Source organism: Coenobita brevimanus, chromosome 51 (genome assembly GCF_032717465.1).
Source record: "Coenobita brevimanus isolate Jiangsu-jjx chromosome 51, ASM3271746v2, whole genome shotgun sequence".
Lineage (NCBI taxonomy): Eukaryota > Metazoa > Arthropoda > Malacostraca > Decapoda > Coenobitidae > Coenobita > Coenobita brevimanus.
In genome coordinates, this window is record NC_137004.1 from 37,262,004 (window position 1) to 37,326,786 (window position 64,783).

General features: G+C 41.9%; 4 protein-coding genes across 4 annotated transcripts in view; 3 read left to right on the top strand and 1 right to left on the bottom strand.

Annotated features, from left to right (window-relative positions):
- LOC145400217 (uncharacterized) overlaps positions 1–5,324 on the top strand; it is a 5,528-nt gene extending 204 nt beyond the window's left edge. The window contains exons 2-7 of the mRNA XM_080272732.1: positions 208–446; positions 1,354–1,442; positions 2,149–2,268; positions 2,962–3,078; positions 3,965–4,153; positions 5,169–5,324. Of these exons, the coding sequence (XP_080128858.1) occupies positions 208–446; positions 1,354–1,442; positions 2,149–2,268; positions 2,962–3,078; positions 3,965–4,153; positions 5,169–5,324 (910 nt within the window). The remainder of the gene's footprint in view (positions 1–207; positions 447–1,353; positions 1,443–2,148; positions 2,269–2,961; positions 3,079–3,964; positions 4,154–5,168) is intronic.
- Positions 5,325–9,467: 4,143 nt separating this feature from the next.
- LOC145400218 (uncharacterized) lies at positions 9,468–22,003 on the bottom strand. The gene is made up of 15 exons (XM_080272733.1): positions 21,947–22,003; positions 21,334–21,423; positions 20,543–20,810; positions 19,807–19,875; positions 19,294–19,511; positions 18,392–18,595; positions 18,003–18,088; positions 17,421–17,567; positions 16,950–17,019; positions 16,646–16,747; positions 16,275–16,463; positions 15,725–15,921; positions 14,431–14,588; positions 13,300–13,490; positions 9,468–9,509 (listed from the first exon to the last, which is right to left on the bottom strand). Exons 1-15 carry the CDS (start codon positions 22,001–22,003, stop codon positions 9,468–9,470), a joined length of 2,088 nt encoding a protein of 695 aa, XP_080128859.1.
- Positions 22,004–24,927: 2,924 nt separating this feature from the next.
- On the top strand, positions 24,928–36,689 carry LOC145400219 (facilitated trehalose transporter Tret1-like). The gene is made up of 10 exons (XM_080272734.1): positions 24,928–25,008; positions 25,860–26,017; positions 27,045–27,234; positions 28,921–29,055; positions 29,700–29,793; positions 30,705–30,898; positions 33,143–33,293; positions 34,087–34,230; positions 35,323–35,426; positions 36,558–36,689. Exons 1-10 carry the CDS (start codon positions 24,928–24,930, stop codon positions 36,687–36,689), a joined length of 1,383 nt encoding a protein of 460 aa, XP_080128860.1.
- A 15,228-nt stretch (positions 36,690–51,917) lies between these two features.
- Positions 51,918–62,586, top strand: LOC145400221 (facilitated trehalose transporter Tret1-like). The gene is made up of 10 exons (XM_080272736.1): positions 51,918–52,002; positions 52,841–53,086; positions 53,963–54,091; positions 55,856–56,068; positions 56,649–56,845; positions 57,121–57,177; positions 58,244–58,337; positions 60,119–60,262; positions 61,054–61,157; positions 62,350–62,586. Exons 1-10 carry the CDS (start codon positions 51,918–51,920, stop codon positions 62,584–62,586), a joined length of 1,506 nt encoding a protein of 501 aa, XP_080128862.1.
- The last annotated feature ends 2,197 nt before the right edge of the window (positions 62,587–64,783 follow it).

Genomic DNA, 64,783 nt, shown 5'->3' on the forward strand with positions numbered 1-64,783 from the left:
TTTAGCTGGTGATAGATATTTACATAACTAATAAGAGGGTGATCAATATAACCATAATGAAAAACACAAATCTGATAAAATACTGGCAGTCAGTTATCACGCAAATTTAATCTGATAACTAACAAGAATTGGTCATTCTTTTCGTGACACTGAACCATCACTGAAAATCTGTAAACACCTCATCATTTTATCTTCTCTTTTCCCCAGTATCAATAGCCATTCAGAAAAGGAGCTCAGAAGTATGATGTCTCAGTTTATGGATCATCACATTAGCAACGAAAAAAACCAGCCTGCAAAAGAAAGTGATGATGGTGGTGTTACAAGTGGTGGCAGCGGCGGGACCGAGAAAAAAGCCAGCAAGAGTCAAGTCGTAACTCGACCCAGTTCCAGCAAAGACGGGGCTTTCTATACAGAGGATATGCTTGCCAAGGATGATGAAGACTGGGGTAAGACATATCGTGTAAAATGCAGACCTTCGTTCCACTCCAGGTCACTATTTTGAATTTACGTTTCCATTTTATACATTTTTAAATGCACATGTTTCTTTCATCTTAATCAATAGTCCAGAAGTGTCACCATTATAGTATAAAGCAAATGGGTTCTCGTTTTTTTTTCGTGAAGTTAGTTTTCTTTAGCAGAGCATTTTCTATTACTTTAGCTATTTTGAAAGCTAAAGTAATAGGAAAGGTAAACTATGTTGTCGTATACTTGTCTGTACACAACTTGAAATTTTTTAAGGTCAGGAAAAAGCTACATAAATTCATACCATTAGAAATTTTTTAATGTTCACGATCTGAAAGGCTACCATAATAATAATAATAATAATAATAATAGTAGTAGTAGTAGTAGTAGTAGTAGTAGCAGCAGTAGTAGTAAATGATTATGATGCTGATAATGCCACTGAAATTTTGGACAGTCACATTTGAAGTCTGGCTAAATTACTAAAATTTCTGAATTATTTTTACACAATTTCAAATCACATAAAACTGCTGGAAGTACACGAAGAACAAATAAAAATAAAAATTGTAATTTTACTCTTTAGGCCTTTGAGGAGCCAAGAACATCACAGGCCTTAATGATAAATGAATGAATGTGTGGTCCTTTTCAAAGGACGCTCTCTTTATAGTTTTGCATTTGCCATTATTTCTGAATCCTTACCACTCCATTTACTAAATTACTGAAATGAAAAGGGGTAAGAATGGCGACAACGAGGACGACGACGATGATAATGTTAGTTTTAAAAATATCTAATGCATAAAATTTCATTGGAAACTGAAGTAATACAGAAACTTTGAAAGCACAGGCAAAATTTAGAAACTGAGGATGCGTTATTAAAATTATATTTTGCTGCAGAGAAAAAGGAGTGCCCGCCGAAGGAGCTAAAGGACATTGATGAATTCTACAAGTATATAGACACACGTGTTCTGCACTGTGAGAAGCCGGTACGTGGTTGCACGGATATATATATATATATATATATATATATATATATATATATATATATATATATATATATATATATATATATATATATATATATATATATATATATATATATATATATCAGAGAGAGGAGTGGATGCAAGGATGACGAAAGAAAAAGTGGGAGGGATAGACTGACCGATAACTGGATAGCTAGACTGCTAGTCAGACAATTATATAGGTAGGTATAAAGATGGACAATGAATGGTTTGGTTCACTGATTGATCGAATGACTGGCTGATCAGTTGATTTACGGATTAACCTGACGATAGATTAATTGATTCATTGATTGTCTGACTAACTGAATGGTTATTCGATAGACAAAATTCTTGTTTGATTGGTTGGTTGACTAGACTGACTGATCGGTAGACTGAACGATTGCTTGATTAATTGGTTTATTGATTGACTGATATTCAGTTGATCGATTAAATGAAGTTATATGGGTGGTTGATCGAGTGAGAAGTTAGCCATCTAATGCAATAGAATATACATCCTCAGTACATTAGTTTTCTTGTTTTAGAGAGAGAGAGAGAGAGTGATGATTTCCATTTTTCCCGCACACCATTAACCCCTCTCTCTCTCTCTCTCTCTCTCTCTCTCTCTCTCTCTCAGGCAATGTTCGGTGGCAAAATACTGGACGTGCACCCTCAAATCTTTGCTGGTGAGAAATGGCTCTGTCTCAGCCCGAAGTTCAACATCCGTCACGACCACTGTCTCATCTACTCCTTCGGCATTGACCACGACTGGAGCTTTGATGATGACATTGACAAAAAGTATCATTGCCAGGTAAGAGGAGGTGACTTCAGCTTGGAATGATGCAATGCGCTTGGCAAGAGTCCAGATGATGAATAAAGGCTGCAACGTTGACTATGATGGAAAATAAGGTTGTAATTGGCCCATGATAGTGCTGTATGAAATTAGGTGAGGGTGGAATGAATGATTTCTTTCATGAGTAAGGAGAGGATGTACTAACAAATCTTTGAAGGCTGTGTAAAAGAAAGAAATGAATCCACCAGATCCAGGAATGATGCTACAGTATATCAGGGTGGAAAGAAGGACTGTGTTTTGAATTAAGTGTACGAAAAATTAATGGAAGATTAATTAGAACAGAATGAAGGACTCCATTTCACCCAAAATAAGACTGGAGTATGTTAGATTTCGGGGAGAATGTATAGCTGCGTCTGCATAAGGATAAGGTTGAAAAATTATGGTTGGAAGGTTAATTAGATTGGAAATAAAGGACTCGATTACCCAAGACAGGAATGACTAGTGCAAGAAATTTAGTAAGCATAAGATGAATGTATTTTGAAGTAGGGTAAGTCTGAGGTATATGGACAGTAGATGGGAGTTATGTGAAATGGAGAGAGAGAGAGAGAGAGAGAGAGAGAGAGAGAGAGAGAGAGAGAGAGAGACGTATTTCGAAAGACTGAAGTTCGCTGTAAAATTTAATTAAGGATTCATAGTTACGTAACCCCACAGGTGTACGCGTTTGATCCCACCATCGGACTGCCAGACCACAACCGTACCGAGAGAATCCACTTCTTCAACCTGGGCATATCTGACGTCACCAGGAGGGACCCCTCGGTGAAGAAGAAGGTGAGGAAGGGGTTGGTTAGTTCCATATAAGAGCTACTGAGTTTGTTACTGGGCTGTTTATTTTGGTATAGAGCTGCTTAGAGTGGTAGCCTAAAGAGCTGTTTGGTAACTGGCTGCTTAGTTACTTCACCCGGGGTTGAGTCCCACTAGGAATTGTTTTTAGTCGAGTTTGTTTGTTTGTTTGTTAGCAACATTACGGAATAACGGCTGAATTAAATTACATGAAACTTTCAGGTATGTGGGCACTGGTCTCAGTAGAAAGTGATTAAGTTTTGGAGGTAATCGAGTGACCTTAAAAGGTCAAAATCAAGTTCACGGATTTTCAGAGGGCAATACCTTGAAACCGGCTGAAGATAGAGATATTTACTATTATCAGCATACAGGAACTCCCATATGGACTTTCAATTGGCAGCAAGGCCTTTGACCTTGAGTGACCTTAATAGGTCAAACTCAAGGTCACGGATATTCAGGGGGCTATAATTCGAAATTGGTTGCAGATAGATATTTATCAATAACAACAGTAGGAAGTAACACATGGGCTTTTAATTGGTACCATGACCTTTGACCTTCAGTGACCGTGAAGTCAAACTCAAGGTCAGGGATATTCAGGGGGCTGTAACTCAAATGTGGTTGAAGGTGGATGCTTACTATTATCAACATACAGAAAGTCCCATATGGGCTTTCATTTGACCTTGAGTGGTCGGGCGAGGTTTGTTGTGGCTGGCATCACTTGTTTGTTATTGAGCTGTTTAAATTGGTATGGAGCTGTTTAGTTTGATATAGAGCAAGTGTGGTGCTTATTATTATTATTATTATTATTATTATTATTGTTGTTGTTGTTGTTGTTATCGTCATTACTATTATTAATCAGTGTTATTATTGCTAGCAGATGGACCGCTACATCAATATACTAAAGATGTTAGGCCATGAAAACACGGTGATAGACTTCCTGAAAGTTGACGTAGAAGGATATGAGAGGCAGTTCTTCGACGACGTTTTGTTCAAGACTCCCAACCTTCTCAAGAATGTCAAGATGCTATCCATGGAGATCCACCACCAGGGCAAAGGTAAGACGGTTCGGAACGACGAGGCCGCGCCAACACCAAATCCTTGTTCTGCATCATTGTAGTCCATTTAGTTTCTCGCCTGCACCCCACCTCCCCCCTCTCCCTGCACGCAAATGATGGGGTCAGTTATATGGGTTTAAGGGAATTTTTCAAAAACTCCCCTCCCCCGCATCCGCCCGCACCAGCAGGCATTTTGTGTGGACGCGTACCAAGTTTGACTGTCCCTGGTGACGATTTTTTTTTTTTCAGTCCACCATCAGACGATTTTCATGAACTAGGATCTATTTCTAGTAATAAAAGGGGATAATGAAAGCTCCGCCTAACTCCTTTATGTCGAAAAATCTATATGCAAAATGTAATCATCAGAAAACAGCGAGCAGAACTTAGAAATACGTCATTGTTGTGCGAGATTGAAGTTCTGTGTCTGTTACCTTGAATGTCTGCCTTTATAGTTTTAGTTTTCTGTTATAAACTTACCTTCAAAGATTTTCCTAGCAGCATTAAAAAAATAAATAAATAAAATAAAAAGAGAGAACCGGTGCTGTAGGCCTGTTGGTCTATATGGGGCAGCTATTTTCATTTTTACTTTACCTGATGAAACTGCAGGTAATGGGAAGAAAACAGAGAATTAGTACTGCATATTATACATTAGACTGGGGATCTGCAACAACGGAAATGTAGTTCTTGATCTCTGGCAGGTCGTTATAAATCAGCCATGTATATTAAGGAGTAAATAATAAGTAAATGACATGTCTTCTTATCACTCCACCACTCAAATCAAACCTTTAATTTTCGTTCATTTTTCAGTAATATGCCTTTTCAATCACTCATCCCCCCACCCAAGTCTGAACTCCAACTTTGCTCCTGCTTTCATCCATGTTTCACTAATAAGTCTTTTCATCCCATCCATGACTAAGCCCTGACTCTCAATCACCTTTAACTTTCATTCATTTTACAGTAATATGCCTCTTTATCACCCATCCCCCCTCCTTCTTTCCCCTTTCAGGCGTTGGCGTGGATCAGCGTCGGTTCTGGAGATACTTTCAGCGCTTAGACTGCCTGGGGTTCAAAGTGTGGTTCAGTGAGATCAACCCCTGGCCTCCCTTGCACCACATGGTCAGAGGCCACGTCCGATCCTGCTGCTACGAACTGGTCTGGGCCAGGGATAGGCAGTGGTGAAAGGGGGGAAGGTGGTGACTAAAGTGGATAGGCTAGTGGTGAGGAGGGGGCTTGTCCTCCACTTCGTGATATAATTTCATCATTCTAGTGATATTTTCATTTATTCTTGCGACGTTCAGACGATTTAATTAAATTTTAGGGACATTCTTTCTAATGAAAGGGTTAATGGACGCTGCATCTAACCTCTCTACTTCAAAAACTTGTCCCTAATCTGAATAGAATTGTCTAGTGGTAGCAAGAATAAAATAAACAGTACGTCGCCGAGGTGTGAAAAAAGATCATTAGCGTCTAACCATCTTGCTATTGTGGGTTTTTCTCTCAGGTGAATACAAGAATCTGACGTTAACTGGAAAAAAAATGCAAAGTTTGGAATTCGCGACCACAGAGTTAACCCACTGATTACGAAACATATTTTTTCACCAGCACCACACAGGTTTATTGAGCTTTGTGATGACCTCCTGTCGTGATGGGGTGAAGGTACTATAGTTCATTCACTTTAAACTGGTCCAGATTTTCGTCCTTTTGTATCTTATTCCATGTAACTCAGTGGCGGAAAGAGACAGTACTACATCCATAGATCTCATCGTCATTAGCACCATACATCAGTGTTAATCTCTCGTTACAACTCAGAATTTATGAAAGATATGGCATTCTTAGGCTAAGATGAAGTGAACAGAGTATAGCGCGTTCACCCTGACTTGACAAAGGCTTGTATTTTCGTCGGTTAAGAAAGTTGCCCAGCACCTCTTCTTTAGTGATTTATTTTTTTATGTGTCTAGTTAAATCCTTTCGTACGTTATCTATGCAGAGTATGGCAATGTTTGAATGATGTATATATCACACAATAGGACAGTAAGGTGAAATAAGCAAAATAAAATCGCCTAGGAAAGGATGTTAGAAAGCTTCCCTAACTGACGAGAATACGGGCCAAAGATCCCTTACCTTATTTAGCTTAGTCGATGGCCATGGGTGGTTAGACTGGACCGATTTGTCTAGTAACCAAGGAGACTCATTCTTACCACAACCATGGGTCATCGAATTTCGAACAAATACAACATAGGAGTGCAAATCTGGGAGTGGTTCAGTTCAGTCAGTTGAAGGCAAACCCATTATAGTGTGTGTTTATCACTCTCATTAACAGGCGTCTCTCCCAAGCTTATTAAAATCAGTCTATGGTAGGAAGAATAACATGTAAATAACGTCACTGTATTGAAGAAGTTAAAACAAAACTCCCATCTTCTCCTAGGGATAAACAATGGCGACGAGATTGGAGAAGAGGGATGAGGGGCAGGGGTGGAGGTGCATGGGACGGAGGAGGAAGATGAAAATAGGAGATCAATGAGGAAAAGAGAGAAGGAGTAGGAGGGGAGTGAATGTGGAAGAGGGGGAAGGAACATGCGGGGGTGAAAGATGAGAAAAGGGAAGGGGTGGGAGTGAGAGAGGGGGGAAAGGGAAGGGGTGGAGGTGAAAGAAGGGGAAAGGGAAAGGGGGGCAGTGAATGAGAAAGAAGGGTAGAGGGTGGAGCACACTCCGTAAACTCCCCACTAATAACATCACTCTTGTCCTGAATGTGATAGCCCTAGCATATTGCAGTAAAGAAGGTCAATATTAGTGCCTAAGTGGTGATGTGGAAAGGTATGAGTTCAAATCTTTGTATTTAATGGGCCGATCTTCAGAACCCAACCCCTAAATGAAATGATTTCCTCCTAGATATTCATGTAAATATTTCGCTACTATTATCATCCTTTTTCTTTTTCACTTTGTGCTGAAGCACATTACGTATATATGTACAGTGTATGTTCATGATTTTTTTTTTCTTCTTGCACAATCAATTTCTTTTACGATATATGAATTATCATTTTCCTTCCTTATTGAAACTGTGCATTCGAGGACAAAAGTTCTAACTCACCTTTTCTGCGTCTAACTTTCCTCTCCTGGGTAATTTGCTGGCCTGAGAGGAGCCTCATATAATGTCCTGCCCGTCGAAGATTCTCTGTGATATGATGCGTCAGGAAGAACAGTATCGGACATGCCCTAATAGAGAAATAGACGAAGTGGAATAGTAAACGTACTTAAGTCTTTCTCTACTACAGTATATAACCCTTCGTAAATTGAACAACACCGCCTGGAAATGGCAAGAATGATATCGAAATTACGTACTCTTGCTGAAGTAGATAATCTTACTGTTGTTAATCCAGATCGTATTTCTTCATGAATTATCACTATCCTCATGTGTCCTCACTTTTTCCTCATGTATCCTCTCTCTGTCCTCATGTATTCTCACTGCCATCATGTATCCTCACTCTTGTAATGTATCCTCACTCTTGTAATGTATCCTTACTGTCTTCGGTCTTCATATATCCTCAATGTCCTCAAAAGTCCTCCATGTCCTTCTGTATCATTATCCTCCTGTATCTTCATTCTAGCCCCATTCTCATTCTCCTTATGTAACCTCACTCTGTTCTCACCTAACCTCCCTCTGTCCTCATGTATCCTCACTTAACCTCAACTCCTTCCTGGCTTGTCCTCATTCTGTCCAACTAAGTCGCCCTTCCTTACCAATGCTCACTCTACGCTTCGATTTCATTCTCGTAAAAACAATGAAAGTATCGCTCTACAAGTAAACGGTAAATACACTTATAAAAGTACAATAAGATGTAGGTGATGAAAACTAGTAATAAAAATGAATAGCTTTGTTCATTAGTACACAGCATACAACAACTGATAGGGACCTAATAAAGTAACAGTAACAACAACGACAACAATGAAGTAGAAAAATTGATAACTAATATTGATAACTTGCACATTCCTAACCAAGCTCAACGAAATATAAAACAAAAGCTAATATTCATAAGGCCGAGGATGAGATGGAGGGATGGGGTGGAGAGGTATATGAGAGAGGGGGGTGTGAGTTGGGAGCAGGGCAGTGAAATGGCGGGGGACAGGGCGACTTGGAGGCGATTTGTTTGTGGCCACCCCAAACGGGATTGAGGCGGCTGGCAATAGAAAATAATTCCAAAATAAAAAACGTTTTTATGAGAAAAAAATAAGACAACGAGGACTACAAAGAAACTATGAAATACATAAAGCATTAAGTACAAATATGTATCAAACGAGTAAAGGGAAGACGACCCAAATAATCGGGTAATAATTATCTAAAGTATACAGTACTGTGTAACTGTGAGCACCTTCAAAGGACTCTTATTCATCCAAATGTCCATACGCCTTGAGGGATGATTGGATTTTCTTTTATTTTATTAATGGTCACTTATAATAACAGTGTTTGCTGCCATCATACATCTCTGTACGTGTTTAATCAATTTTGGAGGGAAGATGTGCCAATGAGATTCCACCAGGCAAGCACCTTCCAACATTTTTTGTGGTGTGATATTATTATCCTCACCCTTTTAGTCCTTGATTTTGCACTATTTACCAACTTTGGCCTCATTTTTACATTGTTTCATGGTCACTGGTATACAAACACCTACACTAAGTCAGATTTTGATGGCTGATTTTTTTTTTTTTTTCAGAGTTCTTAAATATATTTTTTGCCACATGTGATTTTAACCAATGTGATTTAATATTTCATTGCTTACTGCGCATACATTCGTTTGCAATCCCAACAAATGTAATAGTAACTGGTGTTCATGTAACTAAGGCAATGTAAGCTGAACATCACAAATTTTTAACAGCTGCTGATTTCCCATTCTTTTCGCTGCCTGTTCAGAACGCTTATAAACAAATGCGTTCGGAATTTACGTATATTAAAAGCAAATGCAAGAAGTATAAGAGTTACATAAAATTTTTAAGAAAATATAGGTTTTGAAAACATAACTTCGTGTAAAGCATAAAATCTTCATCTTTTGCAATGTTTGCCATTGCATGAACACCAAATTTAAAAAAAAAGTCAAATCACTGGTATCAGAAATGATAACCATTACATAACCATAATTTAAGCACGTATCAAACGCTGTATTAGGTATTAGGCAGAGAGATTTTGAAGGACTTGAGTGAAAAATGTATTCCAAGCTTTTCATTCTGCTAATTCAAAGTTTCAGATCCGTCCATAAATAAACAATGAGTCTCTCCTTGAAAACCCTAAATAAAACTGAAAACTCCAAGCCGTGGAGAAGTAAGCACAAGTTACCTCTGCATCCGCCATTGGTCTAGGTTGCTGATGAACACCTGTAACACAAAATGAGGCCTAATTAGTACTGTGGACAGGTGAGAGCGGTATCATCACACACTTGGAGAGAGAGAGAGAGAGAGAGAGAGAGAGAGAGAGAGAGAGAGAGAGAGAGAGAGAGAGGAGGGGAGGGGAGAAGGAATTCATAAATACTTAATGAGTAAATTAATTTTATCAATATATTGTTATGTGCACAAGAATTATATATACCGTATATGTATATACAGTATATAATTTTATATATATATATATATATATATATATATATATATATATATATATATATATATATATATGAGAGAGAAAATCAGCATTTTGAGTTGGTAGAATTTTTAAAGTAAATTGAACGTGCGCTCGTGCGCACAGGCATGTATCTACCACATTAACCCAGGGTCAGGGTTCTTTTTTATCAAAGATCTTAGCCAAATTGTAAGTCAAAGAAATTTCCTTTGTCGTGTACAATTATAGCAGTTTTTGTTATCGTCTTTTTCCACTTTGCTATTCCCTTTACTTTGGTTGAGAAGTGTTTAGTAGCTGAATGAGGGAAAAAAATAAGGGGGAAAAAAAGGTAACCTTAAATAAAATTTACGCTTAGAAAAGTTTGCTGACATGGACCCTAAAACACCAAATATGACACTTAAATCAAACTTTAACTCTTGCTGAATACAGAACAAACTGGATCTTTGCTAAACATTGAACAATTTGACCCACAGTTAAACGTGAAACAAACTGGGCCCCTGTTGAACACACACACGCACACACACGCGCGCACGCACGCGCGCACGCGCGCACGCACGCACGCACGCACGCACGCACGCACGCACGCACGCACGCACGCACGCACGCACGCACGCACGCACGCACGCACGCACGCACGCACGCACGCACGCACGCACGCACGCACGCACGCACGCACGCACGCACGCACGCACACACACACACACACACACACACACACACACACACACACACACACACACACACACACACACACACACACACACACACACACACACACACACACACACACACACACACATACGCACACACACACACACACACACACACACACACACACACACACACACACACACACACACACACACACACACACACACACACACACACACACACACACACACACACACACACACACACACACACACACACACACACACACACACACACACACACACACACACACACACACACACACACACACACACACACACACACACACACACACACACACACACACACACACACACACACACACACACACACACACACACACACACACACACACACACACACACACACACACACACACACACACACACACACACACACACACACACACACACACACACACACACACACACACACACACACACACACACACACACACACACACACACACACACACACACACACACACACACACACACACACACACACACACACACACACACACACACACACACACACACACACACACACACACACACACACACACACACACACACACACACACACACACACACACACACACACACACACACACACACACACACACACACACACACACACACACACACACACACACACACACACACACACACACACACACACACACACACACACACACACACACACACACACACACACACACACACACACACACACACACACACACACACACACACACACACACACACACACACACACACACACACACACACACACACACACACACACACACACACACACACACACACACACACACACACACACACACACACACACACACACACACACACACACACACACACACACACACACACACACACACACACACACACACACACACACACACACACACACACACACACACACACACACACACACACACACACACACACACACACACACACACACACACACACACACACACACACACACACACACACACACACACACACACACACACACACACACACACACACACACACACACACACACACACACACACACACACACACACACACACACACACACACACACACACACACACACACACACACACACACACACACACACACACACACACACACACACACACACACACACACACACACACACACACACACACACACACACACACACACACACACACACACACACACACACACACACACACACACACACACACACACACACACACACACACACACACACACACACACACACACACACACACACACACACACACACACACACACACACACACACACACACACACACACACACACACACACACACACACACACACACACACACACACACACACACACACACACACACACACACACACACACACACACACACACACACACACACACACACACACACACACACACACACACACACACACACACACACACACACACACACACACACACACACACACACACACACACACACACACACACACACACACACACACACACACACACACACACACACACACACACACACACACACACACACACACACACACACACACACACACACACACACACACACACACACACACACACACACACACACACACACACACACACACACACACACACACACACACACACACACACACACACACACACACACACACACACACACACACACACACACACACACACACACACACACACACACACACACACACACACACACACACACACACACACACACACACACACACACACACACACACACACACACACACACACACACACACACACACACACACACACACACACACACACACACACACACACACACACACACACACACACACACACACACACACACACACACACACACACACACACACACACACACACACACACACACACACACACACACACACACACACACACACACACACACACACACACACACACACACACACACACACACACACACACACACACACACACACACACACACACACACACACACACACACACACACACACACACACACACACACACACACACACACACACACACACACACACACACACACACACACACACACACACACACACACACACACACACACACACACACACACACACACACACACACACACACACACACACACACACACACACACACACACACACACACACACACACACACACACACACACACACACACACACACACACACACACACACACACACACACACACACACACACACACACACACACACACACACACACACACACACACACACACACACACACACACACACACACACACACACACACACACACACACACACACACACACACACACACACACACACACACACACACACACACACACACACACACACACACACACACACACACACACACACACACACACACACACACACACACACACACACACACACACACACACACACACACACACACACACACATATGTAGTTTCAGATGAATAAAATCCTCGTACCATAACTAAAACAGAGTACAGGATTTGTTCTAACCATGAGAGAAAAAACGGTTCCTATCTGGAAATGTAATACTATTGATATTATCAAAATGCGATGACCCTTGCCACCGTGGAGGAAGATGACTGAAACCTGCTGTTTGGCGTGGTTCCTGAACAAAAGTAAAAAACTGTGAAAGTCCAGTTACACTACAGCTAGGGGTAAAACTGAAACTCCCGCATCATCCTCGCCATCGATATAATACCGTAAAAATTAGTATCCAACCTGATCCTTGCCACCGTGGAGGAAGATGACCGGAACCTGGAGCCTGGCGTGGTTTCTGAGGGGCGACCTGGTGACGTAGCGGTCCCGGTGCTTATCGAGGGGGCCGATGAGCGCGTCCATGTAGCTGCCTGCGAACTTGCTACCCTCCTCCGCCAGCATCTCGGGATCTGACACGCCGTAGTAACTCGCACCTGGGAGGGGGGGGGGGGTCACATAAATCTACCTTTATTTCTCAGTCATTTTTTTTTTAAACATTAACTCGTGCTTTACTCATATAAAGGACATTGTGTACTGAGTCAAAACTGTATTACATTCATCATACTGTTATTACTATTGTCATTCGTTACGATTATTTATAGTTTTCTATTCAAACCTTTCCTTGCTCTACCTCGCACCTGGAGAAGCATACAATACGTTTACTCTATCTTTCTATACATGTCTCTTTTTATATATCAGAATACATATATATATTATATTGTTATTCTCTATCCTCGTATTTCGTTTATTTCCTCAAGAGCTCGTGTGTAACAGATACCAGTAATAATGACCCCAGAAATAATGCAGATAATGCTGACGCCAAAGACAAAGCAATAGAGATAGCAGTGATGTCGGCAGTTATAGTGATAATAAGGACCTCGCAGATGTCTGAAATAATGCAACAGAGAAAACAGTGGAGTCGGCTGTAATAAAGATAATGAGCTGGGAAACATTGGAAGAAAAAAGGCATAATTATGGAGATACTGTAACAGATGATGCAGTGAAATTGGCGTTAATGTGTAACAACGGCGGAAGCAGCGAAGTCACCAATAATAAAGATAATAGTGATTTCGACAATTATGCCGCGAGAGACTTGAATGCTGACAAGACTACGCGCCAACTGTGAGCCAGGTAAACTGTAATTATACTGTTAGATGAAAACTTGATTATGTACCCATCCTGGATGACTTCCATTGCTGGTTCAGTGACATGTGAACTTCAGCTGTGACTCTACACAACTTTTATAAATAACTTTTCCTGCTACAATCAATACTTTCAGAGATTTGGGTTTTCGACACAGACAGACAGACACAAACATTTCGTACAAAAATAATGACCATCGGCATCGTCCACCTGGCTCAAAAACCAATCAACCTGCAGTGAAGATGGAGCCTGGAATGGTGAGGGCAGAGAGAGCGGTGTAGGCAGCAATAGAATCCCCCACGATGGCCAGGCGGGTCGCGTCCACCAGTCCCTCTTCTACCAGGTGGGAGGCACCGGCTAGAACATCCTCCACGTCGTACACACCCCACCTGGAAGTACAAGTCTGAAGTACATACCTAACCTGTGAGCATACACCTATAATACACATCGCATCTGCAAGTACACGCTTCAAATATCCCATCTGGAAGTACATATCTGAAAATTCTACCTGATGTACTCTCCAAACCTTAAGTGCGCACCTGAAGAATATAGCTAAACTGTAAGTACACATATGAAGTACACAACCCACCTGCCTGATATTCGCATATAACAATTCATTTGTATCATCGTAAAACTATCGCCCTAATGAGATTCCCTAGTTAAGCACTAATATCGATTCCCAGTCGTAACTAAGACTTGTATTTGCAGGGGAGTAGAGTGCATAAGTTTCCCACGCTTATCACCCAGTTTGGTTACATTTCAGTTAATTTCCGTAGTGCATAATCTGAACCTGGATTAGCAAATAAACATTATGAATTGCCCGTCGTAACTAGAATTGGTTTTTGGTGGAAGAAAAGGGTTATAAGAATCTTCTGCATATTATTTTGTTCTGTCGTTCCTGGAAATACAAATCTTACGACGGGAATTTTACCTTAAGTTCTGCCCCGGTAGTCTACTGATCATCCACCCCCGAGTCCACGTCCCGAGTCATCATCCATTCTCACTCTAACCTCTACCCTGCCTACCAACTATCCACCCTCTTAGTCACTTTCCATCTTCCTATCCACCATCCATCTCCAATTTAACTGCCTCCTTAACTACAAACTGCTCACACTATCCCTACCCACCTCCCTAACCATTCACATAATCGACCATCCACCCTCACTTTACTTAGCCAAAATTAGCCTAACAACCTGAATTTAACCTAACCTAGCCCAGCTTATCCTAGCCAAACAGTACCTGGCAATAGTCGACTTTAGTGACAACCACCCAAACCACCCTATTCAGCTTGCTCTTGTAGAGCTTACCCTGATCTAACCTAACCTAACTAAATCAACCTTATCTAATTTAACCTAACCCAGTTTGACCTATCCAACCTAATCTACCTTAATCAACCTAACTTAACCTAACCTACTTTAGTTAACCCAACCTAACTATGCCTAACTTAACCTTACATAACCCATCAGCCTGACCTGACCTAATCTAACGTAACTTGACCACCATTCTAACAGCTCATTTTACGTACATCTCAGCCAGCTTGTTCCGGTACAGCTTTCCATAACCAGTACTGCCCCGGTAGTCCACGTCCAGCAGTGCCCAGCCCCTGGATGTGAAGAACTGGTATCTTGGGTTGAGTACCGATGTGGCTGCGTTGGTGGGGCCGTGTTGGACCGTCACCAGTAGCGGTGGGCGTGTACCAGGAGGGCCGTGGTATTCAGGGTTCTGAAAGGGAAGTCGCATACCTATATACACATAATATTTTGAGAGTCCAGGCATGTCGAACCGATCTTGATTTTTTTTTTTTTTAAGGAGCAATTTTGTGGACTTATAGCCTTTGGTTTCTTCTCCCTTAAAAAAAAAAAAAAAAACTAAAGTACAAAAAGCATAACACACCACAAAATCACACAGTGCCAGATGTGGTGTGTGGGACATAAGATGGACTCTCTAGTTCATGCCTATAACTGGAAACTATTATATATACGAGTATTTGTATTTTACTTCGTTGATATATATTTGTACAAAGTCACATAAACAAACGAGCCAAAACAAAGCCACATAATGCCGCAGGAACTTACCCTAGGCATGTAGAGGTACCCGTAGGCGAAGTCTGCCTGAGTAGTGGGGAACTGCACCAGAGTGGGGGTGGTGACGTAGGCGGTGTCCAGGGCTGGGGTGGGCTCGCTGATGTCACGGGCAGCACCTGACTTCACATCCACTTCTACCAGGTGAGGGGTTCGAGTCGCGTTGCCTGCCACTACGTACACCTGTGGTGGGAGTTGGGGAAATAGGTGGGAAAGTACATGGCAGACCAAGTGGGCAAGGTGGAAGTAAATGGGAGAGTATGTGGATAGTTTGTATAAATATCATAGACGAGAATGTTGAAACAAACTGGTTAGGAAGAGGTCTAAGCCTCCTAAGCTGGCGGGAATACAGCCCATGGTCTCACCTTGTCCCCTGTGCTAGCGTATGCGACCCCGACGCTGTATGTGGTGTACCCCGTTTGGAGGACCCGACGTTCCAGTGTTCTCAGATCAACCATGGTCAGGTCCTGGGGAGGACACCAGGGATTTTGATCACTGGTGGAGATATAGCTTGACTTGTTACCACCCAATATGGCCTGACCTGACCTATTCTGAGCTAATGTATTTTGACGTGACCTGGCATACTTCACAGTAACTACAGTTTTTAATGACATGATTTTACTTCACGCTCAGTTCATAGTCCTAAACGTAACTGGTAACAACACACACATGACCACAGATGACCACCACTTCGTCACGGCCCAAACGAGGGTTCACGTCGTATGCCTGCCGACCCAACCTGCGGAAAAGGTAAAATGTAACAGCCAGAGCAGTCTTATCTGCTATCCTTGTCCTGTACTCGTAGCCTAACTTTTTTTTTTTCCCCCTGCTAGTGCTGAGCTTAATATGTCTAGTACTTGCACTGTTGGCTTACCTTAACCTTTTGTGGATTCATAGTTCTGATACTGGTATTTTGGCTTTCATATTATTGGTGTTATTATGATATTTCTGGTATAAGAGTTTCTACAATTTATATGATTGGTGCCGGTATTTCTGTATTACTATTTCAGGTTGCGATTTAATGCATACTGATATTATATACACTAATGATATTAGTATTAGTATAATTAACCCTGCCATTTCTTGCTTTTTTCTGGTATCGGTATGGTTAGGTCAGGTAATAGTGGTATAAGTCCCCACCTCCACATCGGCCATCCGACCTCCTGGGACTGTGGTGTGAGGCTGATTTCAAATCCCCGGCGCGTCACCCAATACAGGTTCCACCACCCAGAGGAGTCGTGCACGTAGAAGAGCTCCTTGTTGGGTGAGAACGACGGCATCATCATACTGAAAGGGTAAAAGTGATGATATGCGGTTGTTGTTATTGTTGTTGTGGCCTCAGGCTTATCTGAACGTGAACCCCGTGGATTGCAGACTAAAATGGGTCTTCTGTAGACCACCATCCTCCTTCTGGGGACAGGGAGGGAGTTGAGGGACGTTTGTATAATCGAACCAGTTATACTGATGCCACCACTTAAAGGCGTCCCTTCCCAGCACCGATAGTATATGGTTTTGCACAATCAATCAGTCCTTCAAGTGACTGACGCCATGGTTCCTTTAAAGGAACCTCCATATTTGGCAAGTAAATAGACAAAAATAAATATGAGAAGTATGTAGACAGATGAACAGACAGCAGAAGTGATAGCATGATTATTTAACAGATATACAGACAGACAGAAAGCACAAAATCTCACGACTCTATCACACACAGAATGAACCCACCTGCCGTGCTGAAAGAACTTAGAGATAGCCAGTGAACCACTCTCTTCTTGAAGGTTAGCAACAAACATCCGGTTCTCATCCCACGGCTGTAACAAAGAAGGAGTGATTTTCAGTGAAGTTGTTACAGAGACTCAGTTATAGTGGCTGAATTTCAGGGTAAAATGTTGCAGCTCATGTAACCAAATTCCTGTAATTGAAACGCTTCCTTTGAATCCCAGGATTAGAAACACTACTATCTGTATTAAAGCTACTGTAGTTTGATTCCTTGTAACTGAACCCCTATGTACTTAAATCAATAGTGAAAGAGTTGTATTTTATTCATTGTAATGGAACACTACAGTATATCTGACCCTTTTATCTGAATCCCCGTTCGAAGCAAGTATATATACCATCTGTGGGTGGTTCCACTGGACCCAAGCAAGCTGTTTGCTGTCCTGCGTGAGCCTAGGGGAAGCGAAGAAGTCGGCGTGTGAGATGAGCACCTCCTCAGCCCCCGTCTGTGCATCGATCATTGCTATGGAGTTCTCAGAGGATTTGCTCGAACCTTCCTTCACTCCCGAGTGATCCTCCATCACGACGAAGAGAGCGTCCCACTGCGGCAGAGGGAGTATTTAGGTATTTGTTTGCATGTCTAGAGTAACACACGTACCTGGCAAGGAAGGCACAAAACAAACGAGTATAATGGAACTTGCCGCCAAATCGGGACGAATAATCTGACATAGGGAGAGGAAGTGAAAATTAGAAGGGACAAGAGCTGGGACTTAACATGCTCGAGTAATAGCATTTACAGGTAGCGGACAATCAGAAACATAAGCTCATGGAACTACTACCCCATCCCTAGAACATGACACATTCGTCGCTATTCACACGACGTCAAAAGTTCTGTCGCCTCTCCTGCCTCTTTCTCCATTGATTTTGTAAAGCATCTTCGTAACTCTATAGCAACTGACAGTTATTGCTATACTTAAACATAGGTCAGTGTCATCATTGTCATTTGCTTCGGCTTCAGGAGATTAATATTAAAAAGTTTTAAAGAAAGGTAGGAGAGGCTTCGTAGCACCTCTCCCTTAGCTATTAATTTTGCACGTAAACATTCTCTTGTGTGTTATTTATATCGCTGTGATGTAGAATTAGTTTGCAATAATGAGATGTAATGTGCAGAATACATCGTTAAGGAAGAGGCGCTACGAACTCTCTCTCTCTCTCTCTCTCTCTCTCTCTCTCTCTCATCATCATCATCATCATCATCATCATCATCATCATCATCATCATCATCGTAAAGCCCACCCACCTTCGGGCTATATACTCCATCAGCGTACCGCCTGTTCTCGGTCATGGTGAGTCTCCTTGGTACCTGAGAGGGACCCTGCTGACGGTACAGTGCGCCGGTACGGGCATGGGAGAAGTACAGGGTGTTGTTGTACACTGTGAACGCCCCACCACCATACTCATGAACCTTAGTCCTCACGTCGAATTCGTCCGGCGTCCATCGTACCACCTCACCGCTCTCTGGGGATGACGAAAGATGTATTTACAGTGGATATTCATTTTTCGTTATTGAAATCAGTGGTCGTATTTACAAAGGCTCTTAACCATTGCAAGAATAGCTTTGTTTCGTTGTATGTATCACCTTCATTTGCGTTTGTGCTTGGTGCTCTGGTATGTGGTATATGTATGAGTGAAGATAACAACGTAGACAAGCAATTATACTCACAAGTTTAGCTCAAGACAATGATATGTGATGGTGGTGGTGGTGGTGGTGATGGTGTTGAAGACGAAGAAGAAGAACGATGATGAGACTTACGTGGATCATAATGGAAGACAACTCCTCTTGGTCCATCGATACCTCGGTCCTCACACCAAAACACATAACCTGATGAAAACACATGAGTTAGCCTTTGAAGCACGTGGGAGAAAACGCAGGAGCACGTACTATAGTAAATCTCTTAGGTCAAGGATATATATATATATATATATATATATATATATATATATATATATATATATATATATATATATATATATATATTGTGTGTGTGTGTGTGTGTGTGTAACGCCTGCCGATTTTACTTGGATTAGGTGAGAATCTTGGGGCTGAGGAGCTTGGAAAAAATCTCCAACACGCTCTAGCTGCGCTGGGATTCCATTGGCTGAATAAAAACGTCTGGCATTAGGAAGAATAAAGTGCGCAGTGTCAATTATTGTAGTAAAAACTTAGAGACACAACACTGAACACTCGCTGTGTGTGGAGTCTTACATTTAGTTTTAAGTGAGTAAGCTTAGACTATAATTATACCCTCTTCACTTTAGCTAGGCGTAAATTTGGCATCTCCCCATCTTGAATGCGGAGCTATAACAAAATAATAACAATAGAATATGGTCCTAGTCACGAGGGAGTGCTGCGGATATTGTCTTATTCTGCCACTGAGCTTCTGGAAATAAGCAACAAAAGGACGAAAACTCTCCGTCATATTAAAGTGACTGAACTAAAGAGAGACTGAAATTTTACCCAAACCTTTTGCACCCTGACCTAACCTAACCTGTGATGGGGTCGATTCTGGGCGGCTCTAAGACTGCGTGTGTGGGTGCAACGGCGAGGGAGGCGCTGACGGGTGACCTCCAGGTACCGTAAGGCGCCTCGGTAGACGACACATTCCGGCGACCTGGCTCCTCTTCGTCCCAGGTGCTGCCGGAGCCGATGGTCAGCACCCCCGGCGTCTCGTCAGGCTCCCGTACCTCCAGATCAAAGCGACCTGACCCCGTGGCTGATTCTGAGGCTCCAGTGGTGGGCAGGGTGGGTCTGAAGATCTGATGGTAGGGAGGTGAGGTGAGACTCGGAGAAAAGAGAGGCCGAGTTGAAATACAGTGGATGGAGGGTAACAGATAGATCAGCCAAATGAAGCCAGAAGTTTGGTAGCCTTAATGTAGAAGAGAAGGTGAATTGCTACTCTAAACACAAGAACATAAATACTTCCCGATTTCAGTATTTATCTGTTTATCGGTTTGTCTGCCTTTCTATCTGTCTGTCTGTCTATCCATATGTCTATCTATCTGTTATTTCAGTATTGATGTCTGTGTCTATCTATCTGTCTGACTATGAGTATTTATATCTGCCAACTCTCAGGTTTAATGGGCTCCGTTTAGCCTGCCCCTCAGAGATGTAATTTGTATATGACACCATAATGTTCTGAGTGTTATTTTCCTTTAATACCGTTTACATAGGTAATTCACAAGAGAACCTTCACTTGCAGTCTGTTAAGGAAGGTGCCAGAGAACTTGTTAAACCCCCGACGAACCAAACCCCAAGCTAGTGTCGGAATGAGTAACTGACCTGATCGAAGTTGGGCAAGAGGTTCCTTCTGTTACGATGTTGCCCGTGCCGCTCAACACCCCTACCGTCCCGCCACAAGCCCCCCGCACCCTGGAACAATACATCATAAAGGCTGTTAGGTACGTCTTTGTGGAGTAGAAGAGAGGAGGTATGAGTTGTGGTTGTAAGGACGTGTGGTGGCTAATGTGACAATTTACCGTAGTGTGCAGTGTGATGGTGTGAATTGTGGTAGGTTCTTATTTAGTTCTAGTAGCTTATAAAGAACATCTCAGGTATTTAGTGCACGGTAATTTATGTTGTCAGTGGATATATATTCTTTTTAAGTATCCGATTCTGGACGCCGACTAGATAGTTCACTCCTTGAGAGCCTAATCGTACATTTCTCTTACCCGCAAAATATGGAGCAACACACATCACTTCAACTTTGGTTACCTCTTCTTTGAGCAACCCATTACCATAAACCCCTCTTAACCCTCCCCTCCCATCCAGTCTTTGTACTTCCTTCCAAATTTAATTCATCCAACCATCTCATCGTCACACACACTCATAATAATGCTCTCACCCTCTCGTCCATTGCCTCGTTCTCGGTCTACCTCTTCTTCGCAGCACTCACCGTATCCTTAGCACACAAGATTCCACTCAGCAGCAACACCAGGGCGACTGCTTTCATGTCTATGATTTGCTGGTGTTATGCTAGTGAATCTGTGGGAGGAGGGTGGTATTAGCAAGAGAGAGATATACCAGGGAGCACATATAACACCACTTGCATCAGGGAAGCACAATATAATAAGTCTGGCATTAATTCCATGGGGAACACATCATGCCACTAGCACCAGGGAAAACACATATATACATTACTAACACCTTTAACACCACTACCACTAACACCAACAATATACCACGGACATCAGACGACGCTCAAAATCAAACCACTATTATCAAGAAAACACCAAATCACACCATTAACGCATGGGAAACAAAAACATACCACTGATACCAATAATTCACAGCTATGCCATTAGCAGATTCACAGGTATACCATTAACACCTCATGATTCACAAATTCACACAACTAACTCCTTGGAAACAAAATAATACCACAAACAAAATGAAATACACAGACTCTTGGCATTAACATCAAAGAAACAGAAGTATATTATCAACACTATGAAATACAAAACTCAATACACACACCAGCGCCATGCCAATGTAGGGGAGTCACATTATCACACCATTAACATCACTATAATACCACTTTTCACAGCTGATACATGTACACATACACTACTAGCATCATATCAAACTGATGTACTAAGATACAGAGAATTATTATTTGTGTATGACTCTCTCAGTATCACACCACTACACCACACCAAAGTAATACCACACCAACGAATACCACACCACACTATTATCACACCAACTAATGCCACACTAACACACAGAGGCAGAGGTGTGTATTGCTCTCAAAACACCGACCCCACACTACACCACACTACTGCCACACCACATCAATACCACACTAATGCCACCCTAATGTGTGTGTGTGTGTGTGTGTGTGTGTGTGTGTGTGTGTGTGTGTGTGTGTGTGTGTGTGTGTGTGTGTGTGAACCCATGTTTTTTGTGAAGCTTATCTAATTTTTTTTCATTAATCAATTTAGCCACTAGTTATTGAAATAATGATCACTTTTCAATCTTAATGTTAGAGAGGTCCCCGTTGATTGTTGGAGGGGTCGACGTTGAATCTAAGTCACCGAGATTCCGAGTTTGGGGCGACTTAACCAGGTCCCACCAACACCACACAACACAGAGGTAGAGAGAGGTATATCTGTGTCTGTTCCACTCCTAGCACCACACCACCACTCTAGTGCCACGCCACACAGCACCACATATATCCATACCACACTAATGCCACACCACACAACACCACATAGATTCATACCACACGAATGCCACACCACACAACACCACATAAATCCATACCACACGAATGCCACACCACACAAACACCAACACACAGGTAGCGAGAGGTGTTTCTCAGTGTACTCGTTTCTCAACACTGACCTTCCACTGCTGTTTTGCTCTGAGGTGTGTGTGTGTGTGTGTGTGTGTGTGTGTGTGTGTGTGTGTGTGTGAACGGAAGAAGAGAGAGAGAGAGAGAGAGAGAGAGAGAGAGAGGGAGGGAGGGAGGGGGAGGGGAATAGGGGAATAGGGGATTAGGGAAGTGAAAACGTAGAGACCGCTGAGGAAAGTAGGAAAGTGGAGAGAGAGAGAGAGAGAGAGAGAGAGAGAGAGAGAGAGGAAAGACAACTCTGTACACCCGAGGGAAGATTTACCGCTACCTCTCTCTCTTGACCGCCTAGAAGGTGTGTGTGTGTGTGTGTGTGTGTGTGTGTGTGTGTGTGTGTGTGTGTGTGTGTGTGTGTGTGTGTGTGTGTGTGTGTGTGCCCAATCCCAGAGTTAAACCAGGATGACCACGACATAACATTACCCAGTTTCTCCCTCTCTCACTCTCTCTCTTTCTCTCTCTATTTCCTCAGAATCTTGGTCTTCCTCTCCACCTTCTCCGATCACTTTAAATAAACTTTTAATAAACAACTGCATTTCCTCCACCTTAAATTGGCGGAATATTCATCCTTTTGCAGCAAATTGTCCATAAGTTAGTGGCAGAAAAAGACACTACTACGGGTCTAACTCCATTCCATAGCACATCTTAATGACTAACCTCATATCCTGGTGTTAATCGAGAGAGAGAGAGAGAGAGAGCAAAAGTTGACAGAGTATAGCTATATTGTACACTACTGTATATCACTCAGTTGTGGTCTGAATTTCTCCCAACCATTCTTGCGTAATCGATTTCCATACGGCTATCAATACTACACATTGTTCTAGCACCACAAATATAATGATAATGGTGAGTGGAGTGTGTATCGCAGTAGCGGTGGTCGTCGTGCCTCTGGGGTGTGTAGAGTCATAGCAATTTGTAATTTGTGGCAAGTGTGTGGGTGAGTGTAGAGCCAAAGAAATTGCCATTTCACACGATTCGAGGTGTTAGCAGTGGTTGTTGAGTGTGTAGAATCAGTTGCATCTCGTAAGCTGTTACAGGAGTGGTGTTGGTAGTGGCTGTCGTCGTGAGTGTGATGTGTGTAGTCATATCAGCTTGTAATTTGTGGCAAGAGTGTGGTTTTAGTTGTGGTGGCTGTGGTAAGTCAGGGGCATGAAAAATCAATGGAAACTCGTAATCGGTAACAGTACAGGTGTTGGCAGTCTGTAACGAGTACCTATTGTGTAGAACCTAGGGATTCGTCATTTTGTAGAAGCCAAGGCGTTTGCAGTGCCTACAGTGGGTGTCGGGCTGTGTAGAATCAATTACAACTCGTAACTTATGGAAGGATCGGTATTCACAGTGACTGAGGTTATTACGTGCAGAATCAAAACATTTCGTAATTTCGCTGGAGCAGAGGCTTTAGCAGTTGTTGTGGGATGTACAGGATCAGTGACAACTCTCATGCTGTAGTATGTAGTAGGGGAAATATTGGTAGTTCCTGTGAGTTCTAGTGTTTAAAACCTAAAAACTTGTAATTTTATGAGAGCATGTGTACTGACAGTGATCATATTAAGCGTGGAGTGGGCCGAAGCAAGACACCTTCTATCTCAGTAGTGGTGCTGGTAATGGTGAGTGTAGTTTACAGAGAACAGAATCGAAGTTACTCATACAGGTATGTTACATGACTATGGGTGTTGGTAGTGGTGAATGTGTGTTGTTTATTGTATGCAGGATTCAAGCAACTCGCATTTTAGAACAGTGTTGTTGGTCGTGGTGATTGTGCTGTTATAGTGTGTAAAATCAAGGTAAGATAAGTTTTGCTTGAGATAGTAAGGTTTCAACTAAGATTTTACTTGTCATTGGTGAAATTTGATAGATATGGTATGAATTTCCCCCTCCACCCCCATGTCAGTAAATAAAACTTGGTTTTGATAATAATAATCCATCCATCATCCAATCCTACGTTGCCCCATGAGGAGCGTAGGAGCCCCGGGGCTAGACAAGTTGTTCCTGACATTTAAGATAAGAGTGAATAATAATAATAATAATAATAATAATAATCGTCATCATCATCATCATCATCCAATCCTACGTTGCCCCCATGAGGAGCGTAGGAGCCCGGGGCTAGGCAGTAAGCCCTAACTCTGCGGAACGTTGCTGCTAAAGGCCAAGAAGGAACAGTTGTTGTTATTGTTGTTGTTGTTGTTGTTGTTGTTGCTGCTCAACCCGGATCAAACCTGCTCCAGCAAACCCGTCTACTATGGGGTCGACCTGTTGGTTGCATACACCCTTGATGTTGTGCCTGTCTTAGTGTGGCATGTGTTGCGCGGTGCTTCATAATGTGTTTATGTCATGAACCTATCCTACAAGCGGGGCACGTGAAATAAAACAACGGACGAATAAAACAAAGTGAGATATTAAAAGATTTAATGTCAATGTTTGGATTAACCATCACGAGCACATTCTATTTCTCCAGTAGAGGCTGGAGGGAACGATGAGTCTGACTGATTCCTTTGATTCTGGCCAGTCCAGTGACAGCTACAGGGATGCCCGACCTTCTCGCTCCAAGCAGTACCTCGCCACACTCGCTGGTAAGCATGTACACCATTATGACTATATGCCTTGTAAGATGTGCTGGTAAGAATCTACAGAACTATGACTAAGTACCGTGTATGGCCATTTAACTCTCACAGACTCTTGTGATTCATCTCAGCTGAATAATACCGGCTTGCGTTAGCTGCAAGAGAATGCCAGTTGTCTTGACCATGGTTCCAGTGTCAACATTTCAGGTCCTATACTCACTCTCATTTGTAGGAAGTCGTCTGGCGATGGCTGTAATAAAATACTAGCTTTGTCCCGGCAATGAGAGGAATAACGATGGAATGGCTTGTATGATGTGTGATTGACTATGTGGTCCATTTATTATTTGTTTTGAAAAATGCACGAATGACCGGAAAGTCCACTTTGTTGTTGCACCTGGATAATGATAGAGTAACTAGAAAGTGTTCGTGGGTGAGGTGAAGGGGGTGAAGGGGAGCATAATGATGAAGGGATAGGCTGGGGAGACATCAGAGTGACGGGGAGGGTGAGTTGGAGAAAGGACATCCGGATGGCGAAGACAAGGTGACATGGAGGCTAATCATTTGAGGCCAAACCTCTTCCGGGATTAAGGGGTCTGGCTATACATATGTTCATACATGCATACATATATGGATAATTACTCTGAATAATTCTCTTGTCGCTCGTGGATTCTCTCTCTCTCTCTCTCTCTCTCTCTCTCTCTCTCTCTCTCTCTCTCTCTCCTAGCCACTCTAAGAGCTATGATTTGATAAATAGGGTGGGTGACACGATTGTAACCGCTGAATGTACACATGAGTCATCTCTCCTCATCTCCTCATCCACTTCGGGAAACATGGAGAGATAAGCAGGTGAAGCAGCAGAATTTTTCCACCAGACTACTCATCCTCTGTCTCCGTCAACGTCCATGAAAGTTATGAAGAGAGAAGCGGCGAAGGTAACAGAACTTTCGCCTCTTACTAGACATAAACCCTCTCCCAACTCAGCGTCTCTGGGAGCTATGGTGATATTTACATTTACAGGCAACACATCCCTTTTAAGAGACAGCAGGATTTTACCAATTTTACATATTCGTTCTCCCTCTCAGCCATTTTGGGAGCGACAAAGAAGCGGAGGAGGTGATAGTGTTTTACCCGCCGACTGTACACATTCTTTCTCCTCTGTCAGCGTCCCTGGGTGCAATGGCAATGGGTGCAGTAGCAGGCTTCACTTCCCCCGCCGAGGCCCTCCTGCAGTCCTGGCACGACCCGCCTTATCTTCCCCTGACGCAGGACCAGGTACTGTAAACACCATTGAACCTGGCTTTTTTTTACTTGCTTATTTACTTACTTATTTGCTTACATGTTTATTTATTTACTTTTGCTTTATTGCCATCACGACTCCCCTACATCCCCTTGACGCAGGACAAGGTGGCCCACAGCAAGCACTACCTTTACTGAACTTAAATCCTTCTATCTGGTGACGGAATTATTTGCTTTATTACATACTTACTTTCTTATTTATTTATTATTTATTCCTACCACGGCAGTCCTATCTTCCCTTGACCCAGGACCACCTAACTTACAGCAGAAATCGCCTTTACTGATATTATTTTTCAGTTTGATGGTATCTGTTTTTTCGTCACCTCATCCACCTGCATCGATACCTTAATTATGGAAAGTTTCGCCAGAGCTGAATAAAATCGCCTGACCGTATTACCACATAAAGAGTTAAGCTGTGCATCAGATTCCTTGATATTCACATAATTCTTCATTCACAGCTGCCAAGTACTTCACACTCAAAAAGTCGTATGCCTAAACCTTATATCGTGAAATGGAATGCACAATTCTAATTTTTGACAGTTATATAGGGAACACATCTGTAGTTATAGGGTATGATTGGACTGAATACTACAATGCAGGGTGTGCTCAGTAAGTAGAGAGAGAGAGAGAGAGAGAGAGAGAGACGGACAGACAGACAGAGAGACAGAAACTTATGTTAGTCTCGTACGTCAGTTAAACTCGTCAGTAACTGGGAATTTGCATTCAGCTTTGCAATTTGAGGATTAAGCATACGACCATAAGTTTCATGAGCTTAAAAAGTGCATAAGATTGCATGCTGACGTATTTATCTGCACTCATTAAACCTACTAGATATTTGAGCATAATTGATGTTAATGTGCTTACAGTTTTACTCTCTCTCACTTAGCTACCAAACATTTCCATATTTAAACTTGTGTGAATATGCAAGTGAAACATTACTTCCCGATTTAGTTACTCCTAATTGTAAATCAGTCATGGAAACTTCTTTACCATAATAACTGGATGATTCTTTGACAGTACCTTATGAAATTAGCCTATATTCCTATTAATGTCAAAAGATTTTACTCTACGCCGAGAAACTCATCACAGCAAAAAAATGACAATAACTTTTAAAATCTATCTCGAGTAACACTTCAACTCAAGAAACATATTTTCATCTAACTAATGCCTGGTAATTTGATCCATCTCGTTAAATCTCACCGCAGGCAAAGACTTAAAAATTTGAAGAAGCGTACCCACACACTGAAGATGGGCTTATTGTGAGGTTACACTGATTCGGCCGTCTTGGACACATACAATATGTATAACTTCAGTATGTACACGTCATCCCTCCCTCTGAACTGGTTTACTGTACTGGTAAAGCAACACACTTGACCCTACATCCAGGTATATATATATATATATATATATATATATATATATATATATATATATATATATATATATATATATATATATATATATATATATATATTTTTTTTATTCAAGAAGAACTTTTAGCTTTGGGCGCATTTAGTAAGAAGTACGTCTAACTCTTTCAATTAAGAAAAAAAAAAAATCCCTCCTAGACAGAATTAAATAATCCTGAAATAGTAAGAAGAAACAACAGAGATCGTCATAATGAAAGAAGTTACGATCCTTTTTGAACGGTTCTCTTTCCAGGTGAACTGGTTCTCTTCTGCCCCGTTCCTGGGTGCTAGCCTGGGCGGGATCGTGGGCGGGGTGGCAGTCAACTGGGCGGGAAGGAAGGGGACCATGATGGCTACGGCGCTGGTGTATGCTGTGGGATGGGTGCTGGTTGGTAGGTGTTCGTGCTGTTTGGGTGATTCAGTTATTTTGGTTGGAGAGAGAGAGAGAGAGAGAGAGAGAGAGAGAGAGAGAGAGAGAGAGAGAGAGAGAGAGAGAGAGAGAATGTATGGTGTGACTGAAACCAGTGTTTGAGATGGGAGAGAGGCGAGGGTGAAACAGAAAACTGAGGTAATTAATGGGAACTAATAAAAAAAATACCCTACTTCTCCTTCCACAGCGGCGTCTCAAAATTTCGGAATGATGCTTGCTGGGAGACTGATGACGGGCGTGTGTATAGGCACCACCACCACAGCAACTCCCACCTATATAGCAGAGATTGCGTCGCCTGATATTAGAGGGACCCTTGGTGAGATAAGATTCCGACTGACGTGGGTTGTGGGCGAGTTATTTGGTTTTACTGGTACAAGAACTGCTGATAATACACACACACATACACACACACACATCTAAAAAAAAAAAACTTGACAACACAACCTTAAGCCATAGCCCTCCTTCTCCCCCTCTTCCTCCCTTCAGGTAGCGCCTTCCAACTCATAAACACAGTAGGCGTTTTCTTCGGCCTTTCGCTCGGTACCTTCGTCACTAACTGGAGGTGGATGGCTGCTATCTGCCTCTCCCCCTCCCTTCTGCAGCTGGTTCTCCTCTTCTTCATCAAGGAGTCTCCGGTTTTCCTCTTGTCCAAGGGCAAGACGATGGCGGCGGTGGAGTCTTTGAAGTTCTTCAGAGGTAGGTCAAGTTACTTTGGGAGAGGCCGAGATTCAGATAGAGCCACCTCCACTCTGTTATGTCAAGTGTTGGAGGTACTGTTTGTAACGACTGGGTTAGGAAGAGTCTCCATTAGCCCCTTCACACCCTGATATCTCTTTCTAAGCTGAAGAAGGACGTGTGAAAATATCAAGGATAATCTCGTAAAATGCATCACATGATTCAGGGATTTAAATTTACTATTACTCTAACGTTTCGGACTCTACAGAGCTAAAATTTCAGACTGCACAGTAGCCATCTGAGAGAAATACTGTTCCTCTGAGGCTGGCTTCTATGTAATCAAAAGTGTTAGAGGAATAAAAAAATACTGACTTTTCTCCATGAATCAGTCACTTCAGTGATAAGACAGTTCATACTTTAGTTGGTACTTCATAAGCACATTTGCCTCAACAAATTTATTTTGTATTTTACATTTTGGCATCCCCTCATAGTTAGCTTATTCATTTTTATTACTGACATAGTTTGCATCACTAATGATACCACATTATAGTAAAATAAAAGTCCTTAAGAAAGAGAGAATGAGAAAGCTTCTGAGGCAACAATATTTGGTTTGCATATGAATTAAAGAAGATAAAAGCAACCAAAGACTGAGAGCAGGTGTCCCTTCGAACCAGTCACCTCCCTACCTTTCTCACCTTTATAACCACTTCAGTGTCATGACGTATATTTCATTTTATAGTTACCATCTCTACGCGATTTCATGCAGTTTAGGAGAGACTTTTCGCACTGAAGGGATTACTTATAGCCTTTATTAACCCCATCACAATCAGATCCCTCTTCGAGTTAAGCTAATTCTTCCTGAGAGAGCAAGAATAGTCTAGGAACCACGTCACCGGGCTGAATGTGCCAACCACGTCCTTAAACTCCCGCAGGCGAGCACCATGACGTCCAGCGAGAGGTGATGGAGGTGCTGCAGGATCAGGAAGCACAGAAGAACAGGGCTTCAGTTCTGGACCTCCTGAAGCCCCATAACCTGAAGCCCCTACTGCTGGTAATAGCCGTCTTCTTCCTGACCTTAGCTAGCGGCATCGTTCCCGTCATGTCTAACCTTTCTGAAATTTTTAAGGTATTGGCCACGTGTGCATATATTATTTTTATGAATGGTGCTAGAGAGGGACGTCTTCATGCCGTGGCATCTTATAACAGGGCGGCTCCACTGCCCGGTTATACAAGTGTTCCTCAGTTTCCTACCTATCCTCCGAAAGGAGAATGGAGGAATGCAGCAGGAGGGCAACTCAGTTTTCTGTCCACCGAGTTCACTTTCAGATGAGACTACTACAACTTACTACTACTGCTACTACTACTACTACTACTGTTTCATGAGCCCTTAAACTCCTTCAGCCTGAGAGTGTTAATACCATCACCAACAACCCTCACGATCGGGACAGCTTTAGTACCGTGTTCGAGCTAAATCCAGACAAAAATACGTATACTTTTTACATGTGTACATCAAATTGCCATCACAGAAAACTACTTCGCGTAACACCCATTGCCACAGCCAGCAGGGAAGCATCGACGAACTTTTGTTTGCCATAGTGCCATGGATTTTTTTTTTTTAGTTTAATTACTCTTGATCCACTTTGTATAGCACATTGACTTGACAAAGATCCGTAACTCCTTTTAGCTCAACCAGGTGTAGCCAGACTGGCGGGTGTATTTTACTAGTAAACAAGGAGGCTCATTCCTACCCCATACTTAAAGCTTATGGAATAGAATGCAGCGACTTAATACTTAAATCGTAGAAAGTGCTCAGTCCCGTCTTACAAAAACAGAGACAGTGTAATAATTATGAAACTTTTACGTAAGAGTCTATGGAAGTGTATAGAGTTCCCAGTATATCGATGAATTTCGAAAGTCTTGAATACCGGTACTTACTGTTATGAAATCAATCGATTTTTAGTAGTAGTGGCAGTAGTAGTAGTAGCTGCATCCTCAAGATCATCTAAATGCGAACCTGGTAGATTGCTGGCTGAAGTTGCCCTCCTCCTGCAGTCCACCATCCTCTTTTCAGGCATAAAGAATGAGTGTAGGGAGTTTCTATTAGCAGGCAATGAAGCTCCATTGTGAGTCTGTATAAATGGCAATGAAGCCCCATTGTGAGTTTGTATAAACAGGCAGTGAAGCCCCATTGTGAGTTTGTATAAACAGGCAGTGAAGCCCCATTGTGAGTTTGCATAATCGGGCAGTGAAGCCTCATTGCTGTATCGGGGCCACCACATGAAAGCGTCCCTGTTCAGCACCAGATTGATATTATGTGCAGTTGAGGACATAAATTCGGATACGCTTCATTGCAGTAAATAGAAAACAACAATTACTTTTTACCCTCCACCTGACCAAGTCAGAGGAGGGTGTTATTATCACTGGTATCAGTAGGTGTCTGTCCGTAGAGTTGGTCAGCAGGGCGGCTGGCCGGGCGTAGAGATTTCGTTTCCGGGCCAGAACTCAGAAAGTATCCACCATAGAGTCATAAAATTTCACATAGTTATGTGTCTTATAGTGAACTAATGCCTGTTGATCGGTAGAATGCTGTGTCTTGAGTAGTTTTTTTTTTTCTTAATAATGAAAAAGTAAAAAAAATAAATAAATCTAGAGATTTCACTGCGACCTGCTTAAGGAATCTGAAAGGCCCAGGTTATGTACCCACAGGGCGTTCTCCTTACGCCAGTACTTAAAAGAAAAGACTGTGGGTGGGACGTTATGCGCTTGGTTAGGTGTGCAGGGGGGTGTGGGTATGTACTTCTGCTTGGTCAGATGGAGGTTTGCATCAGCGTAGGTTTGCCTATGTTTTGAAACCTAGTAGCTTTATCCCCAGACCCATTTAAATGTGAACGGTGGATTACAGGCTGAAGTAGCCCTCCTCCTACAGTCCACCATCCCCTTTTCAGAGGATAGGGAGGGAGTTAAGGGACGTTTGTATAGACAGGCAGAGAAGCCGCATAGTTATTTTGGTGCCATTATATGAAAGCGTCCCTTTCCAGCACTAAAAACTCAGCAATGCGATCTTTGAAATCCAACATAGCTTTCAAAATAATGTGTAAGACTTTCACAATCGTTCTGCTAGAAAGTGGATTGTTATTTATGTACACCACTGTACAGACGATTTAAAAAGTTGTGTGGAGGAGTCTGTGGTGGAGGAAATGTGGTCTGGGCCAAGTTATGTCAGTCAGTGCTGGCTGAAGTTAAATGCCTGCATTAACACTGACACTTGTGACACATTTTGACCCCAGCTGTACCATTGTTGACCCTCGACTTGACTTCCATCTAACACAACTATTGGTGCCGACTGTGGCTCTCCCCTCCTCCTTCGTAGGCCTCTGGAACGAGCTTGGACGACAACATCAGCGCCATGATAGTGGGTTTCGTGTCTGTGGTGGCCACGGTGGGCGCTGTTTTGGTGGTGGACTGGGCGGGAAGGAAGGTGCTCCTCGTCATCTCCGCATCTGCCATGGCATTCGCACATGGTTAGTTGGCAGGGATGTAGGTTTTTACGAATTTTCTGTGAAGTTTTCTTTTACTTTTATTGTGAGGCTCTATTCTGTTTCTTCTGTACTGTAGTTTTCAATTTCCATGTAGGTTTGTTTTGTTGTTCTGTTTCTGTCATTATTGTTATCGTTATTATTATTATTATTATTATTATTATTATTTTTATTATTATTATTATTATTATTATTATTATTATTATTATTATTATTATTATTATCATTCTTACTACTACTCCCACTGCTGCAACTACTACTACTACTACTACTGCTACTACTACTACTATTACTACTACTACTTCTACTACGTTTTGGCACACATTATTACTGAAGAGAAAAAAAAAGAATATTCATCTGAACAGTATTTGGCCTGCAATGGTCTTGCATCACTTGGAGTATGCATATGCGTGTGGACCAGGGTTGAGTTATGTCTCCGACTAGAAGTAAAGGGACTTGGAGTACCTGCAGACCCTCTGACAAAAAATGAAGTATGTCTGGGAGCGTGGCTTTGTGCCGACACTGCAGCCTACAGCCCTCCTTCAGTTGGAGAGAGCTGAGGTCTGTTTGGACTCCCATGTAGTTCCTCTGTCGAGACTGGGTTAATCTTTCATCTTGGCGGGTTCTATGTACAAGCAAAGCAAGCGACAACACAGGAAAGCCGCCATTGTTGATGATAATATCATTTTCATTCTGCTGTCATTCTAAACTATCCTTACAATTACTACTCGCCTCCTGACCCTACCTAATGATTCTCCTCTCCCCTCCTCCCCCTCAGTGGCCCTGGCTGAGTATTTCGGTGTACAGGGGCATAACAGTGAGTGGACCCAGCAGCACCTCTCATGGCTACCCCTCGCGGCCCTCATCGTGTATATCGTCGCGTTCTCCATAGGCTTCGGGCCCGTATCGTGGCTCCTAATGAGTAAGTTTGTCAATTTTCTGAATGTTGATGAGTGCGTTTTCCTATTTTATGGCTATTGTTGAGAGACTTTCAGTTAGTGGATTTCCTTGTGCGAGTTTCTTTTACTTAGTTTCCATGAGTAAGTTTCTATTTCTCGACTGAATAATTCCAAAGTTTATGTTTACGGTTGCGTTTAGAGACCATTGAGCATGGTTTCGGTCTCTTCCATTTGATGGAAAGTCTCCACATGTCGTGATTTTGAACCGTTTTCTCACTCATTCCCCCCTCCACATTCATATCTGTGACCCTCCTCAACCACTCACCCTCTCCCTTCTTCTCAACATGCCCAAACTATCTTGACTAACAGTTTCCCCTAACTTCTCTGACATCTTTAATATCAAATACCTCTTTCGCAATGCACTGTTCTCAGTTCTGTCGCCTATTTATATCTGATTCATCTGTCTTAACATTTTCATTTCCGTGCGCATCAGGCTCATTGTATCCTCAATTCTCACCTGTTAAGTCTTTCAACATAACATTCCTCAAGCGTGTTCTGTAGAGGGTAGGCTGCCCCTAGCGCGAAAGAATAGTCTCTTTAAAGTCAAAAAAGCCAAAAAGCCCCTAAGCTTCCGCTTCCTGTTCTAGCCATGGAACTAGCCTTTGTTCCTCCTCCTCATGATGTCCCACAGGTAACAGAACATCTGTGCATTCCAAACGGCTGTCACCTCAAACAATACTTTCCCTTCTCTCATCAACAGCCCACGTAACCTTCCACACCGCACACCGAAAGTTTCTCACACCCTGTAGTCTACCTTTAACACCACTGCATCGCTTGACCAATCTGTTCCAGGATATGTACAGTACACAAGAGAATATCTCCGAACTCCATGTTTACACACAGCACAAGACCACACATCCAGTTTCACTACTTTACCACCCTCACACCTACTGCCCATGACCTGTGCCTTACCCGTATTAATTTCAGTCCTTTTGGTTCCATCCCATCCCAAATCTAACCAAGCTTCATCTGCCTGATGTTAACTTAACCTAATCAAAGTTAAACATAGCTTAATCTAACAGGGCCTAAATTAATCTAACCTAACCTCGTCCCAGGCGAAGTGCTCCCGCCCTCGGTAAGAGAGATGGGGTCTGGTCTGGCTGTTATGTTCTTCTGGCTGGGGAACTTCGGCATCACTTACGGCTTCATACCTTTACAGGTCAGTTTTATTTCATCACAGATCATTCTCTCTCTCTCTCTCTCTCTCTCTCTCTCTCTCTCTCTCTCTCTCTCTCTCTCTCTCTCTCTCTCTTACTCAAGTCAGGTCACATAAGTCAGTTACCCCTTTGCAATTCTGATGGAGAGAGGAGTTGCTAGGGTGGGGGGTTCCGCAAGGAGAGTATCCAACAAAATTTTCATGCATATCCTATTATATATTGCATGAAAAATAAGAGGATAATGTGAACCTGTCTAAAGATGCTTCAGTGAAATTTTTAGCCTTGTCTTGTAGCAGTATTGTAGTAGTAAATGAAAGTACTGTAGCATTTTAAGTACTGGAGTATGGGTATGTTGTAAGCACTGTAGTAATGGTAGTAATTTTGAGTATAGAGTTCTCTTAAATGATGCACTCTTATAGATATATTACTAGGACTATCCCACCTTTAAGTATTGTAGCATTATCGTAAATAGTAGTGTCATTAAGTATCGCAGCAGTAATGTAAGTTTTCTAGCAACATCTTCAAGCACTTCACCCTAATCTTAAGTATTGCTGATAAGAATACAACGCTTGCATGAATTCCCCAGAACTCTCTCCTTCTCCCTGAACCAAAGAAAGCAATAAACGAACTCACAGGATTGGAAGGGTTAAGTATTGTAAGACTATCGTAGGTAATGTAGGAGTATCTTTAAGCGCTGCAATATTGCCTTAGCCTCTTCAGTCCAATGGCGTATTTTTTATTCTATCATTACCATTGACAAACGATTTTATTTTTAAGTTTTAGAAGACTGGTCAAACTGGAGGGGGTTACGTGCAGCCATCATCGACACCTTCATTATAGTCTTTTTTGCTCTAACTTGGCCTAGGATTGCTATGTTGCCGTCTTGAATGCAGAATTATAACAGTAGATTAGCACTAGAATATGATGCTAGTCACGAAGAAGTGCTGAGAAAGATGTAGAGAAGTAGCACTGCCTCTGTGCCACTGAGCTGCATGAAATAAGCTACAGAAGGACGGAAATCCTGGCCAGGCTAAGGTGAAAGGAGTCGCAAGAATACAGTGGAATAATAAGCCATTGGACTGAAGGGGTTAACAATAAAACATCACCTTTGTTAACCCACCCTCACCCCCCAGGATGCTCTAGGCTTGCCCGGTCTCTACCTTATGCTGGCGGGCATGTGTGTACTGGGCCTGGCATTCAGCGCTTGGGTAGTGCCGGAGACCAAGGGATTGACGCTGCACCAGATATCAGAATATTTTAGCTGAAAGAGAGAGAGAGAGAGAGAGAGAATGTTGGAAGGATAGTAGTTGTGGCAGTAGTAAATAAATGGTTTCGTTCAATCCTGGACGCCACTTTCTACCTTGTCTTCTACTGGGCAAACGAGGTTCAGTCGGATGGGGCCCGCAAAGGTGTCCGTATGACAGTTGGATGGATTTATTGCTCACAAGATGCCACCTAGGAGCGAGTGGGGCTGGTGTGAGTAAAATTGGGTGTGAAGTAGCCTGGTTCCGTAAGTCGGGAAAAATTAACATAAATGAACATATGTTTTTAGGGGACGTGTGGTATACTGTTAGAATTTCGATGTTTGCCACTAACACTAACATTAAAGACATGCATGCTTAGATCCTTGTTGTTTTATTTCAAAGTAGATTTATTCTGAATTTAACATCTTGCTGAGGAGACGTGGTGGTGGTACTAAAGCAGAATTTATCTATCTATCTATCTGTCTATGGATATATCAGTCTATATCTGCCTGTCTGTTTATCTGGCCATCTATCTATCAGTGCACTTTTTATGTCTGTCCATATGTTTACCTGTTTATCTCGCAATCAGTCAGTATTCTATATAAGTACCTACTCATCAGTCCATCCATCTTTCCAGTAATGGACTTTTCATTTACCGATTTTCTATCTAAAATTGTCTCTTTTTTTTCTTCTCACCTTATCAGTATTAATCTCAGACGTGGACTCCCGTTACATCACATTAACATTATCAACAGGCCAAGATAAGAGATTTGATATCTTTGGTATTCTCATTGACCCTGACTTTAATTCGACCAAGGGCGGTGGAGTTATCAGCCTTGTATCAGTGTTTTATGGGTGTTATGTCAGGTTTTCTCTATCGGTTATTTTCTGTTTATGTAAATATGTTTTTTAACACTCCTAGGGCACCGTGACTCACGACCAGCTAATACATAACAGAATGTGTAGGTAGGATTATATACTAGAGTTGTCTCGCCCATGAGAGGGTTAATGGTGACAGTATTAACATTTTCACTTTCCTATGACTCAATCTCAGCAGAGCATATTCATCTGGAGTTAGCAGGAGTTGAATATTAAGTTGTCCTGACCATGAGAGGGTCTGTGATGGGAGATTTGCACTCTTAGACTCTTGCGAGTCACTCTCAGCTAAACACGCTTATTTAACGTTAGCAGGAATAGAATACTATACTCAATTTACACTAACTTGAGCCAAAATTGCCACCTCGCCATCTAGACTACTGAGTTACAGCAATAGATTAGCATTTGGGTATGATGCTAGTCACGAAGCAGTGCTTGGGAAAGGATGTAGAGCCATAGCAAGGGGATCGATAGTAGACAAGTTGCTTTAGAAGATGGGATATTGTAGGTAATAGACGAGATTGGTAATAGACAAGATGTTCTAGTAAATAACAAGGATAAGAGAAAGTAATTTAGTTATAGGTCACCACGAATTTAGACTTGCGGTAATTCCTGTACGTATCATCTCCCCTTCCCTCCCCCATTTTCCAAAGTGCTCGATCTGGGCCAGCATACCAAAGAGAAGTATCATCTAGACACATAGCTTTACGCAAGATCTAAAAACTTACGTAGCTGTCCCGGTCCACATTCCCGACCAAAGAATTCTGATCTAGACACAGCCTTACAAAGCCCTCTGGGTCACTTTTCCATGCTATGAAATTCTGACCTAGACACATGGCCTCACATACTAGCTGTTGTCTGAGTAGCTTCTTCTTACCATGGAACTTTGACGTACACACAGCCTTATATGGTTCTCTGTGTCACTTTTCCAAACTATCATATTTATAGCTGTGTCCAGTCTTTTTACATTAACGTGGGCACAAACTGCCATCTCTCCACCATGAATGCTGAGTTGCAAGCAAGCATACACTAGCACAAGAATATGATGCTTGTATTGTCTTTTATTGCCATTGAGATATGTGAAATAAACTACAACAGGACGAAAAATCCGGGCCAAGTTAGATAAATAAGAGGATAGCTCACTTTTCCCTAGTACAGAATTCTGACCGATACACTTTACATAGTAAAAGTAGTCTAGTTCACTTTCCTATACCATAAAACTCTTACATAAACACGTAGCCTTTACATACCTGCCTCGGACACTTTTCCATACTATAGATTTCTCACCCTGACACATAGGCTTACAAAAGTGTAGGCTCTTCATCACTTCATCACACCACTAAAAACTGATCTTGACGCAAAGCTTTATATAGCTGTTTGGGTCACTATTCAATACAGGAGAATTCTGACGTAGACACTCAGTCGAACATAACAGTCTGAGTCACTTTTCCATACCATAGACTTCTAACCTCGATACATAGCACTGAATATACCTCTGAGTCACTTTTCCTCATTAGATAATTCTGACCTAGCCATATAGCCATAAATTGCCGTGCAGGTCATACTTCCATACCATAAAATTCTGACCTAGACATACAGTCATACTTAGCTCCTTGGGTCACTTTTCTGTATCGTCGTTTTCTGACCTAGACACATGATCTTAGTTTTGTGGGTCACTTATTCGTACTACAGAGTTTTTACCTAGACACATAACCCTACATAATTATGCGGGTCACTTTTTTTTTATGGAGAATGTGAGTGCATTCAAGTACTTGGGTAGTGTGATGAGTAAGGATGGAACTCTGGGGGATGAAGTGCGTGAAAGGGTACAGCAGGGAAGGAAGGTGTTGGTACACTGAAAGCAGTGATGAGAAATAGGGAGGTGAGTATGGAAGTTAAGAAGTCACTGCATGATAGTATTGTGATCCCTACCCTGACGTATGGAAGCGAGGCATGGACCTTGCAAGAGGGGAACAAGTCAAGAGTGAGAGCAGTGGAAATGAGTTACTTGACAGGAGCTTGTTGAGTGACGTGGAGGGACAGGTTGACGAATGAAGAAGTGAAGGAACGCTGTGGGGTGGATGTGGATGTGGTTGAGAAGATTAGGAGAAATACACTGAGGTGGTTTGGACATGTGAAGAGAATGGAGAATGAAAGACTGACTAAGAGGGTGTATGTAGGTGAGGTGGAGGGAGGGAGAGGGAGAGGTAGACCGAGGATGAGGTGGAGGGATGGAGTTGAGAGGTATATGAGGGAGGGGGTGGGTGAGTTGGGGGGAGGGTAGTCAAATGGTGGGTGACAGAGCGTTTTGTCTGCGGCCACCCTTTGCTGGATTAGGGCGTCGGGCTATAGATAGATAGATAGACTTTCATCATTGGAATGGATAGAATGGGGGATGTAGGGCATGTATCCCCCCCCCCTCTCACACCCCCACACGTTCTCGGGAAACCAATATTTAACAGTGCTTTTTATCCCAAAGTAAGTACAGTGATAAATGCGTTATGAAAATGTCATCGCAGAATCATTTCAGTGAAAAAGAGGGATTTGGCAATAGATTGAGGGCTTTGGTATAGTGTCAGCATGAATTCAGTATTTTGGTGATTGCGATAAGAATCACTTCCCCCCCTTTTCAAAGCGCTGGATCCAGCCCTGGATAGGGTGTGATAGTAAACAAGGTGTACAAGTAGGTAAGGTGTGATAGATAGTTGACAAGGCGTCATATATAGCAGATAAATACTGATGTGACAGCTACTAGATAGGTAGGGTGGCAGATAACAGATAAACTGTGGTATCTAGTAAATAAGGTGAGATCTGACCAAACAGGAACACCAGGGGTTGTCAAGGGTGAGGTCGGGGCAGTGGCACCATTTAGAATGCTACTTACACCACCTGCCATACCACCTACACCCAGTCATACCACCTTTCATACCACCTAGCCTACCATACCACCTACTTCATCTATCATACCACCTAGCCTGCTTTACCACCTACTTCACCTATCATACCACCTAGCCTATTATACCACCTACTTCACCTATAATACCAAGTACCATACCACTTCTATCATAGCACCTTCACTCTCCGTCATACTTCCTACGCCATCCATCATAACATCTAAGCCACCTATCACACCAAGTTCACACCCGTCATGCCACCTACTCCTATCATATCACTTGCTCTATCATACCACCTACACCACTCATCATGACATCAAATGTAAGCCATCTATCACACCATGTTCACGCCCGTCATATCACCTACTGCTGTCATACCACTTGCACTCTATCCTACCACTCATTATACCACACACACACACACACACACACACACACACACACACACACACCTATCTCTCACCATACAACCTGCAGTCTCTATCATACGTCCTACACCACCTATCACAGCATCTAAACCAAGTAGCAGTAAAGGATTATAAAGTGCAGTTATTACATTGAATTTCGTTTCCTTCAAAACATTTTCTAAGGTGAATAAAATAATTACGAGCGAGCGAGCGCAGCGAGGAAAGCAATGTTTACGCTGAGCTGAGAAATGAGCGGCACGACACGACACGGCCCGACAACGATGATTTTCAGAGGTTAATAACTTTTGTACTATGTGAGATAGAGAAGAGATTCTTTCAGCAAGTAGTAGATACATTCAATGAATTTAGTTTGTAGTTATATATTTACTCATGAGACCAATGAAACTCCCTTGAAACCCCAGCTTTCCAAGAGAACGTACCGAGGACTTCAGCTGACATGCTTCACTATGAAAATGAATTTAAAAAGATTTCCTGTTGAAACACTATGTTTTCTTGCATGAATTTTAACAATTAGATCTCGGATAATACGCTCATCATCTTACATGAACGTTTTTTCTATGTTTAGGGGATGAAATCAGCAAGGGCAATCTCCCCACTTCTGGGTTCTATCATTCGATCGATAGTCAAGCGTTTACCGACGCAGTTCGTTGACACGGGAAGTCCGGAGCAGAGACTGAACACTGCGCGTGTAGTATATGCTACCGTGCCTCGCTATATGCACATCCAGAGAGAAAATGTGTGAGAGAGAAAACGTAAGAAAGTAAATACTTTAGCTCAATTCTTCTTCTGTTATTGTTCAAGTACCTCGCCAGAAATGTTAAAAGTTTACACAAGGTGAAATTATGATAGGCGTATGAACAACGCTCGCTCTCTCGTCACGCTTTCACAAAGCCACTTCACAGGTCCAATGACAGCCAAGAAAAAGACATCCTCGTCCTAAGGGGGTTTATTTCTCGAATAATGTAAATGCATTCTCTCTCTCTCTCTCTCTCTCTCTAGTAGCTCATCTCATCAGCCGTTTGAGTGTCCACTGCAGGACCGGCCTATCCCGACCGAAGTGGGGACGATACAGCCAATGTATCTCTACCAAGTGGCTTAGGCTGTCTGGTAGAGACTGTATGTAGGGTGAGAAGTGCTTGTAAAAGTAATTGCAGTGTTGTAGTGGCTTTGGATGTGTGTGTTGTCTGGAACCAAATGTAGTCGGCCTGCACAAGCCGACTGGGTGCAAGCATACTTTATAGTATGCGACACTGGTTCAACCACAGCACCCCTTGTGTCCGCCAAAGTAGTATGTGGCCAGAATAACGCTCCCAAAGTTTATTACCCTGTGGGGCACGAACTCTCATTCTTCAGTGTACGAAAACGCACACTTTACCACTGAACCACAGAGGCTCCATATAATATATATATATATATATATATATATATATATATATATATATATATATATATATATATATATATATATATATATAAATATATATATATGTTTATACATTTAAACATTGTGTGTGTGTGTGTGTGTGTGTGTGTGTGTGTGTGTGTGTGTGTGTGTGTAAACTTGCTTAGCCATCTTAGTATCATTCCTAGCTTAGGGGTGGATGGGTGGATGGATGACAAATTTACTTTCAGACTTCATTAAATTTGTGCCGCCAAAAGTTAATACATTGCCGGAGACGCGCTTATGTTGGGAACTTGCTTAGTTATCCTGGTGTCGGAGCTTAGGGGTGGATGGATGAGCAAGGCAAATTGAATTCAACTTTGCCTGTGCCGCAAAAGTTGTCACCGGAGACGGGCTTATGTTGCTAGTATTTCTAATTTTTAAACCCTTTCTGTATTTTGGTATATTTGATTCTTGCTACCGACAGGCGATTATGCTTTACTTAGGAGAGACCTCTTGTAGTCAAGGGGCTGAAATATCCCCGTTAACCCTTTTAGCAGCGGGACGTCTTTCATGTTATATTCTTGTTACCGCCTAGTGATCGTCCACTCCATAAACCACTCTAAAATGATAGAGCAATTGATCAGTAATTTAGCCCGCTTTACGATAACGTACTGTACGTTGACTTTCAACCCTTGTAGTACGAGTATGTCCTTTCATTAATTCTTGCAGCCTCCAGACGATTTTATTTGGCTGTGAAGAGGATGCAGAAATTATTTTACATTCGTGTTGTTTGGTTTCTCTGGTCATTAAATCGTCCGGAGTTAACGGGACTAAAATATCAAGCGTTTGGACAGAGTGGTCAGTGGGTTATCCTCTTCAGTTCGACTTATTCCGTATTTCACCCTTTCTAGTTCCAAGCCATTTTACTCAGACTAAAGCAGATGTTTTTCGGACTGGAGGGGCTATACCCTTCGTTAACCCGTTCACTGCAAGAGGTCTACTCTGAGCTGAATAAAATCGTCTGGAGGGAGTAAGAAAAAGAAATAATCCTAGTTCAAGTGTTATATCAGCTCCACTTCCATTTTTCCCTTCCACCTCACTACCGGTTAATTTCTCAGTCTCCTCCTCCTCCTCCTAGAACCACAACCATTTCACGTGACCCCTTTCCTCACATGTGTTTACTCAAGGTGACGGCGTGATGGCAATGATACTGCGCTTTAAAAATCGATATCAAGAATCCCCCCAAAAAAACACCATTAGTATCATCTGAAGAGGGGGACCACTGATAAGCGTCTCGTGATTAGAGCGATAAGGGAAGCGGCGGAGATATCTTGTCATCACCAACTCTCCATAGGGTTGGATAATAGGTGAGTAGACAGTAGGCATCACCTCACCTGCGCATTATTTGGGACACGTAACATCCATCTGTGCACGCACTCACACACACAGCATCCCGTCTTTCGGTAGGAGACGGTCAGCTCTTAGTCCTTTAACTGCAGTGAGTTGCTGAATAAACTCATCCGTCGTAATGTGGAACTAAATACGAACTTTGTTTTATATATATATATATATATATATATATATATATATATATATATATATATATATATATATATATATATATTTATTTATTTATTTATTTATATATATATATATATATATATATATATATATATATATATATATATAGATAGATATATATATATATATACTGTATATATATATATAATTACGCGCTACTCAAAGTCCTGTCTTCCCCCAGATACGACCATCTCTTAATCTTTTGGCTGAATTCAGTTTCTTGGAGACTTAGGGCCTACAATATTTTTCTTCCCACGTTCGGCAGTTGGTTAGATATAGGCTTCATTAACCCCGTCGCTACTGGGGTCATCTCCTAAGCTGAACAAAACCATCTAGTGAAAGCAAGGATACTCTAACGAAAGATTCAGACGGTTTCAGAATTCAATGACACCTGCAACTGAGTAAAACCGTCTAGTGCTAATCAAAACAGAATATGAGAGAATTAAGGGGTATACCAGTCTTTGTGTGTGTGTGTGTGTGTGTGTGTGTGTGTGTGTGTGTGTGTGTGTGTGTGTGTGTTTAGGAGGTACATAATCATGCTCCGCCTCCACCCTTATCTGGCTGTCGTAAGAGACAGTTTATGACAGCACACACACACACACACACACACACACACACACACACACACACACACACACACACACACACACACACACACACACACACCTTTACACTTTCCTGTTTATTTACCTGCTTATCTACCACCCAAACACTTACCTTCCTATCTACCGACGTGACCACCTGTCCTCCCATCACCCGTACACTGACTTACATAATACCTCTCCACACACCTACTTCCTTGCCACCTACCTACTTGCCTACATGCCTACCTATCTATCTACTTGACTCTCTACCATTCTCACACCTACCTGCCTACTTATCACCTCCACACCCACCTACGTGCCCACCGCCCTCACACCCATCCACCTACCTGCATTTACCTACCTATCTGCCTAATTACCTATCTACTTACCCACTTACCAATCTACTTACCCTGTTACCTATCTACTTACCTACCACCAGACTTCTACCTGCCTACGTTCCTACCTACCGATTATCCCCACACTCACCTACCTATCTTTCTACCTACCTACCCCTGTCCATTTACTTACCTGCCTTCCTCCCCACACCCTCCGACTTACCTACTTACCTATCTACCTTCCATCCCCACATCCACCTACCTACTAACATATACCCACCTACCACCCTCGCACCTTCTTACATGTCCACCTTCCAATCCATCATTCTATCTACCTTCCACCCCATACCCCCTTGCATGCCAACCTACCACCCCTCATCCACCTCCCCATCTACCTACCTGCTTACTTCCACACCTACCTACCTTCCTACCTACTATCCACGAACATATTTATACCTACTTACTACCTACAAATCTACCACCATCACATACTTATCTACAGACCTACAAAGCCACTAATTCAACCCATCTGCACCTCTACGCACTTAATATATTCCACCCAACACCGCACCTCACCCATCCCACGCAGAGCCAGTGGGTGGGTGGGTGGGTAGGTGGAGGGGTGGAGACGAAGATAAGGAATGTGGAGTTACTAAGTGGAGTGGGGTGGAGCGGAATGGTCAGTCAGGTGACAAAGTTGGTGAGAGGAAGGTGAGAGGATATTTGATCAGTAGCGTAACAAGAATTTATGTTTTTATTCATTTATTTTATTGGTAAGGAAGGCTGGTGTCATGCAAGCCAATCATTTTTTCTGTACCACTTGCTTTACCATTAATGCAACTTTATTAGTAGTGTAATAAGAGTCTATAGTATAATCCTCATTCGCATCTACGTGAGTCTAGAGGCTAGTAATTTCCATTCTGCATATGCCAGCCCTAGCAATAATTATCACTTACATCAATTACGTTAGACATTTTATTAGGGATGTAAGCAGAATTTCAAATAAACAGTTTCGTAGTCTTGTATCGGTTTCACAGGCCAGCATCTTCCAAATCACGCATACTACAGATCGCCCACTATAACCTGGCTAGATTTTCTTCCTTTGTCTGTATATTCAACACTGCTCATAGGTAGACTAAGACGGTGCTATGACTCTATACATTTTTTCCACAGCACTTCCTCGGTACTGGCGCGATGTTCTACCGTTAATCTCTTGTTACAACTGTGCATTCAGAATTAAGGGTCGTATGCTTAATCCTGAAATCTTTAAATGGTATACAAATCCGAAATTAATGACAATGATTTTTGAAATATTTGACGATGGAAGATCTTATTTGGCCTTCCTATATGGTTGCTGACTGCGTTCTGTTATATGGGATGCAGGCTAACCATACCGAATGATTATAATCGATATATTAATGGCCTGCAGTAATAGGGGCTTGCATTCCACTTTGCGATCTAAGGAATAAGTATACGACTATATTACGCGACAGTCTTAGGCTACGTTAAAATGGACTGAGCATAGATTAAAAGTTACTTAATCCATTACCTGAAAATTACCTACTTTGCCTCCCATTACAGCTAACGTTGGATGTCTTTACTGTGCATAAGAGAAACCTGGCGACTCAAAAAATATCAAACACAATCGCATTTAAGAATCAGGTCGAGACTAGAGAACTTCCTTGTGTTAATGAAATTTATGACGGACGATAATATTAAGCAGTGCAAAAGGATACTAACAGCAGCCGTATTTACTGTCATTTATTTTTAAGAGATTTTTATCATTCTAGCCACTTACGCTAATTAATTTGCTACTTACACCGGATATTTTGCCCAATACCAGGTTTATCAGTTATGTTACTACCTACTGTATATTAGCTTTATCAGTTTTTTTTTATCACTTACACCACTTAGGCTACTTTTCCGCTTTTAGCGTTTAGTCTATACAAATTACTTTACCACTTACACCAGTCACAACACTTAATTTACCACTAGTGCCTGGAACTTAATCACTTATGACAGTTACTCTACCACTTAAACCAGTTATATCAGTTACTATATGCCTTTCCCCAGTTACCATTTACAACTTTGTCATGCACATTACCACTTACTACAGTTACTTTATCACTTATACAAGCTATATCAGTCGTCTTACCTAACTATCTATCTATCTATCTATCTACAGCCAGACACCTTAATCCCGTAAGAGGTGGCCACAAACAAATCGTCTCCATGTCGCCCTGTCCCCTGCCGTTACACTGCCCTCCCCTCAACTCACATACATTTCTCTCTCATTTACCTCTCCACTTCATCCCTCCATCTCATCCTCGGTCTCACCCTCCCTCTCACCCCCTCCACCTCACTCACATACACTCTCCTCGTTAGTCTCTCACTCTTCATCCTCCCGTATCAATTGCTTTAGCAATTATTACCTCTCCTGGAGCCATATTGACCCCTTCAGACCGACCGACGTATTCTTAAGTGATATTTTTCTATAACGATTTTTACAAGCCTCAGATTTTTCGAATGAGAGGGGTAAGATTAAGGTCCATGTTCTCGCGGGGTAAGGAGGCTCCCTAACACCTCTTCTTTAACGATTAATTTTCGGATATGGCTGCTGAATACCTTTTTTGTGTGTTATTTATAGAGTATGGTGATGTTCGAAATTTTTATATAACACAGAGAAGGACAGCAAGGTGTAATAATAAAAATAAATCGCTTAGGAAAAGGTGTTGGGAAGATTCCTTAACCGACTAGGATGTGGGCCAAAGCATTCATTTCTGCATGCACTCAAAAAAAAAAAAAAAAAAAAAAAGATGGATATAATCGTCCGGGGATAGCGAGAATAAAGCACAGAATTTGTTGCCGAGGTATATTAGGTAAAGCCTGAAGTGGTCTTTAAAAAAAAAAAATGGTTTGGGTCAGCTTCGGATATTGACGTTAAAATGTTCTTCCTTCCCATCTTTCTTTTTTGTCAGCTTTGTCCTTTTGCCTTTTTTATTAGCTTCCTTCCCTTACTTTAACATTCTGCATCGACATTTTTTTTTTCCTATGCGAGGAAGAAGGAACCAAAGGCCGCGAGCCCGCGGTTGTTGTTCTTTCCAAGAGAAAAACAAAATAGAAGAGACTGTGTACGCTGAATATAGTTTTTTTTCCCGTCAGCTGGAGCGTTTTTAGAGCCAACCATAATAGTGTAAATGCATTTTTTTTTCTTTTATTATTAACAACGGTACTGCACAGATTCACTTCATCCTTCTCTATGCCTGAACAACTCTGGTATTCTGTTCCTGGCAAATGTGGATGAATTCTTCTTCATTTTTTTTTTTCATAGTTGAGTGAGTCACAGGAGCCTAAGTTTGTTAATACTGGCACACAAAACCCTCACATTCAGAGCTTCTCTGGTACTGTATAGCTGCCAACCTTAGATTATTTTTTCTGTGGTTGTTGTTGAGAGTGAAGCACAGGAGCCTAAGAGTTACGGCAAATATTATTAAAACTGAGTGAGTGAAGACGTTAAGCAGGCCCTTAATGTCTGACGGTCAATTGTGGAACGACTGTAATTATTAGATGCGATCAGCTGAAGTTTAATAATAAAGGGTGTGGCCAGCAGAGGTAGAGGAAAGTCAGGCATATCCTATCATTAACACACACTTTAGAAATTAATTGTACGACCCACTGCAGAAAGGATGCTGAGCCACAATATTGTCTTATTGTGCCCATGAGAGATTTGAAATGAGGTTTGAAATGACGAAAAAACGAACTATACCACTTGAATTAATGTCAGCTTTGGAGGATGCCAGATTTATCACCCCTCGACCTTCCAGCCACACCCACAGCACTGAACACCTTCCATACAATGACGCGTTTCTCTTTTATTGTCTGATTCGGTTTATAATTATCGCTACTACTCTTCTTACAACTACTGCTGCTACTACTACTACTACTACTACTACTATTATTATTATTACTACTACTGCTACTACTACCACTACTGCTGCTGCTGCTATTAGGCTTATTACTCTTATCATTATTATTATTGTCGTTATTTTTGTTACTGTTGTTCATCATCATCGCCAAGATCATTACCCTGCATATTTTTATTTTTCTCTTGGTTCTTGTCGATATTGTAGTGCTTATTATTGATTTTGTTTTTGTAATCATAGGTCATAAAGTTTCAATAGCCGCACCCTCAAAGCGTCTTCCCGATAACTCTTATCTTCAAGTGGTCAGCCAGTGTAGCGTCGTATAAGCTGGAGCAAAAGTTCGCCAGATATTTGGCTTTTTCTGCTTTTGATTTCCCTCTGCTGGCTAATATTCCTAAAGTGAGAGATGTTTGTTTGTTTTTTTCTTCGCCCATAGATGATTTTCTTGGTTTTGATGCGTCAAGGAGGAAACTGAGGGAGAAGCGGCACGTGTTAGATAGACACAGCGGAGTGGTCAGTGAAGTTTTATCCCTGGCTGTTCAGAACTGGACAGTCTTATCGGGTTATTTAACGAGTGTTTTAAGTGAGGCACCACAGAGCTTAGATAAGATGATAAGGATGCTTTGTAAGATATTTTCCTCAGTATTTCATATTTAGACACTAAAAAGCATTTTATTAGGATGGTAAGTAAGGATTCGCACATTCCAGGTATACACGATGTAGTATCACCGTCAGTCGATAAATCCTAAGTGAGATGCCAAATGATTCCTTGTGCTCCAGGAGATCGTTGACTTTGTTAAATGGTAATCACATCATCAACAGTTGGCGTTGATGGTCTAGTGCAGTGGATCCCAACTTCGGGGCCATGAACCCCCAGGAATCATGGTGTATTTTTCGGTTGTGATGGAATCATTGGAAATACAATGTCATAATCATTTCCCTTAGGCAATATTTATGATGTATCCTTTTTATGTTAATTGTCTGGTTGAGCGAATTCCTAGTGGCGGTGCAAGATGAATTCCTGAATTCTGGAACGAATCATTTGATACAAGCTTATTTGAAGAAAAGGGAATTAAGAATGCTTGGGTGTGAACTGGTTGCTACCCAACTATCGGGAAATTGTCCATCGCGTGGTCCTGATATTGTTATCTACCATTCAATGAGCTGCTGGGTTTTCAAGGATGCTGAGCACTCAATCACAGCAGTGCAGTCGGATTCACATTGACAATGACCTTTCTTGTAAACTTAGTGATTCATCCATTGATACCCAGATTGGCAGGAAAGATGAATTCAGATTAATCACTGAATTTTTCATCATGCTTTTTTACTGTTCTGTTCACTGCAATATTAGGCTAATTATTAGGGGAGAGTGCACACATCAGACCTAACAACCTAACCTATCTGAAGAAGCCACGTCCTTTCAACATACCAGTAACCCTGGCATTCTTTCAGTTGATCGGAGTTCAAAATTTGGAAAGTGGGTTGTTTCTTACTTTTTAAGGCTTCCAGCACTTCTATATAGGCTACTATTAACTTCCTTCCACGGTGGTTTAACTCTCACATTTTACCCTTCTTTTGGTGATATGTATGTAATGAACTACTGGGATATGTGGTGTCACTCAAGCACCCTATAAACAACTAATATCAGCAGCTAATCAACATTTTAAATATTTACTACAAAATGATGAAAAAAAATGCTAGTCAGTTACGGAACTGAGTCTGCTATACATTCTCGCGAAACCATACACAAGACATGATCGAAGAGGTGAATATGCTACTCAAGGAAGGCTACTGATACCATCTGTAGACAACGAAAGCAGCTCTCTGGATTTAGAACTTCAAAACTTTATGCCTAGCGGAAGCCAATAATATACCCTATCAATACGTCTACATAAAGTACAGTACAAAGAAACAAACCCAAGAAGTAGTAGCAATTATGCTGTAAGTAACTGTTTGCTGAAGAGAGTTATTAACAAAAGATGATAATTCCAACATCAAAAAGTATAGTACAACACTTTACGGTTGGGACGAGTCGTCACCAACACAGAACAGCCGTACCGCAGGCAGCCACTCAAACTTTCTGACTTAATTTTCAACTTTCTCAATTGGAATTCGTATGGTACGTATTAATTAGTTTTCCAAAAGGTAAGCCCTGTTCAATAAAATAACGTGGTACAATAGACAGATAAACAGACGATTTCCCAGCTTGGTCACACAAATGTGAGTATAAACTGGAGAGCTTCTGCACAACTTACGACCAAGTAAGCTTATGGTTGTAATCCAGGACACTTACATGGAAACAGATCCATGGATTGATATAGAAAATAAAATTATATCGGATGATTTAATGGGTAGGTATACTATTTACTGCAGAGTAAATAATGAAAATACTTGAAAAAGTGGGTAAGTTCCTTACATCAGCGGTACTCGAACTTTTTTAAAGCTCCACTGTAACCAGTTTGCTCCAACTTAGAACTAACACTGGAAACTGAATCTGTAAGCTGACAGTTGCGTATCGTAGGCTGATGAAATATTGCGTCCTTCTCATTGTCAGATAAGCAAGAGATGTTGAACCTATGCCTATACTGTACTACAAGAAAAAAATAAGCAGGTTACCGGGTAGACTAACAAAATGAACCTACCTAATTTTATTTCCGTGGTTCACTACTATCCCTGTTCAGTCAACAGTACAGTTGGGTATATACTTGGTAATGTGGGTTGGGTGTAAGAGGACGACTGGGGCTTCATGTAGCTGACTTATGGCCACTGTACAGTCGATAGCCGTTAATTCTGAGCCTTCATTCTTATTAGGTTGTGTTCCAAAGGGTGTGCGGCACAAAGACAAGCAGTCGATAGGCATAAAAGAAAATGTTCCCTCACTTTCCAGCCATGAGACACTGGGGAAGGATCTTCTTACGATAGCTGGCTCGTACTTAAAATGAAACAGGCAACTGGAATTGTACAGCGACAGTTGCATGTCGTTGTCCGGGTGAATGTCCTTCGGATGCATTCTTGTCTGTTACTCGAAGATTATTGGGTTTCAAAGACTGTGCTATGACCTAAGTGTGATACAATAAATAAATAATCCATAGCTTAGCGTGCATGAAAGGCAACAAAACTATCTTTTTGTATCGAACGACTCCGTCACCACACGCCATCATGCTCTTTTATTTATTAGTTCAATCATACATTTACTCGTTTTCCTTTTATTTCAGAACAACAACGGCCACCACAGGACAACAACATGGCGGACCTCAGCACATCCTCAGCCAGCCTGGTGTCCCAGAGCTCACCGGCTCACCTGATTCAATACCTCACCGTCTTCGCAGGTAACTTTCCTATGCTCTGTTCAGTTTAAAGGTAATGGTGAGGCAGACGGCATGAGGCATTTAGATGCAATACCCTACCCATTTCGATCACTCAGGGTTTTTTGCCCACAATCCTGGAATACCAGATCCATGCATTATACAGGTTACCACAGTTACCTTCCTTAGTTGTTACCCTTGGGGCTCATTCTACATACCAATCCTCAAAGGGTGGATGGTCACCTGAATCGAATAAAGCAAGCTGCCAGCACCCGAATTCGACCCCTGACGCTAATGGGCTGGCAACTGTGCAGTCAGAGATGCAGACTCTTCACTCATTATGTCGGTAACATGACCTAAAATACTTCATCACATTGCCAGGTAGCACCTCTCTATTCTGTCCACATTAACTTGGCATAAAACACCCCCTTGCTCTCAGGTAACACAGCTAGAGTCTGATTACTACTATGGCCATCTCTCCTCATTCTGCACCAACTATTCTTTTCCTTTTGTTCCCATGACCCTTTTTCCTATTTTCCAGTGACCCTATCCCCTAACAGTTTTTCCCCTTTCTGGTGACATTTTCCCCCTATTTCCAGCAACTGTTTTCCCTTTTTCAGTGACCTTTTTGCCTATTTCCTGTAACTATTTTCCCCTTTTTCCAGAGACCTTTTCGTCTATTTCCAGTATCTATTTTTCCCTTTTTTCCAGTGACCCATTTGCCTGTTTCCAGTAACTATTTTCCCCTCTTCCAGTGACCTTTTCCCCTATTACCTGTAGCCATATTTCCCTTTCCCCGTATTAGGTTACCATTTCCCCCCTTTCCTCCCATTTCCAGTAACTATTTTCCTTTCTTTTCCAGTGACAATGGGCGGATTCTCCTTCGGCACATCCCTAGGCTACACTTCCCCTGCCGGTCCGATGCTGACGAACTCTACAGGCGACTCCCTTCAGCTAACCGCTAGCGAATTCAGTTGGTTCAGCTCAATCCTCAACTTGGGCGCTCTGGTGGCCGGTCCCCTGGGTGGGCTGGCCATCAAATCAGTGGGGAGGAGGTGGACCATGCTGGGATCTGTCCTAATTATGCTGGGAGGGTGGGCACTCGTTAGTAAGTTTTGTCCTAATTGCCTTTGGGGACTGGGGTTTTGTCCTAGTGTGGTCTCATAGGCAGGTTGGACATCAATGTACTAGGAAAGAGTTGGACTATGCCAGGATCTGTCTTTTATTATGCTGGGAGGCTTAACCCTCATAGGCAACTCACAGCTTTTTTTTTTTACTCTTACTTTTTTCCCCTGCTCTGAGATTCGATGAGATAAAGTCTGGGATTGGTGCTTATTATGCTAGGAGGCTGGGTATTTATAGGTAAATTTTGTCATAACTTTGAGTTTTGTCCTAGTTGTTGTTGTTGTGTGTGTGTGTGTGTGTGTGTGTGTGTGTGTGTGTGTGTGTGTGTGTGTGTGTGTGTGTGTGTGTGTGTGTGTGTGTGTAATTTAGTACGTGTCCTTGCTTTGGGTTGTTTTCTAAGAGAGTTCGTCCCAGCTTATGATATATATATCATAGGCTGGATGAGTATGCCGATTTTTACTTCATCTATGTAGAAGGTAGCGAACATTTGTTAGTATCAGTATTTATTTATTTCCAGTACACTGCTCGAACTTACCCAAATCCCTCAACTGGGTTCGCTCTTGCTCTAGCGAGAGTCTATGGCCTTATTGTATGTCCAGAATTTGTAATTAATATATGATTAATACCATGAGTATTATTGCTGCAATAGTTTATTTAACATAATTGTTAACGAAGTCGCCCCTTGCCCATCCATTTTTTCACACTAGTTTCTTTTATTATTCAGTTTGAGGAAATCACCCATTTTATCCACCCGTTTTCATGTGTATTTTCATCTTTCTACCCTACTTTATTCAGCTTATCAATTGGCAGGATCATCCACATTCTCACTAAATTACTTGTTTCTTCACTTTCTGTTCAGTTTTCGGCCAGAACTTCGCGATGCTGCTGACGGGCCGCGTCCTGTCCGGCATCTACACTGGCCTCACCTGCATCAACCTGCCCACCTACATCGGCGAGTACGCATCCTCAGACATCAGGGGATCGCTAGGTACGGCCAGGGAAGCGGTGCAATGGGTTTAATGTTTTGTACTTATTTGTGGATTTTTCAGTTACGTAATGTATCTTTAAAAAATAGGAGGGTAAGCATGTGCAAGGAATTTATTCTACTTTAATTATGTGTGGCTTTACCAGTTACCTTAAGTAGCTGATAGGCTATAATCAGGGACTCTGCATTTGCAATGAATGTAATGTAATGTATTTATTTATGGATTAGTCATTTACCTAATGCATTTAATATAAAGGTGGAGCAAGCACGTGCAAGGACTTTAATGTAGCCTGCTGTTTTTATCAGTTACCTAATGTATTTGATATAATCGTGGAGTACGCATATGCAACAAATTATACCGTTCCCGTTATGTAACCTTCTGCGTATAATTAACATTTATAGTGTAGTTGAGTTCGAATCACTCCTTGGGATTCATCTTTCCTATTACAGTGTACGCTCAGATTGACATGAGTGATCTTGAAGAGAAAGAGCTGTTATGCGCCAAACTTGACTCAGTTGTGGAATAGTGCCCCTCGAGGGACACATTCATGGTCATGGGTGAATGCAGTTTAGTTACTGGCACTGTCAGGGAAGACTTCGAGGAATGTGTAGATCCCCGTGGCTCTTGAGCTAGGAATAGAATAGTTTTTACCTTCTGGATTTTGCAAAATCCCGTAAACTGAGAAATGCTGGATCTTAGTTCCAGCAACCAGATCTTCACCGCTGGACTTGGTATACCAATACCGGTGGGGTTGTAATGGCGGATGACCTCATCTTGTTAGTACTTTGTTGAACTGCATTACATGCAGTCATAGGAGCCATTTGGTGGACTTTTATCATTCCTTCTTACTGGACAAGGAGTTTGGTCACCCCTGTCTAGAAAAGGAAAGGTGACCAGCATGACTGTAGCAGCTACCGCGGTATTAAAATGCTCACTGTGACAGGCAAGTTTCTTGCTCACATTATCCTGAATCCTGATGCGTAACCTGGAGTATTTGCCAAAGTTTTAGAGGAATGAGATTCACACTCAGGAAGTCTACAGATGACCGTATCTTAGCTATTCGAGTTCTCGTGGAATGCCGCCTTGAGTATCGACCAGGTCTGTCTGCGGCCTATTTGGATCTCAAGAAGGCGTCTGTCTCAATAAACTGGGAAGTATTGTGGGAACTCCTGCTACTGTATGGGATCCCCACAGGAATAATCCGACTGATTGCTGGACTGTATTTAGACAATGAGAATATTGTCCAATGTGGACGGAGAACGTCTGACTTCTTCACAATAAGTACTAGTGTAAGACAGAGATGTGGCTTTCCTCACACGCGAGCCGACAGCTTTCCAGTCAGCGACGCTTACCGCTCAGTCACCGCTGCTATGCACCCTACGGCGTTTGCCCCATATGATGATAACGATGAAAGTGGGATTTCCCGTAATACTGTGTGGCTCATTCAGTAGGACAAACTTTGGTTAGTATCTCATTCAATCATTTTTTTTTTTTTTCTGGTTCTCCGAACCCTACCTCACCCAACTTTGGGGTGGGAATGGTGGTCTAGATGATACTGAATTTTAGGTCAGTGTGTTATGAGGCCTAATGCATAGCCGAAAATTGGCAGCAGTGGATTATATATCCATGCTGAATGATTTACTAATAAAGCTTGAGTCTATACACTAAAGCTGGGGAAAAAGATCCTGCATTTTTTGCCTTTTATAAATCTTTAAACTTGTAAATACAGTGTGTGGAGACTATACTGTATATATTCCATTTCACAGGAACGGCCTTTCAGCTTATGGTAGTGACCGGGATCCTGTTCTCGTACATTGTGGGTGCTTTCATGACCTCTTGGCGTGCCCTGGCCGGAGTCTGCGCCATTCCTGTAATAATCTTCTTCCTGCTGGCCTTCTTCACAGCCAAGGAGTCGCCCGCGTATCTCCTGTCCAAGGGCAAGGTGGACGAAGCCAGGGCCGTACTGCAGCATTTTAGAGGTTAGCCTGCCTGTTATTTTATCACACCTGATGCACACGTATCATCATGCCTACTATCATATCTCCTAGTACATATATTACACTATACCTACTGCTATTATATTTATTATTACACCTAATACTGTTATAACAATTGCTGTTACAACTAGCTCTGTACCTTCTACTGTAATAAATACTAAAAGATGGCCATCCATTTAGGGCTCGACTTGTCCAAGTCTTGTTTCATCTCTAATCACTCCAACGACCTATTACAACCTAATGCTGCTGCTTAATATGTCTGCTGTGGTACCCATAGTCTTACTTTAATTTTCATTAATAGGCTAACAGGATACATTAAACAGTTACACTTACTAATACCATCACACCTGTTACTCTCCCTTTCCCCCTCTATAGTACCATTTTATCTACTGATATACCTGGGACCATCTTGCCCACTGTTCCGTTTCCCCTTCCACTTAGGCAAGCACTATAACATCGAGAATGAACTGCTGTTACTCTCCCTTTCCCCCTTTAATACCACTATCTCTGCTAATGTATTTGCTACCATCACGCCCACTACTCCCTTTCCCCTTCTACTTAGGCAAGCACTATAACGTCGAGACTGAGCTACAAATGATTAAGCAAGACCAAGAGGAGGCTGCAAGGAACAAGATAACCCTAAAGGAGTTGAGAGCCCCCTACATCCTAAGGCCTCTGCTCATCTGCATGGGCCTCATGTTCTTCCAGCAGTTCTCCGGCGTCAATGCTGTTCTCTTCAACCTCAACGACATCTTCAGTGTGAGTTTTGAGTGGAGGTTGTTTGGGATTCGTTGAGAGAGAGAGAGAGAGAGAGAGAGAGAGAGAGAGAGAGAGAGAGAGAGATCGTACCTTGCCTCATCTCTTAGGCTGGATTACGATGAATTTTTCCAGTTAGTGATAACAGAAATATACCTGTCGACTGTACAATTATCATTAAGGCAGGTAACCAGTATAAATTTGAAGACCTGAAAGAGTTTAACCACCTCCATCTCCCTTTTGATGATTTATTTATTTATTTATTTATTTATTTCCAGAGCGCAAACACATCCATGGACGATGACGTCAGCTCCATCATCGTCGGCTTGGTCCAGGTCGGTTATGCCAGGGTTACGATGATTACCGTTTCTCACACTGTTTACGGGCTCCCATTTTCTTTTTCTTTTTAATTTACCACACTTGTCCTTGTCTATATGGGGTTGACTAGGTACTGTAGGTGGTCAGAGAAGTGTTCCTGGAAATCAAACTAACCTTATTTATCGTCGCATGAGTTGTATTATGAATGGGACGTGGTGTTTTGGTCTGGGATGTTGGGCGCCATTGTTGCTCATCGTGGCGATGTAAGTTAGTGTTATTCGGATGCGTTATTATCTCTTTAAGTTAGGTTGGATTATGTTAGTTTAATACCTAAGAACACGTTTAATACAACCTACAACATCAGATCAAACTATATAGGACAAAAATAAACCAACACACACACACACACACACACACACACACACACACACACACACACACACACACACAAAGAGAACCTACAAAGTCAATGCTGATCCCATCTCTCAGTCATAGGTCCCTTGTTCTTACCTTAGTTTTTCTTCTTTTTTTTCTTTTTTTTTTTCTTAATCCTTGTTACTCTCATGGAATTTCTTTCAACTTAGGGGAAATTTCTTGTAGCTGAAAGGGTTACTAGAGATCATATATAATTCTTCCACCACCGAAAGTTTCCTGAGCTGAATCAAGTTAAAACTGATCTAAGTTTTACTGATAAGTTTTATATCCTTCACACTTATCTGACATCTCTACATTATCATTATTATTAATAATAGTAGTAGTAGTAGAAGCCGTAGTCATAGTAGTAGTAGTAGTAGAAGTACTGTCGTCATCACTTGGGCAAATTACATCTCATTCTATCAACTTTTCCTGGCTCACTGGACCTATCTTACCCCAAGCTGGGGTGGAAAAGGAAGTCTAAATGATGATGATGATGATGAAAAGTAATAATAATAATAATAATAATAATAATAATAAATGACAATGATGATGATGATGATGATGATGATGATGATGATACATTTGTTTGTTTCATCAGTTATTTTGTGTATTTATTAAATTTGGCGTGCCTTGTATATGATGTACGAAACCTGTCTCTCAATTCAGGTGCTGGCAACGGTGGTGGCTGGCTTCCTGTGTGATCGGCTGGGTAGGAAGCTGCTCCTTACCCTTTCTGCCGTGGCCATGATACTCTCACTCGGTACGTAGTGCAAAAGAAGAAGTGAAGTCAAAGAATGAGTACAGTATTGTAATGCTGTATAAAAGACAGAGACAGGCGAATCAAAGACCAGTGAAATACATATATAAGTGAATGAATGTATGTGTATGGTTGAATGAATGACTGAAATGACTGAAATGAAAAATAAGAAATAAGAGAAATATAACAGTAGATGAATATATGTGTATGAACAAATGACCGAGATAATATAAATCAGTGACGTAAGTGAATATGCCCAAGCTTCAGTTAATGAATATAGGAATGCAGAAAGAAATGGAAGAATCAGGTGATGGAATGCATGCATGGGTGAATGAACGATTGAGATAAATGGATTAAAAAACAAGGAGTAGTAAAAAAGGAAATAATAATGAAGCAAATGAGCCATCCAAAGATTACAAAAAATAACTAATTTCGCCACTAACATCAGTAATAATCCCCCCCTGTTTAGAGGCTGCAAAAAACTATCTACTGTCATCACTGTAATCAATAATAACTTCCCTTTATTTACAGGTGTCGTAAACGTATTTTTTCCTAAGTAAGATCTTCATAAACCCAAGGCCACAGAGGGCCTTAATTAGCCGACCCTTAACTAGAATCGCCTTTAAAATCACAAAGTAAATCAATACATTCCTTTTAACCTCCATCCACAGCCTTTAAAACTATCTGTAAATCTCAGTGTACTTATAATCCATTCACAAATCTCAAAGAATGACTAAAAAAGTAAAAATCAATATTAAAATTCCAAAGTCCTCCAAATTATCCCTTTTTGTAGATGCCCTTATGATCGTCCTTTTTTATGGCAGTGATAATTTTTTTTTTTTTTTCAGTAGCCCTTATATTACCCGTTTTTAAGATCTGACCCTTTAGCTACTCTCTCTCTCTCTCTCTCTCTGGCCCTGGAATCTCCTTTTTTCATGGCGACCTTTAAATTACTCTCTTTATACCAGTGACACCAAAATTACCCTCTTTTATAATGGCTTTCTTTTTTAATTTATTTACTTTTTTTTTTTTTGTAGTGGCCCGTACGATTTTTTTTTTTTTCTGCAGCACTAAAATATCCTTCTGTTTTGCAATGGCGCCCCTTAAAACCCTTTTTATCGCCCGCCTTTAGAAGGAGGAGCGATAATGTTTTTGCCTGCCTGTGTGTGTGTGTGTGTGTGTGTGTGTGTGTGTGTGTGTGTGTGTGTGTGTGTGTGTGTGTGTGTGTGTGTGTGTGTGTGTGTGTGTGTGTGTGTGTGTGTGTGTGTGTGTGTGTGTGTGTGTGTTCCCATTATATCTCATGAACGGCTTAAGTTATCAACATGAAACCTTCCCAGGGTATCAAGATATGACCAAAACCTTGCCCGAGTTCGAAAATGGGCGCTCAGAGTCAAAGTCAAGGTCACCAAAATAGCTGCCAAAGGTCAACTAGTTTTTATGGCCCGCCTTTAGCACCATTATATCTTATAAACGGCTTGAGCTATTAACATGAAACCTTCAGGGTATCAATATATGGTCAAGATCTTGAACTTGGCCAAAAGCATATGCTGCCAGGTGATTAGCATTCGGCTCCCAAATGTTTTTCTTTCATTTGTCCTTTTTTTTAATGCTAGGAAAAAGGAACCAAAGGCCACGAGCCCGCAATAACTGGTCCTTCCAAGAAAAAAACAAAATACAAGAGAGAGCCAAATTCAAGATCCGATCATTTCGAGATTACCCTTTTTTGCCCTTAAATTACCCTTTTTGCCCTTAAATTAACGGCTTGTTTGCCCTTAAATTTTCAGTTGCCCTCGATGTGTTCTTCATGGAAGAAGACCTGGATGAAGTCAAAGCCGTTGAGACCCTAGGGTGGCTGCCCCTAACCTCACTGATCGTCTTCATCGCCTCCTTCTCCATCGGCTATGGACCCATTCCCTGGGTCATGATGGGTCAGTCCCCCACTACCGTCACGTGTTGTTTGTTTTTGCAGTTGTTGTTGTTGTTGTTGTTGTTGTTGTTGTTCTTCTTCTTCTTCTTCTTGATTTTGTCGTTGTTGTTGCTGTGGCCTCGGGCTCATTTTGTAAACGAAAGCCCAATGGACTGGCTGGCTGAAGTTACCCCCTCCATCATCCTTTCGTGGGATGGAGAGGGAGCTGAGGGACGTTCGAACAGCCGGATAGTGGACCTGCCAGACTATGATGGTGTCACCACGAGAAGACGTTTCTCTACAGCACCAGCACCACGAATAAAATCTACTGTTGCGATTTATATTCTATTTCAGGACTGAGACTTCGAAAATGTGATCGTCTGCATTAACTGTCTCATGATCGGAATAATTCTAGTATCCTATTTTGGCTAAAATCAGAAAATCTTATTCAGCTGAGACTGAGACATGGGATCCTGAAGGTGTTAATATTGTCACATTGTCCCTCTGAGGTCGGTAACTCTAGTGCTCTGTTCCGCCTAAATCCAGGTTATCTTATTCAGGTGAGAGAGGATCTTTAGAGCCTGAGAGTGTTAATGATAACTATATAACCATGGAAGGCTTAAATTTGGTGCTGAAGAGGGATGCCTTCATGTGGTGGCACTCATATATTCAGGTGGCTGCGCTGCCTGGTTACACAATCCTCAGTTCAAAAGGAGAGGGATGGACTGCAGGACCTGGGGCAGCTTCACCCTGCAGTCCATGAGGTTCAGCAACAAAAATACTTAACTGAAATCCTCCCTTTCTCTCCCGTAGGCGAGATGTTCACGGCCAACGTTCGCGATGCTGCCAGCGGGATCTCCACCATGACCAACTGGGGTAGCGCCTTCCTCGTCACCCTCCTCTTCCAGCCGCTCCAGGTATGGGTCTTTCACCTCAGTTTAGCTCAAATTTTTCGTCCTTTATTCTCGTCCTTTCGTCTCCTTGAGTCACCCCAGTCATAGTTTTCTTACTTCATCCAGGTATAGATTTCTGTCTTTTCGTCACTTCCGCTCACTCCAGGTATAGTTCATTCACCTTAACTTGCCCTACATTTTCGTCCTTTCGTCTCTTCCAGTCACTTCGGGCACAGTTCTTTCACCTTAATCAAGCCCAGATTTTTGTCCACGCGTGGCTTCCAATCACTTCAAGTTTTGTTCTTTTCACCTATATTTACCCAGATTTTCGTCATTTTGCAACATACAAGTACACTGCGACCTTATATCTCATCCATGACAAGTGCTCTATTAGCTCTTCGTGACTAGTGTTCTACTCCTGTGGTAATATGGTGTTGCAGCTCAGCATTAAAGATGGAGGAGAGACGGCAATTTTTAGCCCAAGAGAAAGTGACATGATTATAGGATGAGAGGCAGTTCGAACCTGTGGCCTTCTTGAAAAATTTTAGGTTATTTTTCTTACCTTTCATGTTTCAGTCCATTCAGATAGGTCTCTCTCCCTCTCTCTCTCTCTCTCTCTCTCCATGGCGTGTACTGGCTCTTAATGTTGTACCTCTTTCCAGGTCTTCTAGTCACGCTTCTTCATTTTTTCTTACACTTTTCCCACTTCGTCTTTCTCTTCCACTTCTTTCATTTTTTAAAAATCTTGCAGGACCCCATTGGACCCTATATCGTGTAGTGGTCAGTGGCTTTTACTTTTTTTTTTTTACCTTTCTTTCTCTCTCAACTCTTTCATATTTATCTTTCTCCTCCATTTCTTCCTTTTTTTTTTTTTTTAAATCTTGTGGGACGCCATCAAACCCTATGGCGTGTACTGGTTCTTTGCGCTTTACGTCTCCTCTTTCCTTGTCTTCTTTTGCACTTCTTTGCATTTCTCTCTCACTTCTCCCACTTCATCTGTCTCTCCCACCTCTTCCATCTTTCTCTTCCACTTCCATTATTTTTTTTTTAATCTTGCAGGACGCCATCGGACCCTGCAGTGTGTACTAGTTCTTTCCATATTACCTTTTTTCTGCTTCTTCTTATTCTTCTTCTCCCGCTTCTTCGTCCTTTTCTTCCACCTCTTCCATTTTTCCTCGTTTTCTTCCACTTAATTTTTATTTCTTACATCTTGCAGGAAGCCATGGGACCCTACGGCGTGTACTGGTTCTTCGCCGGGTTCTGCACACTCAACGCCATCTTCAGTATCATGATAGTGCCGGAGACGAAGGGCAAGACGCTGGAGGAGATCACTGCGTACTTCGGGGCGCCCAAACAGGAGAGGAAGGAGAGCGCCAAAACACCCTACGACAATCGCGCCTTCACAATCGACATCGACGAAAAGAAACCGGAAAAATCGCCATATGGGCCATAAGAAAAAGTCTAAAACGTTATTATTATATATATGACTATTTTTACTCATCGATCTTTCTTTCCTTTAAGCGAGCGATGAGTAGGTGGAATAATTTATCTCGTACAAATATTTTTACTCATCGATCTTTCTCTCTTTAAAGCAAGTGATGAGTGGATGGAAGCATGGCCCACCTTGCAGGTCTGTGGGTTCCTCTGTCCTGTATTCGGACCCAGGCCATCCCTTTTTATCATGGCTGAAAGCGGTGATATTAATGATGGTTGTGGTGGAGGAGGTGATAATGGTGGTGATGAGGGAGAACACAAATGGGGATGATGATGGGGTGAAAGAATGCACGATGATGGCAATGGCGATGATGGTGATGATGTTAGTTCAAAATACCTAATGTTTTGAGGATTTTTTTATTTCAGTTTAAGTAATGGACATTTTTCTTCACCTGAGGAGATTTGGTATTTTGTCTTTATCCCTCTTTTTTTCATAAAGTTGATAAAGCTGCCAAAAATAATGCAGGACAGTAAGAAAAAGGAGGGTGGGGTGGGGGTGGGGGGAATTTACACATTATTTTATGGCTATTTATAGAGAGTTAGTGACGAGTAAAAGGGTCTTCGAAAGTGAGGTGGTCAGAGGAGCAGGAGGAGGAGACCAAGAACAAGTTGGAGTCCAGAGATATTACAATGCAAACAGGAGGGTGATGGGCCGTGTGAAGAGGGACCACTGATGAGTCGAGAGAGAAGTGCCTGAAGATTTATTTTGTCGAGGGCACCACCCGTCGCGTGATGTGGTGTCAGGCAATAGGTAGATGAATAGCTAGAATTTTCCGATATTTAAGAGACTGAAAAAGGGGACGCTCTTCTTTCAAATTCTTCCCCGTTCATTTCTCACCTACTCGACAAAGAATGGAAAACCTGAAAAGTTTACGTGGATTCTTTGCTTATATTCTTATGTGGTCATTTTTGAACGAACATTTGAGATTTGCTCTTAAATGAATGACAGAAATGCATTCATTCATATATTAGAGGTGTTTTTTTTTTTTTTACTTGTCGATATGAAGGTGCGATTTTTGAAATATTGAAAGATGAGTGTGAAATGTTACTCATTTTTCCTGAGTGCTCTCATGCAACTAAGTTTTTTTTTTCCTACATTTTGTTTCTTGATCCAGCCCATTCCATTATTAGAGTCGTGAGAATAAGATTAGGATGATGATAACCATTTTACGCTAAGAAAAAAAAAATCGAATCACGGAAGGAATTCGTAGTACTTTTGTTTCCCTTTTGGTATAATTGGGTATGAAACTGGAAAGGAAAATTTTCATATTGCCTAGAATTTTCATTTCAAAAACAGAGCTATTGGGAAAGGGAAACAGAGGGTCTACATATGTATTTGTTTATTTGTTATATGTTACCACAGTGAGATTAACTGCTTTTTTTTTTTCTTGTAGCATGTATAATTTGTTGTGCATGTCAATTTCGAAGGCATGAATGGTGAGTGAAAGGAAGTGCAGTCTGTTTTTGTTGATTAATGCTAAGTTTCCTTTACTTTTACTTTCCTTTTCACTGCTGCCAAATCTTATCACACTTATTACAAGGGAAAAGAGCTGCAAAATTTTCGTGATGGTGATGATGATTTATGTAGCTGATCTTTCATTCCATCGGCATCTGTCATCTACATACTCTAGTCAGTTTTAGAAGGATATTCTACTTGGCCTACCTTTTTTCAGAGCAAACACACACACACACACACACACACACACACACACACACACACACACACACACACACACACACACACACACACACACACACACACACACACACACACACACACACTACTTACCAACCTACTTACTTCACTACCTTCATGTTTAAATACTGCACCTGCCTACCTAAATACATCCATACCTATCTCGTTCCCTACCTGTCTGCCTACCTGCCTACTTCCAGTGTCAAAGCATTCCCCCATTTTCTGTTACTATATCTCCGGGGAAACTATACTGAAATCTGCAAGACTATAGTTAATCTTTCAAGCCCCCTATCAGATCGTTTCAGATTTATATTAAAATTTTCTGTGTTTCTGTATTTACACGTGTATCTGATGTACCTTTTATGTTGCGAATATGATGATGATGTATGTATGTTCCTGTTTCTGAATCCTCTCTAGACCGTTTTTAATAAAGCTTGCGTATCACTATTTTCTGTTTCCT

Excerpts from the sequence above, each read along its gene's own strand:
- LOC145400221 (XM_080272736.1), top strand. The coding sequence starts at position 51,918 with ATGGCGGACCTCAGCACATCCTCAGCCAGCCTGGTGTCCCAGAGCTCA. Across the intron at positions 52,003-52,840 it reads ATACCTCACCGTCTTCGCAG|TGACAATGGGCGGATTCTCC; the intron begins GTAACTTTCCTA and ends TTTCTTTTCCAG. Across the intron at positions 56,846-57,120 it reads ACCTCAACGACATCTTCAGT|AGCGCAAACACATCCATGGA; the intron begins GTGAGTTTTGAG and ends ATTTATTTCCAG.
- LOC145400218 (XM_080272733.1), bottom strand. The coding sequence starts at position 22,003 with ATGAAAGCAGTCGCCCTGGTGTTGCTGCTGAGTGGAATCTTGTGTGCT. Across the intron at positions 13,491-14,430 it reads AGGCTCCATCTTCACTGCAG|GTGCGAGTTACTACGGCGTG; the intron begins GTTGATTGGTTT and ends CCCCCCTCCCAG. Across the intron at positions 9,510-13,299 it reads TCCACGGTGGCAAGGATCAG|GTGTTCATCAGCAACCTAGA; the intron begins GTTGGATACTAA and ends TTTGTGTTACAG.
- LOC145400219 (XM_080272734.1), top strand. The coding sequence starts at position 24,928 with ATGTGTACTGACAGTGATCATATTAAGCGTGGAGTGGGCCGAAGCAAG. Across the intron at positions 26,018-27,044 it reads ATGCCTTGTAAGATGTGCTG|CCATTTTGGGAGCGACAAAG; the intron begins GTAAGAATCTAC and ends TCTCCCTCTCAG. Across the intron at positions 29,794-30,704 it reads GTCTTTGAAGTTCTTCAGAG|GCGAGCACCATGACGTCCAG; the intron begins GTAGGTCAAGTT and ends AAACTCCCGCAG.